Consider the following 67554-nt stretch of genomic DNA (forward strand, 5'->3'; position numbering starts at 1 on the left):
GCTAATGAGTAGTACAAAACAAGAGTCAAAATAATTTAAAATAAAATAAAATTCCAACTCCCAAAAAACAAGAGGGGATGGGAACGTAACAAAAACCAAAGCAGCCATGCGCGACCATAAACTCAGGCTAAAAGACAAGCACAGAGCATAAAACTCTCTACTTTCTCTCTTTAAAACGTACTGCAAGGAACTCAATAATACCAATTGTCTGGCCATGATTTAGGTACGCCAATGATAATTTTTTAATTTATGTATATGTCCGATTTTGGATAATATGGAGTACTTTTTAAGCTGGAAAAAGTTGCATCATTATTTAAGATGCTTATCTAACCTATATACCCGTTCCAATTTATTTGACACTCTTTATGTTTAGACAAAAGTAAATCATATATCATTCTGGAACCCACAAAGTTATAACTTTACAAGTGTTTTTGATTGTGCACAAAATGTTAGAAAAAGAATCCTAGGAGATGCATATTCCTGTAGTGGGTGAAGTTAAAGTTGACACCTTCCTTCAGAGGATGTGTTCTTCACTTATTCCTTTTACCCTCACTCCATTTTAAATAAAGGCAAAATTGAACTAGTAGTACCTTAACTTCCTTTCGGTTTCCATAGGCATTGAGAAGGACGAATTATTAAATATTTTCATTCTTTTGATTAAGGCAAGTAGCATATCTTATTTACAAGACTTGAAAGTTGAAATCCCATATTTTAAGAGAGCTACCTATAACTATCATTTGAATGACATGATGGTGTACAATTTAGTTACACTAACAATGTATAAAATTTGAGGTTGATAGGACTCACGTGGACGTTCGATACCTCGATTTTTGTATTATGGTATTTGATGCAGTATTTGGTATCCATTTTAAATTTTTTGGTATTCAGTATTTATAAATAAATAACCGAAATACCGAATTATCATACCGAAATATACAGGTACATAAATAATTCATATATATTATTATAATACTAACAAATACTTATAAACTAGTATTAATACAAAATTAGTTATTTAGACGTTAGAACTTTCACTATTCTATCTTGATTGAAATATTTTTTTGAGTAATTGACTAAGAAAAGGAATTGCTTGTACCTGCTTGTGAATATTTTTACATGTGTAAGGTGTTAGTATGATATAATTGAGACTGTTACTTGAGTAGCCAAAGTTATAATTTTCTATATGTAAGTCGAAATCGAACAAACTATGATTACTGATTTATCGTACCGCAAAATATCAAAACCGAATTAAAAAATACTGAACCATACGAAATGAGGTAATAGTGTATATAGTATTTTTGAAACTGAAAATCAAAATTACGGAACTAAAGTATCCAATACGGTATCATAGAATACCATGCCCACCCCTACTTGAAAGTGTCCTTTTTTTGTGATCATGTTGAAAGTGCCTTGGTATTTAGTGGTGAGCGTGACCTATATTGATTGTACTGTACCACAGGCTAGAGCATGCTTGTATACCCGGACCCACGTTAGCCATTTGCTGGTGTATATATGTGTGTTTCTTAAAAGTTTGGTTTGTTTAAATTGGTTCTTGATCGAATATAGGATCCAACCATATTTTGCGACATAAATGGGAGGAATTAATTAGTCTAAAGTCAAAATATATAGCAGTACTAAGTATTATGAGATAATAACACTTTTGGTCCCTTAATTATAGATAAATTTTGATTCTAATCTTTGTTATATCTGACTAAATATATCAAACTTTCAATTAATTAAAGGATGCTCCTTTGATCCCTTTACTTGTAAACATTCATAAATCATAGTAATTTTTAAATATTCTATTACTTAATTACCCATGTGTTATATCAAGTTTGTATTGTTACTTCATCTATGATAGTACAACAACTCTATAAATAGTCAAATATAACATAATTTCTACACGAATGGACTAAAATCACACATTTAGTTAATCAAGGATTAAATATGTTGAGTCATATATCAATAATATCAAAAGTAAAATTTACCAATAACTTTAAGTACCAATGCTGCCGTTATCCCTAGTATTACCCGCTTCGCTTGGTTTAACGATAATTTAGAATATTCCAAAAGCTAATACTAAATCTATAACAAATATAACTCTTTTCTTGGTAGAGGCAGCATTTCAAATTGAACTCCGTACATTTCAAATTTGAACATATATAGACCTTTACTTTATGGAGAGTCTAATTAACTTGCTCATCTTTGATTAAAAAAGTATCTTTTCATCAATTATTATTATTCCCTAAATAATATTATAAATACTTTAAAAATATTAAGCTGATTTTCATTATACGTGATGGAAAATACAAATTGAGATAAATGTAAAAGGAGGAGGGTGATATAAAGACACAATTCGGAACAATGGTGTCTGACTAGTCTGTATCACTGTGAAAGTGCCATAACCTTTTATATACGTTGACAAAAGTAAATCAAACAAATAACTTACGAACAAGTACATAGACGGGAAGTTATTGACACATCTTCATTCATTTGAACAAAAACAAATGAAAAATATTGTTGTCACAGAACAAGAAGGAAAACAACGTCCTAATTAATCAGTATCTTACTAGAAACCCTTGTAAATTACAACAAAGCAAGGCAATATAGCCTTAGGATTAAAAACATACAACTCATCCAAATTGGAATAAACTCCAGCAGCTCCAGCAATGGAATCATACTCCTCCAAATTATTACTATTATTTCCATCCAAATTTTTCTTCACCCTTCCTGCAATCACTCTGCAAACTAACATTGCCCTCTTGTCATCCTCCTCATTCGACACAACTCTCGTGTTGTCGTGTGCCTTCCCACTCGTCGCGGTCGTGAATATACCTGCACAATTTAAGGACAATTCTCTCAATCGATCATTAGCTTTTTCTTTGGCCCGTCGGCCGAAGTTAATTACAGGCACTAGTCAAAATATGCAAAACACACCGATCATTTATATAATATGTATATTCATGTATACAATATGTATATTTATTGTATATTAAATATATATTTAGTATATAGTATGTATATTTAAGTACAAATCATATGCATTTGTTGGCTATTATATTTTAGGGCGGCCAGAAAAGGTAAATATAATAAAAGTTTATATGAAAAGAAAGTCGATTTCCAACAATAATACCTTTCTTTGTACCATGATCAGTAGTAGTTGCCATCTTGAATCCATTTTTGATGAGAGTACACACATTACAATTTGGGACAGTGCACAAATTTGAGGAGCCATTTAGGCCAAGGGAACACATGAATGTTGTGCAATGGAACCTTAAGAGTTCATTACCATCTGCAATACAACGTGGGTGTTTTTTGGCGAGGTTAGTTGCCTTAGCCTTGATAGCCTCTCTGTACTCCTCAAATCTTGAGATAGTTCTAGGAGTATTGCGGATTTTCAAGATTCTGTCAATCTTGCATACTGGGGTCTTTTTGTTCAACCAGCTTGACTGAAATATTATTTCCACTATGTTTCTACTTGTGTCTTCTGGACCCAATTCAGATACTGCCAGTTCATATTATTCATAAAATCAGAATAAATGTAGACAAAAGAATAAAGAAATGGGTAAGTTATGTTTTTTTTTCTTTTTTTTCTTTTTTCTTTTTTTCTTTTTACCGTGTGATATATGTTGCCTAAGCGGAATGAAGGAACTTAATAAGACTAAATATTTAGGTAGGGCGCCCAAGTCATGTGGTTCTTTAATTTATATTGTAGAATCATCAAGATCAACTTTCAGATAATTTGATTAGTTTGACGGTAAACTTTTCCATTGTATATATTAGTTCAGAAATTTATGGGAGCGTACATCTAAAAGGAAAAGAAGAAGAAATTAGGTAGCATGAGAGGGTGGAATTAAGTGGAGGCTTGGAGGTTAGTATAAAATAGTAGTACTAATTAATACTCCCTCCGTCCCAAATTCACAAGTCACTTTAGGTCAAAAGAATTATTCCAAAATAATTGTCACTAGGAATTCAAAACTAAAGTTGACAATAATTTCTAATCATACCATTAGTGGACATGAAAAGAGGTAAATCGACACTTAAAGTGGGGCGGAAGGAGTAGTAACTTCCTAGGAATCTGGTGATAGAACTTCAAAAATTTTAAGAAATGGCAACATTTAAAGAAATGGCATAGGTAATTGACATACTAAACACTGTGAAATATATATATTATTTGGAATCATAATGACAACAAGACTAACACTACTATATAGTAGTATGATTTTGGGAAACGAACATGGTGACTGGACTCACTCCCAGCCCAAAAACTTGTACAAATATAAAATATGCCAATCAGCCAGAGGGAGACAGGGGTCATGCAGTTCGAGGCTACAGAGAAAAGTTTGACTAAAGAACTGAGGAAAAAGAGATTCCTTTTTAAAGTAGTAACCAATTGATGAAACAGAGGATTAAAATAAAATACACATTAACTTTTTGTAAATGAAAATCTAGGAAAGAAGCCACAAGTGTAAGTGTTTGTGGTGGAGTGATAAATACTCTTTCATTCTTAATCAGAGATCTCGAGTTCGAGTCCTGCTAAGTATGACGTCACACTTGTTAGGAAGCACTGTAGAACTAGAAAAAAAGAAATTAGTACGTACCAGCATGCCTAACAGCTTGATGAAGTTCCAAATTTTCAAGTTTCATAAAGATTTCTCCACATTCAGAACAAATAGTTGATCTCAAAGAAGGATCCCTAGCTATTGGATCAACAACCATTCTACATTCATAGCAACCCGAAAGCTTTCTGAATGGCATTCCTCTTATCGAAGATGAAGCAGTGGGAGAACTTGAGAGTAACGAAGACGAAGAAGCAGAAGCAGAAGCAGCAGAAGAAGAAAAACTACTAGTGCCATTATTATATACTTTGATGGATCTATTCGACGAGCCATCAATATTTTTACGTCCTTTGGGAGGCGATGGCGATGGCTCGGGCCTATGCACGACCTTAGTGTGGCTACATATGGAGCCGGAACACTTCATTTTCTTACTCTTTTTGTTGTTATTGTTATTGTTGTTGTCGCGTTCACCTTCATTGCCTTTAGGATTTTTCTCTTGTTTCTTGCACTTTTTGCTGTTATTGTTGTTGTTGTTGTCATCGACACGTTCACCTTCATGGCCTTTAGGATTTTTCTCTTGTTTCTTGCCCTTTTTGTTGTTATTGTTGTTGTCATCGACGCGTTCACCTTCATGGCCTTTAGGATTATTTTTCTCTTCTTTCAATATTTCAACTTGTAGGTGTTTACAAGTAAAGAGGCTTCTTACAACTGCCCATGAATGTGGTTTCTCTTCTTTTCTCTTCTTGCTGGTTTGGGAGTGCTTAATACTGGAATTTCCTCTACTTTTGGCCATGGCAAGAAAGAGAGATGCTAATACTGTAAAAGGGAAATGTTGGGGAGAGTGGTTTTTATAAGTAAAAAAGGATGGGCATCTCTCTTTACTCTTTAGTCTAAGAGGCAGAGAGGGCTTTTTTGCTTTAGAATAATGAAATGTGAAAACCGGTGGGAGAGTGGAGTGTGGAGTAAAAAGAGGGAAGAGTCCTTTTCTTGTTATGCAGAATTATTGATTGTGGTTTTGTGGACCTTTGCTCATTAATTACCATGTCTATGCAGTTGTTGGTTCTCTTAAACTATCTGCTCTATTTTTCTGTTCTTTATTTCCTTTGAATATGTTACTATAAAATCTTAGGATATTTTTTGAAAATAAATTATTTTAAGATTGTGAACTATTAAAAAAGTTTCAATTCCGACATACTTTTGGTTTACTACCCAGGACTCATAAATGAGGTTATATTTGCAGCGACCGCTTATTATTTTAGGACGAATTTTGGGCATGATCAATTGGAACACGTACCTAAAGTGGTGTGTAAAAGATACGCTTTTAGAAAAGGTCGGGGGTCAAACTATGTATTAAGCCTATTTAATTTGCACACTGAATTTTTTATGGAAAAATTGTGAAGGGGCAATGTTTGCTCGGAAGTAATGTAGTCACTGACAAGTAGATGTATAAGGCAGAGGATTCTGAATTAAATCTTTCTTCCTGGTTGTAAATCAATTTTAGTACCCTAATTGTCGTTGGTTGGTTGTGAATTGTGATTATTAGCTTGACTAGTAAAATACCATGTCAAGTCTTTTTTAAATTCTACCACACCTTTGCATTTAACTCATGCATTGTTTTGCTCACATTTCTCTTAGATATTTATGATTTTTCCTTTGTTCAATATATTCTTGTGTTTAGTTATGTTGATTATACAGCTGTGTTTTTGGCATGTCTTGTATTTATAGTAGATGCACTGTACATTTCTACCCCTTTTTTTAGTGTTTGATTTGCACTAGTCACAACACACCTTCAAATTGTCCCTATCTTATTCATTTTAGTTAGCTTCTTGTTTGATCAGTGTTTTATTCCTTTCATTCGATCCCCTGTCATCTTTATATTCTTAGTTTCATTTTTCTTTTTTCTTTTTTTGCGCCATGGAGTCTTATGTTGTCCCAATCGATTTGTTCTGGTTCCCAATATTTTAAAGTTTCTACAGTGAGTTTCACTTCATGTTCTGTCTACCTTAGGACATCTTCATGATCATTTCAATTCTTCTTGACTCTCTGTTTTTGTTTCCATGCTTTATACTCAATCTAAAACCGTAGGTTCGTATTTCTTCCAATTCTATTTTGCATGTGTTTCAAGATAAAAACTTCTACTTACTCTGAAACTGTCGAGAAAAAAAGGAGAGAAAATATGAACGTTTGGGCATTTTTTGGAATTAAAAAGGATGAGTGGGGTCGGGTTGTGGATCAGTGGTGCGACTGTGCGTTAGGTTTTAATTTGGTCCAGGTTCTAAATTAGTTTTTAACTATCTTTTCTTAAAATTAAAGTTGTCGCGTCATTAATTCTCTCCAAAAAGTTACAAAATTCGGCTAAAAGGAACATTGAAGTGAGTTAGGTAAAGTAACATAAATTTTGAAAGACCAAAAAAAGATAAGAGACTTCAATGATAATTACTACAAATTGAGTGATCATTCAAGCAATCAACTCCAAGAAACTAATAGGAGCCAGTGATGCCATGATTATCCTCCATAAATACTACTAAAATACTAACATGTACACAATCTTGAGTCATTTTAGCAAGGAAAAAAATTAGGGAAAAGGCATAGATACCCCCTAAATTAAAGCCTGATTTTCAACTCTCATTTAAGTACTCCTTTTGTTCCCTTTTGCTAATCTAGTATTGACTTAACATTTCGTCTAAGAAAATGTTATTTATTAAGAGATAGTTTTACTATATTTCTCCCATTAATGGTAACTAAAATCATAACATCAAAGCATATTTTATCGTGCTACCACATTGTGTATAAATTAGAAGAAAATAATAGATAATTTATTATTTTTTAAAGTGGATAAGTAAAAAAGAAAATTTTATTTTAATATACTAGACTAGTACAAGGGAGGGAGTAGTAAATTTTTATAGTGCTATCGTGTTGCACGTTAATTTGATATATAGTAAATCAATCTCAAACACAAAAAAGATTTTTAGATTGAAAGATTAAGGATTGAAGAGCACATTTTGGTTGCATGCGTGTGATCCAAAACGTAATTCAATTACTGCAACCTATATATGTCGGTGCAGTTAACTCACACCCTCCAGTGCATTTTTTTTCAAACCCCTCTCTCTCTCTCTCCCCCTCCATATTTCACGATCATTTTCTTGTCTTTTTGAACTTTAAGATTATGGAAGGAGATAACAATGAGATTTTAGTCGTCGGATTTCAAAAGCAAGCAATAACTATGAGATTTCAGTCGCTTGAGGGAGCTCCAAAGTAGGCAATGGAGAGAGCTCAAAAGCTGTCAATAACGGCGAATTTCAATCATCAGAGACAACTCAAAACAAGCAATAGCAATGATATTTCAGTCGCCAGAGAGAGCTCAAAAGCCAGAAATAACGATGAGGCTACCAGAAAGAGTTCAAAATGCGGAAGTAATCATGAAATATCCGTCGACGATAAAATGTCATCTATCGAATATGAGAAGGCTGGAGGAGAAAAATCTAATATTCATGATCGCTCTGAAGGTATTTCCTGTATTTTAACTTATATTGTCATTGATTATTGGTTGATATATGTGTGCGCGTGTGTGTGGTCAACGTATAAAAATGATGTAACTCATCTTTTGAATTTTTTTTGTTGCTTAAGTTTTACATATGAATTACATACTTTTGCATGTTTTGATGCCTTTATCGACAAATATTTACCTTACTTATAGAAAATATGTAAATTGTACATCCTTCTTTACTTTCATGTGATTATGTTGGCACTTAGTTTGTTCATTTTTTTAATTTTTTTATTTGTCGGACGTATGGAATGACACATGGAGCAATCGAAGCGTATGTCCTTTTTGCAAATCTATCATGATTCGTGACAAACAAATTTTATGTGTTCGAGGCATTTATGCGATGTATTTGATACTGATTTTAATGTCGTGCGTGCTCATCTTCCTTTACTGTAAAATTGATACCGCTCATAAAGTAGAAGCGCAAAATTATTTGAACACAATAATAGAAAGAGCTAACTAAGAACACTAAGAAAAAGTTAAAAACTAAATGTAAAAAATGAAAAAAAAAAAAAGTATAAAACAAAGAAGAAGAATAAATATTTTGGAGGAAAAAAAAAGAAGGAAAAGTCAGCTGGAACAACTGAGAAACATGAGATTTTTAAGTTATTTAAGGAAAATTCAAGGAATAAAACGAAGAGGAGAGCTCTTAAAAAACTTGTGGTAAGAGGGAATCGAACCCTCAACCTGACCCAACCGTGCAACTTCAACTAGCAAACTGAACCAAAGCACCCACCCTAACTTTTGAATAGTGGGTGCTATTCAGCCTATATATCCTATTTGGAGAAATTCTTATGTATAAAATATAGTTCCGGTTCAGGTTAATGGGTGCTCGAGCACCGTACCACAACAAGTGGGTCCGCCCCTACATTTATGAAGTCTAGCTACATGCGACTTTCAGAGTTATCATGTCATGCATGCAATAACTCCAGAGAGTGTGGACAATGAACAGTTGAAATTGGTATATTTGCACTGATATATAGAATTAGACGAGGGGATGATTACTATTATTAAGAAATAAAATTGTCACGGTGTTTACTGCATATATGATATACCATATACTGGAAATTGTTATTGCTATGCTTAGCAAAGCGCTTCTAGACAAAGAATAAAACCAATGCAATCCATTGAAATATAAAAATTGAATCACAAAGAGACTCAGTTATTTTCAAAATATAACCACATTAGTGAACTTATGCATTGTGTTAATTTTTTGAACGTGGTGTTTAAAGAGATTTCAAGAAAATTCGACACATACAAATTATTCGACAAACATTATCTCTCACTCTTACACTTAAAACAAGCGGATATATAACAACATGATTGACTCAATGATAAGTTAGTTTTTGCATATCCAAATTAGCCATTTGTATCAACATACTACCTTTATTGTTGTTGTCAAAAAACTTATTGACAAATACAATTATTTGAGTAGTTTAATTCAAAGATCTAAAATATCTAAAAGAATTTCCACCTTTCAAACTTTAAAATTGAAATACTAATTTTAAAGTTGAAAAAGAGATTTATTTCGCATTCATAATATCATCACCGCATAAAGAGTAATGATTTTTTCTTATTAATTAAAAAGGCCATATAATGAACACGGGAAAACATAGACCTCTTTAAATTAATTATATCTTTTCAACAAAGACGGTAGATAACTTTTTGTATTAATAAAAATTTTGAAGGTAAGAAATTGATTCTAAGGGGTAGTTTGGTAGCTGGGTAGAATTATGCGGGTATTAGTTATGCAGGTATTAGTAATGCAGGTTTTAGCTATGTAGGGTTTAGTTATGCATAAATTATTTCTTTGGATGTTGGTTTGTTATATTAAAAGTTAATAAATATTATATATTTCTTAAAATTTAAATATTTGTTTACAATTAAAATTAAAATATAATTTATTTAAAAATATATTAAAATATTGTAGTAAAAATTTATATTAAAAATTATATAAAAATATGGTCTAGAAAAGGAAAGTATTTATGTGAGAATGATAAGGGTAATATTGTCATTTTAACTTTTTATTCATGTATTAGTTATTCCATCTTCTATCCCACATAAAATAATACATACATTCCCTCATAACTTATACATGTATTAGTTATGCGGGTTTCTAAATTGCAAACCAAACATCGTACTAATTTTATACATGAAAAACTTACTCCCTAACTATCTACCAAACGCATGCAGAAATTAATACATGAATAAGGTGTCTCTTTACTAGCTACCAAACATGGTATAAGTTAATGCAAAAATTAATACATTAAGGGTGTGTTCGGTATGGAGGAAAATGTTTTCCTGAAAAATGTGTTTTTGGAAAAGAAGTGAATTTCTACTTGTTTTCTCATGTTCGTTTGGGTAGCGGAAAATAAGTGAATTTCTTACTTATTTTCTCATGTTCGTTTGGTTGGTAGAAAACATTTTCAAAAAAATACCCACCCAAGGCCCACAACTCCACCCAAACCCCACCACACCAACCCACCACCCCACCCCACCCTATATTTTTTTTTTTTTGAAGTTTTTGATTTTTTTTTCTGGATTTTCTAAACCACCACATTCCCCCCCCCCCCCCCCAACAAACCCGCGTGGACCCATACCAACAACAACCACCCACCCTCTACCCCTAATTTTTTTTTTTGGATTTTCTAAACCATCACATCCCCTCCCCCCCCCCCCACCCGCGTGGACCCATACAAAACTTTTTTTTTTCAAAACAAAATTAACGTTTTTGGGGAGTGGAGGGTTGGGGCGGGGGGTGCGGTGGGGGTAGGGTGGGGTGGTGGGAGTGGTTGGGGTTTGTTGGTTGGGTGGTTGGTTGGTGGAATGCATAGTGGACTTGTTTTCCCTACTTTTATTAGGGAAGTCATTTTCCCCATTTTTAAGGAACTTGTTTTCCTCAAGAAAATGTTTTCTAAAATTTTTGACCAGACGAACATGAGAAAATTGGAAAACATTTTCCGGACACACCCTAATAACTAGTCTCTTTTCCAGCTACCAAACAACCCCTAAGAGTATTTCAAATAAAATAATGGTAAGAATACCTAAGTTGCACGGGCGAATTTATGTAGTAAAATTAGGTCACGTGAATCCATAGTCAACCGACTAAACTCAGTATATTATGTATATAATTCTTAAAATATACCTAATATTAACTGAAGGAACACATGGTCAAACAAGATAGAGTGGAACACTGGTTAAGCGCTAGCTTTAATTCCTTAAGATCACGGGATTGAACCCTACTAAATGCATGTTTGTGTCTTCTTTTTTTTTAAAAAAAAAAAAAAAAAAAAATTAAAATAGTGAACCCATCATCTTAAAATCCTGAATTCGCCTCTGCCGATCTGCTCCTATGGAGCTTTGAGCTCCTTCTCGGCCATCTATGGCTTCTCAAGCCAATGGGCAACCTCACCCGAGGTTGTCCGGCCACCACCACCACCTACAATAATTCTTACAACCCGATTACTCACAAATCTCAAAAAACCCCGCAAAACCCTAGTTCTAGCAAAACCACAATACCTATTAAGCCTATAGTTTACCATCATGGTGAACCCACAATTCAATATGATATGGAGGAGATTAATGCTATGATAATACGTGAAGATCTCCAATTGTTGTTGGAAAATTCACGAATGGTTGGAATGATCTTAATGCACTACGTACGGCCATTCCAAAGCAATGTGAACTCGAGGAGAGCCTATTATGTGGATATTTGTGTAATAGACATGTTCTTATTAGATGTAGCTTGTTTGAAGATTATGTTGCACTTATGTTCTTTTTTGGATCAAGGATAAAAATTTATGTTATCTAAACGTTGAAGTGGGATCCTTGGTTTACTCCGGAGGAAAAACAAGTATCGCTATAGCTTGGATTTCTTTCCCCCGCTTGCACCTCGTTATTTTGTGGAGGAGGTATTGTTTTCATTAGCTTCGGCGTGGGGAAGCCAACGACACTTGACCTAGCTACGAAAAATAAAACGAGACCCGGTTGTGCTCGTGTGAAGGTGGAGGTTGATTTATTGGAGAAACATCTACACGAGTGCAAATTAATGTTATAGATGCTAAGGGTGATGTTAAATCTCGTTGGGTAAAAATCAATTGATTTTAAGGAGTGTTTTTCAAGGACATGATGTGAATGGGTGTTGGAATTTACATCCTGAGTTGATACTAGATAACGAAAACAATGGTGAAGGTGAAGGAGTTCAAAGAAATAAGGAGGCAAACCTTAATAATGAAGAAGGAAACCATAGAAGCAATATAAACCCTCATGATGGTGTTCACACAATTTTATCCGGTGGGAAAGTCGTTGGCAAAGTTAATGATTATCATAAATGGCAAACTCAGGAGGAAGAAGAATAAGAAAGGTAATGTTTTGTTTTTTCTGATAATTCCTAAGCCTAGTACACGGCAAAATAAATTTTTGCATTAGGTGAAGGAGGTGATGATAATGAGTATGGTATTGATGAGGAGCGGTGGTTAATCTTCGCTGTCATGAAGGGAATAATGAGAATGCAATTGTGGAAAAAGATCATCGGAGTGCGAGAGAATGGGACGGTTTGTTGGAATCTTGATGATGGGAAAAAATTGTCTAAGAGTAATGGTGATGGTCAAAATCATGGTGCAAATGCTAATACGGCGAGTTTGCGGGGAAAAAGTTCAAGCTTGATCTAACTCTAATGGTGTGCAAAATACCAATAACTTTGTATCTTTAGAGGATGGGAATGGTGCTAATGTTGAAGAAGCAGGCACCTCAGATCAAGTGGTAACAGTTCAGGAAGCATTGAAGACAAATGCAGGTAAACTAGTACAAAGGCAATTGGTGTACACATTCTCTTTGCGGTTCAAAAGAACACGAAATTGATTTTCGGATGTGATAAATGTGGAGACACAATTTACTATAACACCTGCAGTTCAAATAGTGAATGATGTTGCTAAGAATGAATTGGAGAAGCAGTTGGTTAATGCAACTGTTGGTGATGGTAATCTTGTGGAGGTTGCAGAAAGTACAACTGCTTTACAACTTGGTTCAGATTCAGTTCATGTAGCTGATAAGGGTGGTGAGAAGCAACTTAATGTTAATCTAAAGCTTTCATCCAATAAAGAGTACCAAGCCATTTATGAAAGATATTAATCTTTGTTGTATTTCATAAATCGAGCCGAGTAGTGGAGAAGCTTGTTACTTTGAACCAAGCTTGCTTAGTTCCTTTTCAAGGGATAAAATAAGAAAGAGAATGGTGAGGAGGATGAATTTCCATACAAGTTGCACGAGGAGTCTAGCACATCTTCACGAGAGATCCATGCTATTTTTGATAAAACTGCAGCTGACTTGGGGATACCAGATGAGTTTCAGCTAGTTGATAGAAATATAGAGTTAACTGTAGGTCAAGCTACTGAGAAACAAGGCAATGTGGCTTTATCAAGAAGTTTGCAGAATTAGGGACTTGCAGGTCTTGTTAATGAAGTGAACAACCTTGTCTCTCTCTTTCAAACATGGAAATGACCAAAACAAAGTAAAAGGAGATGGTGCGGAGAAAAGACATGCACGCGGTCGAAATTGACATATCTCTTTGCGGAGACACCCAAAACAAGTTGATAGTAGTTGTGCCAAGAAGCAGCAGTCAAGTAAAGCAAAGGGCCAGAAATCAATGCAACAGCAAAATGTAGGTATTCATTATGTGCAGGATTCAAGTTCTAATTTGCAAGCAACCAAAACTGTAGTAGCAGCAGGTAATATAGCATGTACACACGGTATTTACAAGACGTATGCGTAGCACTGACAAGGTATGCTTGCAAAACCTCATAGTAATTTGCAAGTGGCAATACACGTCGGTGAAGGTCCCGGGGTTGACATGGATGAGGAGTCGATTGCCTGAAAACTCCACAATAAGGGATGGGGATTTGTCTCCTAGGCAATTGGAAAGTGTAAAAAGACACAAAACTCATGCAAGGAATGGGTTTGGGATGGGAAAATGATAAATTTGTCCCCATGATACCAATGAGACAAGCAAAGAAGAATGACGGCTCTCGCCACTTCAACAAAATCCACAAGATCCAAGAAGAAATGATAAAGTTTCAAGATTTTTTGGAAAGGCATGAAGAACAAGACAAGGTGGAAAATTCAATGAATATAAAGGATTTTACAAGTTCAGAGATTAAGGATTCTATCTTTATTCTTGTATTATTTTCTCATTATTTTAGCATTATCACGTGTAATATCATCATAGAGTATGCTATAAACTCGTGGTGATCATAGCTTATTTGATCATTTCGAGTTCATTTTTTCTACATTCTGTTAGTTTAGAGGTTGAAAGGATTAGTAACTTCCCTTACTTGTACTCTCCCTTTGGGGTATTTTTTGCTCTCTAGAAAATGAATAAAACTAGCCCTAGGCCCAAAAAGCCTAGTGGACTTTGCTTTTAAAAAAAAAAAGAATTCGCCTCTGCCTAAGAAGGCTTTTGAAAGGATGACTTAGAACACTGCCTTTAAATTTCACCCTAAGTGCACAAAAGTAAAAATCAACTGGGCTTTGTCATTTATGATTGTTTTTATGGAGGGATAATATGACATCATCAGCTGCTTTTAATACGTGGTATTACATGAGTGTCAATAGTCTTTTCTCTAATTTGCTCCTGCGTGTCTGAGACTAGATACACAGGTGCAACCTTTCGAGAAGTACTGAAAATTTAAAAATTATTGATAACAAAATTATTTAGTGAATATATTTTCTGGTAGATGTTTTCATTAGCTTGAAAATGAGATACGTAAGATTGTATAAATATGTACTTGGTTTTACATTACATAAATGTGATAAATTTTATTTTTAATTTTGAACCTAACTTTTTAAAGAATTTTGAAAAAGAGCTTTTGAGAAGAGAATTTTTATCTTTTTATTATTTAATCCCAGGATTACTAATCGACTGTAATCCACATAAAATGTGATATAAACATAATACTGGAGATAATTATGGTTTGGATTGCATATTTTAAAAACTAAATGTAAGATAAAATAATTTTACATATTCTACATCGTGAAAATATCCTTATCGCCCATCCCAAATGACTGCGAAGGGACGCATAGAGTCCATTTATTGATTGTACTAGTTTCATAAGGTTCGTGCTAAGCTCGGGCCCAAACTCACGATATAAAAGTAAATATTTTAATTAAAAATATAATTTATGTTAGTAATAATTAAATTTCAAATAAATATATTTTCAATATATAAAAGCAAAACTTTCATTTCACTCCTTTAATATATTAACTTTCATTTTGATGAAATTATTTACCTCAAATCAAATGTGGAGAATTTAATTTATGAGTTCTGAATACTAATTTTTTAAGATATTTAGCTCAAAATTAATATTGTATACGTCATATGTTTAATAAACTTTTAAGACAAATACAAAATTTGAACCAAAGCGCTACCGAATCCAACCAAATCTGTAGCTGACACTCTAACTCTGCCCTACTTCAAACTTATTTTGTATTTAAAAGATTAATTTTAGTTAAGCAAACAAGAGATTTTAAAGATAACCGGATCTCGACTGATAACATTGTTTTCATTTCAACATTATTGACATCATTTAATAATTTTTAAACCTATCTGAAAATTACTTTAATACAAATCTTTTAAACACATATGAGTTCATTAAAATATAATTATAACATAATAGAAATGCCTACATGTGAGTAAAAAAATTTCAGAAATGCTCTAATTTCATAATACAAATATAAAGTAAAAGAAATGCTTGCATGTAAAAATTTATAATTAGTAACATATTAAAAAGGACAAAATGAGAGAGCAACAAGAATCAAGAATATCTAGCGAATAAATGACTATTTCCTAGGTTAATGGATAAAATCGATCGACGAAAGTAACAAGAAAAATAAAGTGCGGTGGATGAGACTACTCCTCTCTTAACCAGGGTTCTCGGGTTCGAGCCTGGGTATGAAAAAATTCTTGGAAGAGAGTGCTTCCACTGAATGAGCCATACGCGACACGAATCCAGATTAGTCAGGCTCTTATGCGGATACCAAACACCGGATTGAAAGTTCAAAAAAACATGAGAAATAAGATAGGAGGTTCGATAGCTTTTGAGATGTAGACCATAAGAACAAAAAGTAAATTTTGACATTAAAAAATAAATTCAAGACCTAAAAGTAATTAATTGAAAAATTTGACATTTTATTGAAAAATTTTGTGAGGACTACAAAAGCCCTTGGCCGTCCCAGTAAAAATGTCTGGGAAGAGTAAAAACAGATCCTAGTAAACTAATTTGAAGTATACGTTCTTTTTGCAGAATATCTAACCCTTAAAATTGGGGTGTTTTATTCAGATTTGTTAGTTATATTTGATCTTAATTACTCTTTATATTTGACTATTTTATAGTCGTTATCCCGCAAATAATAACTGGTCCTGACTAGTAATTACTCCATATGCTTAACTTTTATATAATCGTTATCCCCTCAAAAGAAAAATAGTAAAAGAAGAAAAAAATGGTTGCTATATTAGAAATAATAAATTCATAATTGAATTTTAATTTGAACTTGCTTTGAGAGTTATCCATATTTTCAAATGAAATGACGTACGCAAAGTAAAATAAATACACATTAAATATTAGTACTATTAGAAAGTACAAAGTAAAAACTAAGTAATATAACAAACCAATGGTTATCTTCTGATGAGAACCAATACAGACATGTGATATCAAATAGACTAATGAATATAGTACAGTTTACACGCACACATGCAAAACATTCTTTGACTGTGGATATACACCATAAACACATAGTGATAGCTATAGAATAAAAATGCACAGAGACTATAAAACTTATAAAGAAATGGTTTAAGATATATTTCACACCTTTCCTCCCATAATTTTGTAATGGTCTAATTAACAAAGTGACGGACACTTCCACGTCATATACTTAAAGTTTCAAGTCCTTGTTTTCATCAAATAGAATCACATCCATCTTGATAAATTTTCATCAATATGATAAAAATAAAAATAAAAAAAGACTAATTAATAAATCCTACTAGGATACAATAACTCACTTTTCTAACTTTAAAAGGTTTGCATACACATAGTACTTTTTAAAGAGAATCCTTTTATGATGTATCGAAGACTTAATATAAATGTATTAATTTAATGAAATTGGGTAGTGACCCATATCTCCTTATACCAGAACAAGGGATGAAAACACAGAAATTATTATGGTTCTTATTAATGTATCTAGTGCCTATGTGGTTTAGGCTCAATCCAAAACAACAGTACGTACTACTCGTGGTTTACACGTACCTTAATATTCGACAAACAAATAATAGCTGTGCACTTGGTTTTGACATATTATTAAGAATATGCACTACATGACATATTGGTGTACTTCCTCGAGGGAAAAATATATAAATTCTTATTTCCTTCAGGAAAATTAAAAGCATATAGTAGAAAGCATTCAACAAGATCTGCCATCTTTTGCCTTAAAATAAAATTGACCAAGATGTTTCTACGTATGGCAAATACGTGCAACAATGACTTTATACCACAAATTAACATTTATATTCTTTGTTATTTTATCTCTTCAGGAGGTGTTGTGGTATTTCTTCATTCACTTAGGGGAATGAACCTGGTCACTTAGATGCGCTTTATACGGAAATTTTCAATTTTTTTTTTTTTTTTCAACCATAAGAAGATATTGCTTCAAATTATTTCTCATATATCTTACAACTTCTTTACTGTCAGAGAAAATTTCAAAGTTTTACTTCTTAAGAAGTAATGCAAAGTTTAACCACTCGAGAGTAAAGTTAGAAGTTCTACCAACTTCGGGGATAAATTTAAGAGTTCACTACTTCAGGAGCAAATTTCAAAGTCTTACTACTTCGGGAGTAAACTTCAGATTTACTACTCCAAGTGTAAATTTTAGAGTCTTACTACTTCGGGAGTAAACTTCAGATTTACTACAAGTAAGGAAATTCAGAATATTTCTTCTCAATTATTCTACCTCTTCTGGAGGTGAGTCGTGATATCTTCACAACCAATCGCACTTCCGTATTTATAATCTTTACTAAATATCATCACATTCACTTCAGAGAATGGATCTTGTATTTGTAACATTTATCAAAAGTTCTCATTCTTCAGGAATGGAACGGAATCATCTCTACGTGTTCGAGCATATCAAATTATGATAGTTTAATGTCTATCTTTTAAGATGTTGCTACTTGAAGCAAATTAAGGTATCCATATAACACAGAGTATTTTTATCTAATACATCTTCAATTGTGATCACAATAAATCAATGAAAATATTACCTTCTAGTGATTATATGTATAAATAAAAATTTTGCACGTAAAAGCATTAAGATAAGTTAATTAAGTATCGCATATGTAAATCCTTGCGAACTAATTAACGTTCCGTGATTAACAAGAATGGATACATATAGCAGTTGTATCCAAGGAGCCTTTATGCAATTCACTGACACAAGCAATAATGTATCTACTAAATCTGTTTTGAGGCATATAGCAAATAATTTAGGCCGACATAATTTACCTACCTTTAAGGTGAATAAATAAACAACTTCAAAGTTGTAACCTTCTATCAGCAAAAGGTTTTCGTGGAGAACTACAGAGTACCGAAACAAGAAAAATAACTCGTCAATTCAATTGTTGGAATGTAACTCATATTGGTTAGTGCAAATCTTTCGATAACGTGTGTTATAAAAATAATAAAGCAGAAAAGAAGAATATTGTGGTGAAAAGAGAGAGAGAGAGGAGATATCTTTATTTCTCTTGTTAGGTTCTATACAATGAAGAGAACATCTCTATTTATAGGAGAAAGTTAACTTGGTGCCAAAGTCACAAACCCTAAAGTTTCTCCTAAAGATAGACATTCATAATTAAATAATATTTATAACAATTACCACATAAAGATTAATGAATTTTTCTTATTAATTAAAAAGGCCATATAATGAACACGGGAAAATAATAGACTTCTTTAAATTAATTATATCTTTTCAACAAAGACGGTAGATAACTTTTTGTATTAATAAAAATTTTGAAGGTAAGAAATTGATTCTAAGGGGTAGTTTGGCAGCTGGGTAGGATTATGCGGGTATTAGTAATGCAGGTATTAGTTATGCAGGTATTGGTAATGCAAGTTTTAGTTATGCAGGGTTTAGTTATGCATAAAATATATTTCTTAAAATTAAAATATTTCTTTTACAATTAAAATTAAAATATAATTTATTTAAAAAAATATTAAAGTATTGTAGTAAAAATTATATTATTAATTATATAAAAATATGGTTTAGAAAAGGAAAGTATTTAAGTGAGAATGATGAGGGTAATATTGTCGTTTTAACTTTTTATTCATGTATTAGTTATCCATGTATTAGTTATTTCATCTTCTACCCCGCATAAAATAATACATAGATTCCCTCATAACTTATACATGTATTAGTTATTCGGGTTTCTAAATTGCAAACCAAACACCGTACTAATTTTATACATGAAAAACTTACTCCCCTAACTATCTACCAAACAAATCCCCTCCCCCCGCGCGTGGACGAAATTAATACATGAATAAGGTGTCTCTTTACTAGCTACCAAACATGGTATAAGTTAATGCAAAAATTAAAACATTAATAACTAGTCTCTTTTCCAGCTACCAAACAACCCCTAAGAGTATTTCAAATAAAATAATGGTAAGAATGCCTAAGCTGCAGGGGCGAATTTATGTAGTAAAATTAGGTCACGTGAACCCATAATCACCCGACTAAACTCGTTAGATTATGTATATAATTCTTAAAATATATCTAATATTAACTGAAGGAACACATGGTCAAACAAGACAGAGTGAAGCACTAGTTAAGCGCTAGCTTTAATTCCTTAAGATCGCGGGATTGAACCCTATTAAATGCATGTTTGTGTCTTTTTTTAATATTTTTTTTTTTTTTTAAATAGTGAACCCATCATCTTAAAATCCCGAATTTGCCAAAATTTTAAGAAGGTTTTTTGAAAGGATGACATAGAACACTGCCTTTAAATTTCACCCTAAGTGCACAAAAGTAAAAATCAATCAACTAGGCTTTGTCATTTATGATTGTTTTTATGGAGGGATGATATGACATCATAAGCTGCTTTTAATACGTGGAATTACATGAGTGTCAATAGTCTTTTCTCTAATTTGCTCCTGCGTGTCTAAACACAGGTACAACCTTTCGAGAAGTACTGAAAATTTAAAAATTATTGATAACAAAATTATTTAGTGAATATATTTTCTGGTAGATGTTTTCATTAGCTTGAAAATGAGATACGTAAGATTGTTTAAATATGTACTTGGTTTTACATTACATAAATTTAGATAAATTTTATTTTTAATTTTGAACCTAACTTTTTAAAGAATTTTGAAAAAGAGCTTTTGAGAAGAGAATTTTTATCTTTTTATTATTTAATCCCAGGATTACTAATAGACTGTAATTCACATAAAATATGATATAAGCATAATACTGGAGATTATTATGGTTTGGATTGCATATTTTAAAAACTAAATATAAGATAAAATAATTTTACATATTCTATATCGTGAAATCCTTATCGCCCATCCCAAATGACTCCGAAGGGACGCATAGAGTCCATTTATTGATTGTGCTAGTTTCATAAGGTCCGTGTTAAGCTCGGACCCAAACTCACGATATAAAAGCAGATATTTTAATTAAAAATATAATTTATGTTAGTAATAATTAAATTTAAAATAAATATATTTTCAATATATAAAAGCAAAACTTTCATTTCACTCCTTTAATATCTTAACTTTCATTTTGATGAAATTATTTACCTCAAATCAGATGTGGAGAATTTGATTTATGAGTTCTGAATACTAAATTTTTAAGATATTTAGTTCAAAATTAATAATGTATACATTATATATTTAATAAACTTTTAAGACAAATACAAAATTTGAACCAAAGCGCTACCGAATCCGACCAAATCTGTAGCTGACACTTTAACTCTGCCCTACGTCAAACTTATTTTGTATTTAAAAGATTAATTTTAGTTAAGCAAACAAGAGATTTTAAAGATAACCGGATCTCGACTGATAACATTGTTTTCATTTCAACATTATTGGCATCATTTAATAATTTTTAAACATATCTGAAAATTATTTTAATACAAATCTTTTAAACACATATGAGTTCATTAAAATATGAATATAACATAAAAGAAATGCCTACATGTGAGTGAAAAAATTCAGAAATGCTCTAATTTCATAATACAAATATAAAGTAAATGAAATGCTTGCATGTAAAAATTTATAATTATTAACAAATTAAAAAGGACAAAATGAGAAAGCAACAAGAATCAAGAATATCTAGCGAATAAATGACTATTTCCTAGGTTAATGGATAAGATCGATCGACGGAAGTAACAAGAAAAATAAAGTGTAGTGGATGGGACTGCTCCTCTCTTAACCAGGGTTCTCGGGTTCGAGCCTGGGTATGAAAAAATTCTTGGAAGAGAGCGCTTCTCCTGAATGAGCCATACGCGACACGAATCCAGATTAGTCAGGCTCTTATGCGGGTACCGAACACCGGATTGAAAATTCAAAAAAACATGAGAAATAAGATAGGAGGTTCGATAGCTTTTGAAATTTAGACCATAAGAGCAAAAAGTAAATTTTGACATTAAAAAATAAATTCAAGACCTAAAAGTAATTAATTGAAAAGTTTGACATTTTATTGAAAAATTTTGTGGGGGCTACAAAAGCCCTTGGGTTGTCCCTTATAGATAGTAATAAAAATGTCTTGGAAGAGTAAAAAGACATCCTAGTAAACTAATTTGAAGTATACGTTCTTTTCGCAGAATATCTGAAAGACCCTTAAAATTGGAGTGTTTTATTCAGATTTGTTAGTTTATATTTGGTCTTAATTACTCTTTATGTTTGACTATTCTATAATCGTTATCCCGCAAATAATAATTGGTCCTAACTAGTAATTACTCCATATACTTAACTTTTATATATTCGTTATCCCCTCAAAAGAAAAATAATAAAAGAAGAAAAAAATGGTTGCTATATTTTAATCTAGGAATAGAGAAGATATATAAAAGGAGATAAGAAAATAGCCGTTGGAATAATAAAAAAGGGAATGGTCTTAGATTTTTTTTTTACACATTGGATTAATGTTATGTGACCGTTATTTTAAGGCATCATGCCCCAAACGTCATTTGAAATTACTTGAATTTTAGAAAAACCTAGTAGATGGAGGTAATTAGGATCCGTTACTATTTGAATGAGTAACGATTATAAAAATAAAAAAATTAAAAAAAACAAGTGTAGAGGGGTAAGTAGGACTAGATATATAGTTTAAAGAGGATTTGAATAAAACGAGTCAAATTTAGAGTTTTTTTTTTATGTATTCTATTTTTTTTAGAGATAATGGTAAAAAACACTCTTTAAGTATCACGTTTTTGTGAGTTTCCTACCTGAACTATCAGGTGTTTGCGTTTTCTACCTAAACTATTTCCAACTATTTATCAAAACATACCTGAACTATCAAGTATTTGCGTTTCCTACCTGAACTATTACCAACTATTTATCAAAACACACTTCGACTAGTGCTTGAAACTCACAAAAAATTCATATCTTTTTACCATTATCTCTTTTTTTTTTTCTTTTTCCAATTAATCCTTTAATTATCCTCATGGAGGGCCATTTGGCACCATTTTTAAACAAAAAAGAAAGAACGTATGCTACGCACCATCAAATCTTTTAGTCAAGGTATGTTTTGATAAATAATTGATAATAGTTTAGGTAGAAAATGCAAAAAATAATACTCCACTTGAGTTGTGTTTTTAATTATTATCTTTTTTATTTTATTTTATATACTATGCCACATAAGTTTTGATATTGCCATCTTATACATGTGCAGTTAAAGTCGTACCTTGTGCTACACTGTTTGTACTTCATATTGACACTACAAAAATTGCTCTGGCAGGCACTAATTCACCAACAAACACCCTCCTGAATATATAAACCTTCAGCATTAATTTCTCCGTCATTGAAAACTAATGATTTCTCAATTCAAAGGCATATTTTTCACACATTCTCTTCCAAAAATTCCCAATTTTCCATACCTCAAAGCTTTCTCCTCATCGTCATCACACGTTAAAATGGAGCCAAAAAACCCTGCACAAACGCTGCTTCTACTCTCTGGCAAATCCAATGAAGAGAATGACGTGGCAAAGGTATTAAAGGACAAAAATACCCTTCAACTGCATAAAAATGGTGAAGAAGTTGATGTTGTTCTTCATTCAGAGCTCAAAACAACATTCGAAAACGACGCGTTTCGAATTGAAGAATACTTTAAAACACTTTGGAGTAGGCGTTTTGGGAGACTACTTATTTACTCTCCTAAATTGTCTTCAACTCATGACGTTATTTCACAGTAATTAACCGATCCCTATCTTCATTAATAGCATATTTGTTTTCATTGTTCTTAAAATTATATTGTATGGTGTTATAAACCCGTTGTTATAAAAAAAAAAAGCCGTGCAACTCCCGTATGCGCGGGTATAAAATGTTATTAATCTTACTTGCATTTCCAAGAGTTGTTTCCCATGGCTCGAACCCGTGGTGACCTATGGTATTGTATTCAAGGCTCCTTCCCGTTGTTATTTACAATATATATATATAATTTTTTTATGACATGGGACCCGCAGCCGCAATACGATCCTGTGCAATTGTTCGCAAACCACACGGAGAGAGAGATAGGCAATGTTAGACCTCCGTGAAAGCCAGTTCAACGTTATATGCGTTATTGTACAGTCTATCCAAACATTGTATTCATTAATACAATACAACCCAATCCAATACGATACTATACAATATGGTATTGTAACAGTTCAACGTTTTGCTTGTACAGTCAAATCTCTCTATAACGGCATGTTTGTTCCGATATTTTTGGCTGCTATACCGAATTGCTATTATAGGTAACATATAATTTAACATAACATGAAAGATTGGTTCCACAGAAAATATAGCTGTTATAGTGAAGTGTCCTTATATAAGGATGTTGTTATAGACTGCAAGTTATTTACGTTAATTTAGATTAGCATGCTTAAGTATATATAATTACCTGTTTGATATTGTGAAAACTCTTTACTTACAAGTTGAACCTGCTTGCTAATTGGTTATTGATACTGTAACTTTTTCTTTTATTCATTTTATTGTTTGTGTATGGCAGAAATAACTCTGACTTACCAGTTGGTACAGTGTGTGTTGCTGATGTGCAACTGAAAGGGAGAGGTATGTGGATATCCCTGCATTTTTAACTTTTTGAAAGTCGGAATCTTTTTAAGTAGTATACATAATGATCTGACTTTCAAATGGAGGGTGCAAAAACTATTAATTTTGTTCTAGTGAACTATAGACTTCATTTCTGTGGTACAATTCAATTAAGTGCTTATTAGCATATGCTGGGCTGTTCTATTTCGTGCAACCAATTGTGCTCTCTCTCTCTCTCTCTCTCGCAATTGTGATTGCATTTCACTTTTGTAAGAAATATTATAGAACTGGACTGTTGTTGTCTTTGAAATATAAAACAATCAACTTCTGTAGCTATGTTAAGAAGACTGAATATTGTATGAAGATTGAAGAGATTAGAGGTGGATTTTGGCACCAAATGTGAGATTTTGTTCCCTCCACAAACTATGAATTAGTAAAAACGGCTTTCGGACCTTTAGAAAAGCATAGATATGTGTTATTTGCCTTGAGCGTGATGGCGTGACCTTTTCCATTAACAATGAATGGAAGTTAGAGAAGGTCCCATTCTCCATTGTTGCTTTAACGTTAGGGTAATACAAAACTAATAGAAAAAAAAATGCATGAGTTATAGAGTAGGTATCAAAAATTGCAGTTGCTCTATCTTGTGTATTGCAGATTTTTTGCTCTTATCATGTTTGCCAACATTTATTCATATTTTACTTTGATTTGATTATATGTTTAATTACCTCTGAAGGCCGTTCAAGTAATGTGTGGCAATCACCAAAGGGTTGCCTTTTATTTTCATTTTCAATACAAATGGAGGATGGCAGAGTGGTGCCACATGTGCAGTATGTAGTCTGTCTTGCCATGACAGAGGCCATTAAGGCTGTCTGTTTGGAAAAGGTAAGTACTTATATTACAAATATGTGTACTGGCATCCTGAAATTGAAATTCGATTGGTCAATCAATGTATGGGAAACATAAGTAGGAGATAAGTGTGACTGTATGTCAACATTGCTTAAACATTGAACTAAAGTTTTCTCATTTATTAAGTTATATATTCTCTATCTGATTGTGTCAATGAAACCATTAGTTTTTACACATGTAGATTATATGGTTTTGCCATTTAGTTCGTGTACTTGGAAATTAAAGCAGTTATATGATGGATGGTCTGTGAAGAATTGTATACAGTACTTGTGGACAATTATTGCTTAGTGCTTATTGGTCTGCTAAAGAGATTCTCCTGTTTCCTAAAGAATGTTACTTGAGTTAGGAGGTATTCAGGAAAGAGATGATTGTGAAAGGGAAAACCTGGATAATTATCAATGCCCACTTTATTACTCAGTGAACTGTAGGATGAACTTATATCAAATTCAGGTAGATTCAGTTGATACAGCTGCCTATGATATGGAGCATTGACATAGGTTTTTGGTTCTTCTTGAGTTACAAGATTCTCTGTCAGACTTTTCTATTAATTACTTTGTTTTGTCTAGATTTGCCTAAATAATTAATGATTTCTATCGTCATTTATTCATGCTGTATTGATGAACAGGGGTATTTCCTGAACTCCGTCGATATTTGGCAAAATAATGCTCCTAATTGCTCTGCTTATGCCAGGAGACTATGAATCACCACTACGTTGTATAGATATTTTGTATTAAAGATGGTTTCCATTTTGAAGGGTAGACTCCCGTAGTTGTGATTGTCTTAAGCAGAAAGAGTGAATTTGCTAAGCCTATTAAGAGCTAAATTTAGGAAATTTAGAAGAAAAACCTTGTAGTATCCACCACCGAATTCCTTGTTCCATGGAATTCTTTGTCTTTAATGCTTCCCTACATTGCTTCCTCCAAGACCACCTAATCACTGCTGGTGGTTAGGGCTTCTCCTGATATAAGCTTGAAGTCCTCACATATAGGCATCATTTATTTGATAAGGGTTATATATGTGGTTAACATCTTTACTCTTAAATGTTATCTAAGTGTGTTTCCCGCTTTTTCAAGTACATTTAAATCAAAATTTAAGGTAAACTCTAAAGTAGCCTTTCCTGCATATATCCTGCCACTCATTATCGAATCTCTCATGTGCTCTATTGAAAGCATCATTATCTCTACCAGCATGTCCATTCAGATCTCCTAATTTATATTAGCTGGAATGAGTTAAGTTTATTCCACCTAGTGATCATGTTTGACTTGTATCACTATCAAATGAGATAAATCCCTGTAATGTTCTCACTGAACTTTCGTGTATGAAACCTGTCCTCAAGGTACTTTTATTATTTGATGTCTAACTTTATCATGTTGCTTTACTTGAGCCAAGTGTCTACCGGAAACAACCTCTCTACCTTCACAAGGAAGGGGTAAGGCTGCATATACACCACCCTCCCCAGACCCCACTTGTGGGATTACTCTGGATATGTTGTTGTTGTTATTGTAGTATGTATTTGAACAATTTCAATTATACATATGGATAAAATAGGAGTGGTAGGACAGGATTTGTTGAAACTAGATGTTTGCTGTATAGAAGCTTTTGTAACATGTAGATCGTTTACTTGATTTAGAATAACTGTTGATATGTTATACTTACTTTCCTTGTTGTTCTTGGCTGCGTAATGTGTTACAGGGAACTCCATATCTTGATGTTCGAATAAAGTGGCCAAATGATCTATATTTAGGTGGCCTTAAAGTGGGAGGCATTCTAAGCACATCTGTATATAGGTCAAAGAAGTTCTATGTTAGTGCTGGTAAACTGGCTCAGTCATTTACTTACCAAAAAGAAAAAAGAAAAAGAAAGTACTGTCTTACTGATGTCTATTTTATTCTCTCTTCATGCCCAAAATAAAGAATAAACTTTGCATGCTACTACAAACTTTTGGGGTTTCTTGCAAACTTAATGAATTTAGTTAGTCAGAATTTTTTCTTACTCTTGCAGTCTTGGTTAACATAGCTAATTTTCTAAATCCCTTTTCGGATCATTCTAAATTGACTGATGAACATCTGTAGCTGTTTCTATCTCCTTTCAGTCTATCGATTTGGAGAAATTACATTGGAGTTCTTTGATGTTGATAATTACTTCGCAGGAGTTGGATTGAATGTGGGGAATGAGAAGCCTACCACATGCTTGAATTCTGTTTTAAAGAGAGTGAATCCTCTCTCACGTGAATTGAAAAGAGAAGATATTGTTGCAGCATTTTTCAATAAATTTGAGAACCTTTATGACGTTTTCTTAGAACAAGGTAAATCGACTTTAACTACTCATTTGAAACCATCGTGGATATACAGCCCGACTTTCAAATGTTGAAATACAAAACTTCAGGGACTAGTCAAGAATATGAATGTTCTGGAATGCTCAGCATGCTAGTTCAAGTTTAACAATATGGTTATTCATAGATCAAAAGAACCACCATTTATTTTCTGTCTGCTTCTTGGTTTTGTAGTTTACTTGATAGCCTTTAATCAAGTTCTTAACTCATCAACATGGGAGAAACATAAAATATTGAAGCCTTTTGTATAACTTCAAGTACTTTTGATTTAGCTTCATACTTTTGTGTCACAACATCTTTAGTTTGGGTTTTAGATCTTGTCAAAATTTAATTCTGTCTTTGGTGAGCCTAATCTACGTTCGTCCAGGCGGTCCTGAGTTGCTACATGTCAATGCCAAAACATGATGTTGCATGTGGTAAGCTTTTCCGAAAGGAAGATAGTATTAACATACTTGTATCTCTTGGAGAAATCAGTACACCAAGTAATGGCCACCAAGAATAAACAGAAACGAAGGATAAGAGAACAAGAAATAGAGGGTTAGATTTCCCAGTCAAAGTCAGGGTACACAAGTAATTAAAGAGAACTCAGCTGCTAAATAACACAACAAGTTCTTAACTACTTAAACTCAAAATGAGACCCATGTTAAACATTGGGAAATCTTCAATATCCGTGAAATCCTAAAAGCCCAATGTTAAAGAAAAAAGATCTCCAACTAGATCTTTAACTTGTCCACTTCTTCTTTTTATCAATTCATTTAGAGATTCTAATCATGTGGTTTCCGTTTAAGTTTTTCAATTGTTCTTTAATCTCATTATGCAATAAGACATTGTTGTCTGCCCGCTACTGACATGAAACCTGGTATTTAAGTGGGAGCAAGGTAGAGGGGTGGTGGGTCCATACTCCGAGTATCAAACCTATGGGCCAACTGGTGTTGGGTTGCTAACTCATAGGGAATGTTTCAGCTATCAAAAAAATAATAAAACAAATCACATTGCTGTTTGCACACCATGTCATTTGAGTAGTATCCAGTAATTGTTTCTAGGAAGATAACGCTTTCTCCTCCCTCCTACCCTTGTTTTTTTTGTTTTTTTTTGTTTTTTTTTTTTTCCCCTCTGGTGGGCGGTGTTAACCAAAGGTAACGAAGTTAGGAAACTTCCAATATGAATGTGGGGTGTTCTTGTCTGTATGAGCTGCTTATATATTTTTGATGGCAAAAGTAAGCTGGTTCCTGGAGGAAGATTTCAAGAATTTTAAGCACGGTTGTTTGCTGATGGTGATGAGATTGTAATTTACAAGTTAAATTTAAAACGTGTCAAAAAATATAGTACATCAAACATTACCAGCCTTTCTTCCCATTGATGGGTCAGCGATAATATCAAAATTTATCATTTTTTTTGTTACCTTTCTCAAAAAGTGATATCACCATATGCTAGACTTTCTTTCCACTTGCCTGTGTCTTTTTCTAAGCTGGCCTGTTTTGGCGTGTCCTTTATTTTCCATTAAGATGATATTTCACTGTCAGCAAATGAACTGGAGGTTCAGTAATGAGAATAGTCCCTTTTTTTTTCATTGGGTTGGTTAATGTTGAGCTTGTCAAAAAGGGTATTAGGTGCTTATGCAACTTGAGATCCATAGGAACTTTTGTAGTGAGGGTGGTGTTCTGGGACGTTGTGTATTGTATTAGATTATCGTGCAATGTTGGAAGTCATAAAGTTCAGTTTTATGCTTTCTTATCAACTTCATTCTTTGCTGTTTGTGATTGTCTTAGAAACTGTTTAAGTACCTGGAAATCATGGAGTGATTCCTTGGTGAAGGAGCTATATTCTTGTAGGGAGCTTCTGCATATCTTGGTACGGTAATGAAAAGAGTGATGCATTTTTCTGTGTGCATGCAGGATTTCAAGCTCTTGAAGAGTTGTATTATAGGACTTGGTTACACAGGTAAAGACTGGTATATGTTGCTGTAGATTCCAACATCTGTTATGCTGCTACCCTTCTACTTTGAAACTCTTTACCAAGCAGAGAACTTTATGCTATGGAAATGCTATGGAAATCCTTTAAAGTTGACCCTTTGTTCGCTTTTAATCACACATGTGCATCTTCTTGTACTTGATTGTGCTTTGGATGACGGGAAATAAAAGTAAAATTCTCTTACCATGTCGTATGGTAGGACAAAGGCTGCTTCTAGATGAGCAATGAAAAGCTTTATGTAATAAAAGATTGTGGATCACTGGGTAGTGTCATTCTCCAGACTACAAAAGGGACTCTTAAACAAATGGACCTAGACCTCGGTAGTTTCACTTGTATCATTCACAGTAATGATGCGCAAAAAATTCAACGTACTTGTACTGTACTGATGCCCGAGCCTAGATAACAGGGTTCTTTTGGGAAGGGGGATGTTGTACGGTAGATTTACATCTGAAGGATAGCCATGGAAAAGCTGGAGATAAATGGGACTACTAGGTTCAACAAAGGCCACCTTCCTTGCCCATCAGATGACAGAAAATGAGCACCGCTTCATCCTGAATAAAATGGACAAAAGCTTGTGGGCCTGTGAGGTGAATATTAGTCCAATCTCCCTCCAAAAATTGTGACGTGACTGTTCTGTACTTATGCGGAGCTAAAGTTGTAGTCTCAACAATCAAATTGATCAAAGATCCCCTATGAATTGGTCAAGAGCAAAAGGGGAAAGTAGAAATCCTCATGTTGTAAGAGTGAATTAACATGAAATTAAGCAGGAGGACGGAGGACGATGCTTGGGGGACCCTCCAGATATTTTTGTTTTATTTACAAATTCCCAGAAATGGTCATATGGTATTTTTTGCCCCCTTGACTGGCCTTCGTCTCTCTTCTTTTCCCTCTCATCTTTTTTCTTTTGGTGAAAGAGTTATTCTATTCTCTCTTTTTTTTTTTTTTTTTTTTTCTGTTACCTTCTCAAAAAAAAAAAAAAAAGTTATTTTTTTTTTTTTTTTTTTCCATTAAAATGAAGTTCACATATCCAAAAATAAAGGTAAAGAGGAAGATGGAGCCAGCTCAAATCATCTACTTATACTAATACATGCACAAAAATTAAGATGTTACGAAGTTAACCACTGATCAGCCGAAATGTAACTCTGTGTGTGTGTGTGTGGGGGGGGGGGGGGTTTGATTACCTGCTACACTTAACACACATAATCAATATATTGTCCATGTCATTTATTCCCTTTTTTAAAATTTTGATAACCGTGGTCTTCGGGCCAGCTTGCGCGCACGGTACCTGCTACCTCTCACCAGTACAGGCACCGGTAGGCTTGGATAGATGGAAAGATATCACCTATTGTTTTTGCCTCCGCTGGGATTTGAATCTGAGACCTCATGGTTCTCCATGCCGTTTATTCCTTATTCAGATGTAGAAATATTTACATGTGTTATCATGAAACAACTGATGGTGGATGGAACATGTAACCTCTTTTGGATGCCACATGACTCGTTTTGCCTGCTTACCTTTTTGTTCTTCCTATATACTGGTTTCTTATTGTAAAGTTTGGTCAACCCTTGTACAGGTTAAGTCAGTCTGAAGTCTACTTCATTTCTTATTGAGTGCTGAATTCAAGTGTATCAAGATATTATCTCTTCAGTTATTAACTGGCATTCTTCTGCCCTCGCATGTAAATGTAGTGGACAAAGGGTTATTGTGCAGGAAAGAAGTGACGATCAGGACCAATGCGTTGAAAATGTAGTCACCATTCAGGTTAGTTTTAGTGGACTCGCTCTTTTACTTGTCCTAAGATATAAAGTATGATTATTGTTGAATTTTCAGTTTCATGCCTTGTCACTCTTTAATTTTCTTTCACAATATGGTATCTTTTTTAACTTCGAGTTCAACTTCTAGTGAGGCTGCTTCTTCACTGCGATATATTATGTAAACTCCCACAGGTATATCTTCTAGTTTACATTGCAGGATAACATATTAAGATGCACGGAAATAGGAGTGCACCAGACTAGTACAGTGAAGTCATTAAGTCGGGAGAGTGTTGAGAAAGATACAATTTGGTGGTTTTAGCGGTGCTTTTGGGTGTTTTTGAGCTTAGGGCTTAGGTCAATGGGTTCCTTTCAATCTTTCTCTTGGGATTATCTAAATGGGAGACTGAAGGCCAAGGTCACTTGAGCACTTGAAACTGTTAAAGGATTTCTAACAACAGTTCACCCAATGAGTTTCCAAAAACTGTTCAAAAACTTGAATAAATGAATAAACACATGAATTATCTTTCATTAGCATCCATGCAAATCTGGCAAAAAATATAGGGCATGGTAGAAGAAAAAGATGTATATAGGTGATACTGTTGATTTGGTATTAATGATTAAGATTGAGATGTTGATTTGATATTGATGATTAAGATTGATAGCTTAATTTTAGGAATATATTGTATTGATGTAAACGATTAGGAATTGATTGTGTAATATTGTCTTTCCTTATTTAGTCTTAGAACTCATGTATAAGTACCATTCTTATGGATTGTATATTCATTCAAAAAATTATAGAAGCCCTTTCTTCTTGCTAAAAAAAAGAGGTGTTTTCTATCAAAAACTCCTTCCGTTCTGGATTATTTTTCTCTGTTGGGTCCAATTAGCCTATCCACTATCAGTTTTGATTTTTCCGATCACCGGAATTAGGATTCCGGCGTGGCAGCCAACTTTTCCGGCGATTTTTTTCTGGATTTTTTTTTTCAGTTCTGTCGTAGGCCTATTCTAACCTTTCCCATCCAGGATAATATGGGTGTGAGAGACTTTGTCTGTCTTCGAAGATGGTGTTGCTAATTATGTGCGACATTGGCTCAATTGTTGGATTATTGATTCTCCAATAGAAATAGTCAAAGGGGATAGAGATATTACCTTATCATCCTTCTGTATAGGGTTGATCTTTTGTACTCTGATTTTAGATTCTATCACCAAAGAACTAGCGTAGTGTCGATTCTTTCACGATTATTGTGGCCGTACGGGGAAGAAGATTAGTTGTGATGGCTTAATTTGATCGATGGAACTCGAGACTGACTTTTTTGTAGGAAATTTGTCTTTTTTGCTTAAAAAAGTTATATGGGTTTATTTTCTAGAGCTGAGTTTGAATCTTTGTCTTGTGGTGAATATGCCAAGCACACTGTAAACTCTTTGCTCTCGAGTGTGACACTTTCGACTATTCATTGGTCCTACTCAACAGTGATGGTTTGTTGCTTTTATCGATTGTTGCACTAGAATGACATGGGTATATCTGTTAAAAGCCAAAAGTGAAGTTTTCTCTGTTTTAAGTCATTTCTAAGATGATTTGTACTTTTGAGGCCTAGTTGAGAATACATGGATAAAACTTTTTGGAGATTTGTCTGGGATAATCCATCAAACTAGTTGTCTTATACTAGTGCCTGAAAAGTTTAAAGAAAAAATAGGCATTTGTTAGAAGTACAGATCACCTCAGGAAGATGCCATTCTAGTAAATTTGCCCTATCAATGAAGCACTTAAAACTCTTAATTTTCGAGGAAATTTGGGTGTGTTTGTTTTGTAGAACTCTGGGAAACTTGAACCTAGAGCTCTTAAATGTGTGTTTTGGGTATTCTAAGACAAATGAGATTTTGGATGGATGTTACCTTTCGGGAATATCTGCATTACACCACCGAGGGGGAGAATTATAATTACTAGAGAAAGTGAAATAAGAGAGAGAGGACACCTTTGAGGCAGGGAAAGTCTAACCTTCTTTGCTCGTGAGTTATCTATCTTTCCTAATGAGTTAGATTTACTGAGTCGGATCTTTAAACACCCTTTATCTAACTTTGTTTCCTATAATTCTTTATCGCCCTTGATTGTTCCCGAGGAAGCTTTTGAATGATGGAAGAAATAGAAGGCCTTAGAGACTTGGGAACTTGTAAGCTGGGTGAACGTCTTCACCGTAAACATGGATAAAGATTGGTTACGAATGGGTCTTCCTTTGTAAAACATTGATGGGTCCCGTTGAAGAAGTTGAAAGCAAGATTGGTGGCTAAAGTTCTTCGAACTTATTGATTAGATTGCTCCCTTATTAGAATTCTTAATCTTGTAGAAGAATGCATTTCTTCATGGAGACATGTACAAAGTTAGAAAGCCTTGCAGTTGAAGAAAGCCTTGTACGGATTAAACAATCTCCTAGAGCTTGGTTTGACGATTCTATAAAAGAATGATCTGGTCAATATAAGACTGAACATTGTTTTATGTTGATGACATATAATGACGAGATTCCCACGGGAATTTGAGATCAAGGATCTACTTGGGAATTGAGAGTTGCTAGATCAAAAGAGGAATCTTTATTTCTCAAAGAAAGTATATTCTGGATCTCTTTATGACGGAGGTTGCAAACCAGCAAAATCACTTGAAAGCAATCACAAACTACAAAGCGGAGTTGGAAAGTCGATTGATAAAGAGAGATCAGAGGCTGGTTGGAAGACTCATTTTATCTCTCATAGCCTATTCGATCGCCTAGTGAGTCGGTTTATATGATCCTCGAGATAGTATGCAAGCCGTCTTTCACATTTTGCGGTATACTGTTGAAAAGGTCTACTTTACTCCAGACATGGTCACCTCCAACAAAGCCTTTACCGATGCAGATTGGGCTGGATCTTTAGATGACAGAAGTCTACATCCGGTTCTTTACCTCGTAGGAGGAAACTTGGTCACTTGGAGAAGCAAGAAGCAAAGTGTAGTTGCTAGATCAAGTGCGGAGGCAGAATATAGAGCTATGGCCCGGGCGTTTGCGAACTTTGTGGTTACAAAAGTTACTGAAGAATTGAGATTGTCTGAAAAAAGGAAACTTTCCTTATACAACAATGCAATCAGTATTCGTGACCGAACAAAGCACGTTGAAATTGATCGACACTTCATCAAAGAAAAAGTCATGGGTGGTGTCTTGAGTTTATTCCACGTGTCATCAAAAAAACAACTAGCTGATGTGTTTACTAAAGGCCTCAACAAACGGACTTTTCATACACTGGTTTGCAAGTTGGGCATGTGCGACATCTTTGCACCAACTTGAGGGGGAGTGTTGATTTGGTATTAATGATTAAGATTGAGATGTTGATTTGATATTGATGATTAAGATTGATAGCTTAATTTTAGGAATATATTGTATTGATGTAAATGATTGAAGTGTAATATTGTCTTTCCTTATTTAGTCTTAGAACTCATGTATAAGTACCCATTCTTATGGATTGTATATTCATTCAGAATTACAAGAAACCCATTCTTCTTGCTAAAAATCTTCAGATACCAACTAGTTGGGAATATGGGTTAGTCATATTAGTACATTTACATTAGGTCATGTGTCTTCTAGGAGCTTCTTAATCTTGTCATAGATTTTTCTCCCAATAGAAATATAGAGAACTTCTTCTATTTTATGTTGCATAATGTTTGTCTGAGATGAGTTTAAAGGGAACAACATGGTCAGTGAGGATTCATAGCCGATCCTTCATAGCCGATCCTGACTTGCCTGCTATAGAGGCCTAGTTGTTGTAAGGGGTGACTTTTCTCCTAAGACACATTCAGGAAGAGTGTACTCTTAGGAAAATAAGGAGTTATAATGCAATGTACCAGTTACCAAGTATCTTTTTTTCCTAGCTCTTAATTTGATTTTGCTTATATGTTATCCATGAGTTAAGCTGGGTTCACCTTTTTGAGTTAGAGTGAAGTATAGGAAACTGTACGATTACCCAAGACGAGTTTGGATGGTCAATATCTGAACAGATAAGTATCTCATAAGAGAGAGGTCATGAAAGCTACCACTCTTATTGTTGTGAAGATGGTAGGGGAACCTGTAGAGAATCCATGTTACTGTTGAATCCTTGATTGTTGATTCTTCCCTTCTATAATGTGGCGTTTACCACTCTTTAGTATATGCTTGTGATATTTGTGGATTCATAGTCTATGTATAACCACTCAGCCGAAGCTGGCACCCTCATCAATCCCATGAAGTGAACACGCTCTGAAGTTTATTTCAATTGTTGTTTTGATTTGGACCATATAATTTTCATACTTTGTCTTAGTTGTCCTTGCTCTAGTAAACTGTCTTTTCCGTGTAATTAGCTACATAAACAAATGATTCTACTTTCAGGGTTTGGCATCCTCAGGGTACTTATTAGGAATCACAGATGATGGTCAAATGTGTGAGCTACACCCAGATGGCAACAGGTTTGTCTCGAGGCTAAACATCTCTAACATAACCCATCTTATCTTTTCAGTTCTTTTGTCGAAAATCTCCCCCAACATTGGTAAAAGAGAGTATGTTGATTTTGACCATTTATGCTTCTCCTTTGACCACTGCTTAATTAGTGGATACCAATCTGATTTGCTATTGATCATTAAATTTGCTTGTGTTTGTGAATCTTGATAACCAAACAATGAATTGTTTTTATAATCTTTTTTTTACTTCTAAACACTAGTAACAATAATCATCACCTATAGAAGATAGCAAGAAACAAAGGCTGGACGGAGATGTAGAGGTGAGTGGAAAGAGTGTTATGCAAAAGAATATGATTTACAGGCTCTATAGAGTCCTCACAGAAGTTACATCTACTATATCCTCTGTGCTGTAAATTGTCTTGAGTCAGACATGCATTGTGTAAGGCATTCCATTCAAAGTGTGCTATGTTGATCGGTGCTTTGGTTTGCCAAATCTGTCTCCAAGGCCATCTATGATTGTCACCAGTAGGCTTCCCTTTGTAAAGATTGATAGCAGAGCTTCTAGAGAATTTATCATCCCTTTGGGCCACCCAAACAGAGGAGTCATTTTGACTTCCAACGAGCTTCAGCTTTTCTTAAGCTCTAAATATTGATTTACCCTCTCAATCTCCCAATCATTACAGCTCCTGAACTGCTCATTCCAGCTACCTTCATTGTGCCTGAGTACTTTATCAACAATCAGCTATAAATCTGATCTAAATCTGTTATTTATTTTCATATGTTATCGGATCCACTTCAGTTTTAAGAAGTTAAAAATTTTCAAAATAAAAAGTTAATTTTCTACCTTTGGACTCATTTCTATCTAGATAATATACATTTCAGCTTTCTCCTTATTGTCCATGCCAAAATCAAGGTGGGATCTTTAAGTTGGTTCGGAGAGAGCATTACGGCGTACTAATGACGAGAAGTGGACTCTTATTAAAAACAAAATTAGTGAAGTCTTAGAAATTAGAGTTTACACTTTACAGTAGTATCCAAGAAAAATCAAATGAAAATCACTTATATCTTTTTTCATTTTTCTCCAGTCATTTAACTATCAAGTTTGATTGGACGTGGGACTATCTTTACAATGATACAGTTCACATATTTGCCTTAAAGTGCTGCGTTAATACTAGTGCTTTTTACTTGTAAATACATGAGGTGAGTACCTTATTTACTTGATTCATATCATCCACATGTCATGTCCTAGTGTTCATTGGCGTGGTCAGTCATAGTCGCAGAAGTGGCCTAAGGCTGGTCTGTTTCCTCTCATACCATGCCTGTTGAAAGTTCCTTGCCCTTTCCCTGGAATCGGGTGTGAATTCCTAAATTCATTTAGCTTGACCAGGATCAACTTCATGGCGGAGCTAGTTCCACAGCTATTGATTCGCACCCGCTGGTCAAAGAAGACTGTAATAGTTGCTGATATATTAGGTTGAGAAATGGCCCCCTCCCCCTTGTCTTTGTCGAAAAGGGTAAAGATTTGGAGTTGCAAAAGGATTTCTTGAAGCAGTTCTGATGAAAAAGTACCTCTATCTATATCTAGCCCACTCACCATAAAGAAAAAAATTATGAGGCAAAAAGACAAATGACCCATGTAACTATCTAATCATTATTTTGTTACTTAATGCTAAAGATGAATGTGCATTCATTTGAACAAGGTGCTATTTTTCTTTGCTTTTTAGGATATTTAACTTTGCAGGTGACTCAAATGGAAAAAAAATTATGAGCTGTTCTTCCTTTACATTCATTTCTGAAGCAAATAGTTTTAGTGGGGGTTCTTTGTCTCTGATAATAATAGCAACAATCATTAGGTGCTGTTTTTAGTTCTAATTTGTCTAGGTTATTTTTGGCAGTGACGAGGTGTTAGTTTTCTGATAAACATAGCATGTTTGCTTGGACCATTAGTAGTTAACATTGTTTTATTCCATGGATGCAGTTTTGACTTCTTCAAAGGGCTTATCAAAAGAAAAATGAGCTGAAGGAGATTCATGTTCGTGTCTTCTAACAAAGGGTCTATCCTCTCTCTGGTCTTTTTTGTTCACTTTAATGCATGTATTGTCTTTTTATTTTTGTTTATCGGTTATTTCTGGCTGATTTTCTTACAGATAGTCTTTTGTCGAACTATTATTTGTATTGATTCGTTAACTTTTTTATAGAGCTGGAAGCAAGATTGATGTATCTTGATTTTCTTTGTATAGAAGCAGTATGATTTCTGCCAAGACATAGTGACGTTTAGTTTTTATTTTATTGTTTAAAAGCACCATTTTTCAACCAAACATTAAGAAAGTAAAGATTTACGTTTTCTGTTTTCAAGTTTTGCTAGAATTGATGTCTTTTTGCGCAAACACTCTAAATTCTTTTGAACCAAAAACCAAAATTGATGAACAAGAGAATGAGTGTGTAATTTGGGGTGAGCACGGTACAGTATATACCGATTATCATACCGAAATCGAAATTTATGAATCCGCTTATCAAGATATGGGGGGTATTTGGCGTACGCATTTTTGAAAAGTTTGGTATTTGCTGCAGATTCCCTGAAATACCGAATATCATACCGACGTATTCCATAATATATATATATATATAGATGGCCTATATAAGGGCAAAGGCCCCAACGCTTCGGATTATAGTGTATGTGTATATGTAGTTGTGTTTAGGTAATAATAATAATATATATATATATATATATATATATATGTTCAAAATACGATTAATTTAACATTGTAGTTTTTTCCGTATCTAAAACTTTATTTTATTCGTGTTTCCGAAAATTTATTAATACCTTTTTAAAGAAGACTTGTTTAAAAGCTATTTTCCTCTCCAGATCCAAGAATATTTGAATATCGAGTTGATCTTTCAATTTTAATTCGATTAATTTAACGGTGTAAAATACTTATTATTTTTATCAAATTTTGATTTAGATAATTCTAATTCAAATTATTAAATTAATTTTACATGTTTAAAATGAAACAAAGTAGAAATTAATTTTTTCCTTATTCTAAAGAGTCCATTATTATTGATTTAATTGTTTGATTTTCTAAGCATTTGTTTTTTAACATTGTTTGTTTTATTAATATGGGATTCACATTTTTTTTTAATATTGCTTGATTCTGTTAATATGGGGTCCACTTTTTTTCTTTCCCGTGAGTTTGGATGTGGTCAGTTCCACTTTTTTTCTTCCTTTTTTTTTAAAGGGACAACGGACGATGAAACATGGGTCTAAACCCATGCTTTATATAGTTTCTTCTTTTTTATTTTTATTTTTTATATCTTGTGTCGTTTAGTATGGGGCCCACTTTGGACATTATTAGTTTGTATTATATTTATGTATATAATATATATATATATATATATATATACATATACTATGTTCAAAACATGATTGATATAACATTGTAATTTGTGCCTCGTATATAAAACTTTATTATATTAGTGTTTGCTAAGTTAATACAAAGTCTCAGACTTTTTTTTTGACATTGTTTATTTTTTTAATATGGATTTTTTTTTTTATTATATATATTGCTTGATTTTGTCAATATAGATATGTTCAAAACACGATTAATATAACATGTGGTTTGTCTTTCGTATTTAAAATTTTATTATATTAGTGTTTGCTATGAATACGCATCGTGTTTAATATGGGGCCCGTGATTTTTTTTTTATATTAGTTGTTTTATTGTTCAAACACGATTAATATAACGTTGTAGTTTAATTGGTTCCGTATTTAAAATTTTATTATATTTGTGTTTACAGCGATTTAAATGACGTGACAACGAATCTATCATTATTGACTTAATGAGATACTTTGAAAATTACGATTCGTATATATAAAACTTTTATTATATTAGTGTTTATAATTAATACAAAGTACACTTTTTTTTTTGACATTGTTTATTTTTTAATATGGGATTCATTTTTTTTATATATCGTTTGATTATTAATAATATGATATCTACGTTCAAAAGACGATTAATATAAATTGTGGTTTATATTAGTATTTAAAACTTTATTATATTATTTGCTATGAATACGCATCGTGTTTAATATGGGGCCCGCATTTTTTTTTTATATTAGTTGTTTTATTTTAAACACCAATTAATATAACAATTGCGTTGTGCTCCGTATTTAAAATTTTATTATATTTGTGTTTGCCCTACGACAACGCACAAACATCATTATTAAAATGAGATACTTTGAAAATTATAAATATTGTTTGATTTTTAATTTAGGGGCAATTTTTTTGGACATTATTAATTTGTACTATTTTTTAATATTAATTATTGTTTAATACATGTGGGGCTAACTTTTTTTGAAAAAAAAAATTGGAACGGATATATGTATACCTTAAAATTATGTAGCCCACATTTTTTTTTATATTAGTTGTTTTGTTTAATAATAGTAGAAAATGAGTGTAATTAAACATGAGTGGGAACCCTACAATTTAATAAAGTGCCATAATAACTTTTAATATATATATATATATATATATATATATATATATGTGTGTGTGTGTGTGTGTGTGTGTGTGTGTGTAATACTAACAAATATATAATCAGTATCAGTACAAATTAATTGTTTAGACGTTGAAATTGCTTGTAGTTTCGTTTAAATATTTTTGCATGTGATATAATTGACCGAAATGCCCTTTTTGTGTAATTGATTAACGAAGGGCATTGCTTGTATTTTCTTTCGAATATTTTTACACCTGTAAGGTGTTAGTATAATATAATTGAGACGTTTCTTGGATTACCGAAGTCTTAGTTCTTTATTATATTTATATATGTAAGTCATAATCGAACAAACTATGGTTATCGAATTAACAAAAGCCCGAACTTAAAAATAAGATTAATTTGGTATGGTAATGGTATATTATTTTTAAATACCGAAAATCGAAATTACCAAATCGAAGTTTCAAATATCGTACCATGCCCACCTCTATGCGTAATAAACTCGTTTCAAGATATGGTTAATACTAATTAATATGACGAAAGATCGTCCCCAAAACGGGTGTTCATGGTTCGGTTTTCGGTTATTGATTAAAACCATAACCAAACCAATTTAGTCGTTTTTTAAATGTCTAAACCACAAACCAAATAAAATAATAACACCGGTTTGGTTATTGTCGGTTTGGTTGGATTTTTCGGTTTACTAGTCATGAGACTTATCGGTAAAACATTAAAAAAGTAGAAAAAGACATGTCTTTTTTTATTCAAACGATAACTTTTATTTATCGTTTAAGGTGGAACATACATCATAGAAATATTTTCACTATTAGTGATAGTGTCATACTCTAAGTTACCCAAAGTTGCTAAACTATTACTTATAGAGCTAAAAACTAACTAAGTAGTGGCATTTTTGCACCATTTTTGTCATCTTAATATCCTAGAAATAAAGTAGAGCATAGGAGCTTTTAGTTGTTGTTACAAACATACATATTAATTAAACATAAAGACTACCTAAAATTAAAATGAAAATATATGAAATAAAAACTTTGTGTAATGATCCCAAACTTTGGGGCAATACTTGCATTTTGTCCTCAATTCTCCCATTTTATTAAAAACACTTTGTGTAATGATCCCAAACTTCGGATGTTTTTCGATCATTATCGTGGCTAGGGTCTCGATTGCAAAGAGTTGTTCTTTTCTTGCCTTTTTAGGAGGATTACCCACGGAAGAAGTATTAGGGCATTACCATGTGCTTGAGTTGCGGCAAATGCGTGTTGCCAAACTTACATAGGAACCTCCAAATCCATCTGCCCTTTTTATGAAAAATATTAGAAGTTTAGGACCAATTCAGACGAAAAAAGAAAGGTATAAATTCGGGGAAAAAAAGAAGAAACAACCTAAAATCAAATGGCGACAAAGAAAGGCTAAAAATTTAAGTTAAAGACATTAGACTTAACGTACACCCTTAATAGGTTTATATACTTAAGTCAGTTAAAAGACTTAAAGACATGGGCTTGGACATATTCTTAAAAACATGGGCCTTAAACAATCATGTGAAATAAGTAGACCAAAAATCAAATTAATGATTAAAAAGTATAAAATATTTATAATTATTTATGAAAAACTAATATTATACATATAAATAATTATAAAATTTATGTATATAATTTATCGGTTTGATTCGGTTATTTATTCGGTTATTTTTTAATATAACCATAACCAAACCAAATATTATTAGTTTTTAAAATTTAAAACCAAATCAAACCAAACCAAATATCGATTTTTTTTATTCGGTTTGGTTAAATTTTCGATTTGGTTTTGGTTTTAACCAAAACCGTGAACAGCCCTAGTCGCCAGTACCTACCTAATTAGAAGAAATTGCACGGTTGTGAAAATCTTATTTCCATTGAGGGGCAAAAATAAAAGACCAACACAAAATAGGGGGAAAAGTGCAAATGACCAATCTAATTCGCCCCATTGGGTGGACTTTGGGTGTGCTGCTTGTAGGAGGATTTTTCGACAAATTCTTTGTTTGAAATTCAGATCCAACTAGCAAATATTTAGAGGGTGTTTGACTAAACATATAAGCTGTCAGATTGGTTTAGAAGTAGATTTAACTTATTTATGCGTTTGGCAAATACCAAAGTACCTATAACTTTTACATGTCAAATGCCACCCTAGCAATTTTCTTCTCCTGAAACTCAATAAAATCAAAGCACATTGATCTCTAAAAATATTAATCACCTGCAAAACAATAACAATAAATTAATGTAAATATTTTTTGAGTCAATTCCACTTTACCCCCTAACATTTAAGAGTTGGAAAGCGATACACCGTTCACATATTGAATGAGAACGATAACCCCCTTATGTAATATTTTCTGGTGAGATTTTTTTTTTTTTTAATAAAGAACTTTTTCTTTCTTTCTAGAATAAAATTATAAGAATATATAACTCTTATTATAGTCCCATTCACCTATTTCGTTGAAAATAATGTGCTTATCTTTTATATAATAACTACTTGAAATTTGTTAATAAATTTTAAAGCTAGGAGTTAATATTTTCTTAAAGGGTGCGCTAAAGGCTAAATGAACTGTAGCAACATGCCACTTTAATAGCTAAATTTAAGGGTAAATTTATTTGACAACATCTTTACGCGTAGAACAAAATAATAAATACATATGTCATTCGAGTGTACCACAAAATTTAGTGGAAACGATTTAAAATAATGACTTTATGATGTGGTAGCGGAAATAAGCCCATGTGAATAAAGTTCAAAATATAACATCTCAACATAGTAGAATCTCATAAAAAAACCCTTAAAATGTAGATATTCAATTAGAACAAAAATGGAAAGCACCTATTTTGAGTTAAATCAACACTTTAGAATTCATCAAACACGTAGTAGAGAAATATTTTTCATGCTACAACATCCAAGGCTCATATCAAGCATGAAATTCAACTCCCAATCTCAAATACAAACTAGTTAAGTTTCTCAAGTTCAACATAAGTACTGAATTTAAAATATTACAAGACTTCGGCATGGATACTCCCAAAATAGTCAAGTCATTTAGCAAAATCAAGTTACAAAATATTAGCATCATGAGCCATGTTGAAAGTGGCTTTCCACTCATACTCGAGAATGAACAAAAGTCCATCATCAAGACGAAATGTAAATCCAAAGTCAAGATGGGCAAGATCCGAAATCAAGAAGGGTCGTCACCCAATAATCAAGAGAATCAAGAGCCATGTTGAAAGTGGCTTTCCACTCATACTCGAAAATGGACAAAAGTCCATCGTTAAGATGAAATGTAAATCCAAAGTCAAGATGGGCAAGATTCGAACAATACCATGAGGTGTGTCAGTATAAGTGACAAGGTCACTATCACAAGAAGGATAATGTCTCGATAAGAATGCAATAATGCTCAAGCAATCCGTATATGTGGGCGGATTAAGTCGTCTTACAAAAATACTTCACATAACACCAATGTGATTTTAACATACTCATAACTCAATTACAAAATTATACCCTCAATGATAACGTTATCATATTGAAGTGTCTCAAGATATTCTTTCTCAACCAACAAAGCAAGTAAACTATTAAAGTAGCAACAAAATCAATATGACAACAATTTAATGTAGATACTATGTCACCAAAATTCAAGTTTCTCACAATATCTCAAACAATATAATTGAAAGAAAAGTTCAAGTTCGGTGCAAACCTTGGAGCTTTAAGAAGCTTCTAAAGCTCAAACAAACATCATGAAGTTATAAATCCTCAAAAGCAACGATCAAGTAAATATGTCGACTTCCTTAGCCAATTCCTTAGCTTGCAGAGTGTGTATATATATATATATATATATATATATATATATATATATATATATATATATATACACACACACATAGACTTTGTGGTCTTAATGGAATATATATATATATATATATATATATATATATATATATAATGTGTGTGTGTGTGTGTGTGTGTGTGTGTGTGTGTGTGTGTGTGTGTGTGTCGTAGAAACTTAAATGATATCAATTTCGTACAAAAATATCACCTGGAGGTTGTAAAACTATCAAAACAAATTTTGGACGGAATAACTACGAAGCCAAAACTTGTTTTATCGGTTTCAAAGGGTAAGCGGCACAAATAGCTTTGTGGTCTCACTTAAAAGTTATATATATATATATATCAAGGAGAAATTTAAATCACCCCAATAACAATTTCGTACAAAAATATATGCTAAAATACTAAAAGTGTGGAGTAGGAGGGTTGTAAAACAATCGGTAGCACACGCCCCGTACTTCATCACCCCTTTTCGAATAAATGCAAGCAAAACTAGGTTTTGGAGCCTGAACAAAAGTTGTAGATCTATGAAATAGCTTTATAGATCATCTTGGTTCACTTAAAACGAAATTTTATACAAGGAGATATGCTGCAAATACTAACAATTGTCCAGTTCAAAAACGAGTTTGGTAAACTTGCCTCAAAAGTGTGAAGTAGTTTGTGGCTCAACCAAAACAAGTCTTGTTGGTGATTTAGTGGGAGAATTTGATGAGAGGAGAGGAGTTTTGGGATCTCCTTTTTCTAGAGAAAACGAAATTTTTAGGAGGTGGAGAGATATGAGCCCAAAAGGTATTATATATTCCTTGGATAAGGATTGAAAGAAAAGGTGGCTGCCCAACTTTTATGATTGGATAAATATGAAAGGGTGGCTACCCAAAATATTAAATATCTAATTCATTTCTTAATTTACTTAAGATAATAATAGTAGGAGTAGTTTATATGACTACACCATAACACTTCAAACAAGTTCCAAATATCATCAAATTCACGTTCAGGAAGCGTGAAGTAAAATATACCCTTACTATCAAGATATGATCAATCGAAAATTCAAGTATTAGTTTAAAAATTTCGGAGTGTTACATGAACACTTGTTTTGAATCGGAGGGAGTAATTTAATTTTAAAATTTTCATTTCACTATTACTAAGATGATTTATAGTCATATAAATATCTTATAATTTATGTTAGATAATAATTTTAATTTTTTTTTTTTTAAGACTTTGTGTTTAGTCAAAGTTTTCATATCAATTGGAACGGAGAATAGAATATTACCAAAATTTGTAATTTGGCACAAAATGCAGACGTTGAATGAGATTTATATATGTCCTAAATAGAAGTAATGATGTTCTAGATATTTTCTAAATAGCTTAGCTCTCGAAGAGAAAACCAACAATTTTTCAAAATTTAGTTGATACAATCTTTTCTCAAAAACTCTAAAACTTTAAACACCAATTATATCCAACCAATTAAAATTAGGGAAGAAATATTATTGATACAACATTTGTTATTAACATATATATGATATGAAAAATTATTGATAAAACGAATGTCACATAACCTGATATTTATTAACAAATTACAAGTAGTTTTATCCTAAAAGATAAGTATATTATTTTCAATGGAATAGGTGAATGGGACAATAGTAAGAGTCATATATTTTTGTAATTTAATTCTAGAAAGAAAAAAGATTAATTAAAAAAAAAAAAAGTCACCGAAAAATATTATACTAGGGGATTATCGTTCTCATTCAGTGTGTGGAGGGTATCGTTTCCCAACTCTTAAGTGTTAGGGAGGTAAAGTGGGATTGACTCGTTTTAATATAAAGATATTATGTGGTTTATATATATTTCCAAATATTCGATGTCTTTACATAAATATCTTTTTTGTATCGTGCTAAGATCTCCTACATTTTAACGCATAAAAGCTCCTGCATTATGCACTATGATCGAGCTTTGGGTTAAAATTGTCCCTTGTCTATGGGAGTAGGTTCATTTTGGTCCCTCAAATATTACCCTGAGCATATTTGATCCTTTATCTATGGGAGTAGGTTCATTTTGGTCCCTCAAATATAACGCTAAGCATATTTAATCCCTTAACTATGCTAAAGTGGGGCACTTTTGGTTCCCGTAATAGAACCCATTTAAAAAATAACGGTTCTAAACCCATGTGACACTCACGTGACTCGTAAAAGGCTAAACCCATCGAACAAAATGTAAAGCAGAGTAATGACATTTCTCTAAAAAATGCAATTCATATAAGATATTAGCAAAACAACTCATAATATTTGGATCATATGGTTAGTAATCAACTCTTAAACGGTAATATGGCAGCACACATGGAATCGTTCCACTTATTTTGGAAGCATGTGAATATAAAGTTTTTTTTGTTAAATATTAAAAAAATCAAAATTCTTTTTAACAACTGTTATAAATTATCTTAATTGGTGGAACCGCTCCACTTTTTGGAAGCATGTGAATGCAAATCTCAATATATTAGATAAAGTTTCTGCCTGTTTTAAAGAATCAGCTTCTTCTTCTTCCAGCCAATTGAAGTTTTCTACAGAGAGGCTAAGGCTTTTTCCGGTGAAGTGTTTCTTCATATGAAGTTGGGGAGAAAGGCGAATGAGTTTCGTATTTTTGTCCGATGGATTTAGCCTCTTAAAAGTCACGTGAGTGTCACATGGGTTTAGCACCATTACTTTTTAAACGGGTTCTATTACGGGAACCAAAAGTGCCCCACTTTAGCATAGTTAAGGGATTAAATATGCTTAGCGTTATATTTGAAGGACCAAAATGAATCTACTCCCATAGATAAGGGATCAAATATGTTCAGGTTAATATTTGAGGGACCAAATGAACCTACTCCCATAGATAAGGGACAATTTTAACCCAAAACCCACTATGATCTCAAACATATTAATACACAAAAATCTCGTGTTTTATATTAGTATCTTGTACGTTGTAATACGAAAATCTCTTACGTCGACTATACAATTTCTTTTCTGGTTCGTTTTTTTTCCGTGGCTCCTTCACCTGCCTTTCAATTATATCGACAAATCATAATACAAAACTTGAAAGAATGTACTACTCGTATTAGTTATCCATAAATTTTAGAACTAAAACCATCAAAAATCTTTTTATGCATCTTCAAAGAATATTGTGGACTGAACGATACCTCATTTTGTTTTCGAGAACTCCACAGTAAGTTGAATTAAGATCATTCAATCATTTTTAAGAGATGTCATGGTGATGAAAGTAGTTTGCATTGATGAAGCGAAAGTCAAGATGTTATTTTGCACGAGTAGATTTTTATTTTTATTTTTATATGTATATAATATATATATGAAATGAAATTATAGAATCAGGACTAGGATATTCTTGATCTTAAATCTTGTGAAAATTCTCGATCTTTCTGATACAGGATAGGAACCCTCAAGAAATCAAATATTTTCTCACTTTCTGTATATTGACGGTCAACGTTTGTTAATATTTCAATATTTTATCTTTGACATAATATATAAATAGGCGGCGTCGATGTCGTATATTGTTGTTTGTGTTTATTTGTTAACTTTTATACAGATTGAGATCTTTTAATCTACCTTTGACACCCAAAATATTAGAGGGCATACTTGCTAGTTGAGGTCAATTTTAAGGAACTATTTATATATTATGCCTTTATCTTTTGTAACAACCAATAATAACATTTCAATATTTTATCTTTTGTAACAACCAATAATAATTGTAAATAAAGACCCTTTGATTTTGCCAGATGGTCCTTATTTTTTTGGCCTCTTTTTTTTGCAAATTTAACCATGCAAAAGCTGAGTTGGCCAACCTTTATTAATCTGTGGGTCCCACAAATGTAACAAACCCATCTCTAAAGCGAAAAATAAGTGGTATATTTAGGAGCTGTTTGGACATGGTTTGAAACCATGGTTGGACATCTTAAGTTATATTTTCTTTTATGTATATAAAAATCTACATGTTGTGGCTATCAAAACATTCTTAATTCTTATACAATCTTACCAAATGAGCGTCAGTTATAACAAAATTAATACGATACTAGAAAGCCTTACTAAAAATATAACACCAATTGATCAAACTTTTAACAATAAAAACGAAAATTTAACATGAATAATAATGAGGTTGATAGACATAAATAAAGGCAGACATAAATAAAGGTTGGTGGAAGTTAATGAGGTTGACAGATGATTGGTGGGAGTAATTGTTAAAGATATCTACCAACTTATAAGTCTTTTTTTATAAAATATAAATTTATGAGTCAAATTTTTTATTTAAAATATTTGAAACTAATTATCTAAATAGACACTTATTTTGAATTAAAAATAAAAAAGTTAAGGAGGACGACTCTTGTAAAGGGTCAAATAAAAGAATCTACATTGAATGCAAGTCATTTTTTTTATGTTTTATTATTTTAAAATTTAAAATAAAAAAAGAAATGCAAGTTTTCTTGGTCGTTGTACTTACCTGTATTTTTTTTTTTCTTCAAAAAAGACCGAGTTAGAAGAAGTCAGCCGAACCTAAAGTACCAAATCTATTACGTCTCTTCAGACTGCTTTGATTGGTCATTAATCTTGTAACAGAAAAATATAATTGATGCATTAATTAACTTGAAATAAATCGATAACCATTTCCACTTATCCACGTGTCATGTTTAACATCACCCACCTTTCACTCTCCCACTCAACCTCCAGGCATGACTTACATACAGCTCACACTTCATTTCAAATTCTACAAATTAACATTAACATAGGAAAAAATAAAACAAAACAAAACACGTTCCATTCCTTTTACACAATAAAATTTTAAAATTGCAAATTCCGCTACTCTTTTTTGACTTTTCCCAAACAACCCCAACTGAGAATAACAAAATCCCGCTACCACAAGGGTCGTTTGGTTAATCGAATATTTCAAAATTAAATTTAAGATTATATTTATACGATAAATATTCATTTGAAATAAAATAAAATATAAATTTATGTTTAAATTTAATAATGCATATTTTACCTTATCCCATTAAATTTAGTTTTATTTTATCCTACTTTTCAATGGAATAATTAGCTCAAAAATACAAAACTACTATTTTAGAATAATTTAATTCGCGAACCAAAACAAGAGGATTTACAAATCCTCTCTTTTCTTTCCTCTTCCCTGCCAGCGTTAAATAAAGTAATAATTTATCATAATATCCATATTAATTGATGCATATTTTTAATGAATTTAAAAAATAATTGAAAATAACTAACTAATATTACGGTAAAATAAGAAAAAAGAAATTATTTTTTCTTGACATACCAAAATAATTAGTAAAAGTGAAAATTATTTTTAGAATACTGAATAAGCAAAAGTTAGCGGACAGAGTACTAATGATAATTTTTGTTTATTTTAAAACAGTTATATATAAGGGTAAAAAACAAAACAAAAAAAATGAAGTTTTTTTGTATGTATATGCATAGAGACTTTACATGTATAAAAGTGAAATATGAAAAATAGTACTAATATGATTTGCTCTATGCATCCATTTTGCTGTGTTAACAACAACAATCGCGAAGAATCCTCACCGTTACCAATGCCTTCTCCCTCCCCAGAATTCACTAGATCGGCTTGCACTAATCACAATCATAATAATTGGATTAGTCCCACTAATCATAACCGTCATCGTAGTTTGACCGAGTCAACATCATCATCAACGCCGGCTAATTTCACTTCTTCACTATCACGTCCACCGTCGATGAGAGAATCGATTCAGTTAACCGGCACCGTTGATCTTCACTTGATTAACGATATAGTTGGGAATGGTATATCTGGAATTTTACATAAGTGGGTTAATTATGGTAAAGGATGGAGACCTAGGTGGTTTGTGTTGCAAGATGGAGTATTATCTTATTATAAGATCCATGGACCTGATAAGATTTTATTGAATTATGAAACTGAGAAAGGATCTAAAGTTATTGGTGAAGAATCTATTAGGAGAATCTCGAGGAATAAGAGTAATAATGGTTGTAGTTCTTCTCAGGCTCGACGTAAACCAGTTGGTGAAGTTCATCTCAAGGTTATTTTTATGTAGTTATTTTTTGACGTGTTGAGTTCTTCATTTTAGTGAATTGAATTTCGAAATGCTTATCAGATTTGAAATTAAAGTAGTTACTGGTTGCTGTCTGTTGTTCTTCGCTTATCGTACTGTTTTGTTGTAGTTACTGTTCCTTTTTCCTGTTTTGACATGCTTTAACCTGAGCCGAGCCGAGGTAAGGTCTGCGTACACTATGACTTCCTGGGATTACACTGGGTATGTTGTTGTTGTTGTTTGTTTGTTTGACGTGTTGAATTGTTCATTTGGCGAAGTTCATCTCAAAGTTATTCTTTTCTACTTATGTACCCTTTTTATGTGATACTTTTCGGTGATTCAAACTGCGTGATCTTTGATCAATTTTTTAGGATGTACTATTTTTAGTGTACCCAGACTTTACCCCTACCCTACCTAGGGAGGTAGAGAGACCGTTTCCGATAGACCCTCGGCTCGAAGAAAAGCAAATCACAGCAGTCCGGAAAAAGAAATAATAAAAGTAGCGAAGCTATTTCAAGTATATAAATTTTAATCTTAAAATATTGAGTTAAATCTAATCCAGTTTAGCTTCAAATTTTAGTGAAATTTACTCTGGAAAAACGAAAGTGTCACATAAATTGGGACGGATAGAATAGTTATTGTTTGATGTGTTGGATTGTGCAATATCTTGTTTCGACTTTGCTTATATGCTTTTTTTCAAGTGCTGATTTTTGCTCCTATTTATTTATGTTATTGAGGCATTTTCCCAAGAAGGAGGAAAAAGACTACGTTTTACGTTGGAAGCTAATAAGTCTTTTGCTCGCTACATTTGTAAAATCAGTGGTGATATTGGATTTTGGAGTTAGGAGACTCATGTTTTTCTCTTATGTTTTAGTTTAAGAAATAGGAGATTCAGTAGTCTTACTAATATTAGGCGTGGACTCAGAATTTGCTCGGAGGGGGAGGAGTGGGCAAGACTACTCCTTTGGAGGTTTTTAAATTTTCCAACACTTAAGGGTAAAAATCTAGATTGTTAAAAATAACATCTCTTATCAAAAACTAAACAAGAGAAGAAGAAAAACAAACAACACTTCCCTAAATCTGCCCCTTATACCCCTGTATGCAGGGCATACCCAGAGGGGTGAAAGGGGGGTCAATTGAACCCCCTTCGTTGAAAAATAATTTTATGTAGATACGGCAATTTTTAAAAAAAATTATTTTTGCATATATAAAAGTTCCTGAATCCCGTTGGCATAAGAACTCTTTTTTGAATCCCCTTGCATTCCTAGCTGCTTCACTGCCTGTATGTGCTGTTCATTTTTCTTAAGTCTTGTGGTGGTATTTTCTTTTGTTTGGTCCATTGGTTCTTTGCTGAATTGTTCTGGATGTGCTGATTTCTCTGGTCTGCTTACTTTAGTTTTGCTACAACATAGCTTTTTAACAATTGAGTAGTCTTTGCTAGGTCTCGTCCATCCGTGAGAGTAGATCAGATGACAGGAGGTTTTCGATTTTCACTGGAACAAAGAGGCTGCACCTGAGAGCTGAGACGAGAGAGGACAGAATAGCATGGATGGAAGCATTGCAGGCTGTGAAGGATTTGTTTCCCAGAATGTCCAACAGTGAGTTAATGGCTCCCGTGGATGATGTAGCTGTCTCAACAGACAAGTTGAGGCAACAGTTGTTGAAGGAGGGCGTGAGTGAGGCTGCTATTCAGGACAGCGAGCAGATAATGAGGAATGAGTTTGCGTCTTTGCAGAATCAACTGATGCTACTCAAGGAGAAGCTTCGGATGCTCATGGACACCTTGAGACAGTTAGAGGTACCTAATATGATTTGTAGAAAGAATCAGTATTCTTCTTCAGTATGTGAAACCGCTTTGGAATATTCTCAATTGATTGCTCTTTAGGTTGGGAGCTAGTGTCTAGCTGCCCGTTATTCGTGAGATCTTTTAGGAGGCCATACTTATTTTGTTCATTATGTTTTGAGTCTTGGATAGTTGGATGCCTCAATCTTGATTTTTCGATTGATCAATGATAAAGTGGCACATATGTTGCTCACTTGCACTTAGTGGGGACTTTTAAAAACAAAGGATTTGAGAGAGAAAACTGGGCCTATATACTCTTTATGTCACCAACTGAACAAGATTGTCATACTTGTGATGAAGTGAGTTCTTTGTGGTTATGCTGCCGCCTTTATTTTTCATGGTAGGGTGTATGGTTTGTTGCCTAAAGGTATGAAGATACCGCGTCTTTGTTTTTTATTTATACCTTTCTCGGCCTTTTGGCTGAGATTAAGTGTCTTCGTTTTTTATTGTTTCCTTCATCTGGAAAGGCCTATTTTAAAGAGTTTTCAAGGGCGTTTAAGCTTATTACATGTCCTATGTCTTAATTGTTTTTGAGTAGAGACACCAAAAGAGCAGTCGGTACAGTAAGCTTTCGCGATGCGCGGGGTCCAAGGAAGGATCGGACCACATTGGACTTTTACTGTACACACCCTTACCTTGCATTTTTGTTGGAAGCTGCTTTCACGACTTCTCTTATGTTGCGCCAAGGCTTTCCCGATGAAGGCACCAACAACAACTACTCTACCTCAATCGCAAGCAAGTTGGGCACGACTGTCTACTTCTCATTGTCTATGTCGGTCCATTTGAGCACATATGACACCAAAATCATTAAAAAAGAAAATTTTCTAACACTAGAAGTTCTATAAAAACTAAAAGATTCCTAATGAACATTGGACTGGAGTAGAAACTCCGTGAAATAAAAAAGAAGTTTATCAACAATAACCCAGTGTAATCCCACAAGTGGCATTAACGAAAAAAGAAAAAAGAAAAAAAGGAAAAACCAATTGGATCTGACTTTAAGAGGTATTAGCTAGCCATGGAACGACTGTGTATAGCAGGTGAATGTATAGTAATATGCTCTATAGATGCAATGGACAGTGATATGTATGGATGTTTCATTAGATGCCAAGCCATTCTACGGGGAGCGTTACGTGAATGTACAATTTGGCCTGACCTAGTGTCTTTGACTGGAAATTCTTCTCAACCAGTATTGAAATTGATAGATTTTCTGGAAAAAAGTTGGAAATGAAAGGAAAAAAATACTGATTAATTTACACTGAAACACTGAATTACATCAACAAGTCTGAGAAAAGCCACTCCAACATAGATAAGTCAGTAACCACTTTACAACAGCAACAACAACATACCCAGTGTAATCCCACAAGTGGGGTTTGGGGAGGGTAGGATGTACCCCGTGTAATCCCACAAGTGCTGTCTGGGGAGGGTAGGATGTACGTAGACCTTACCCCTACATTTGTGGGATAGAGAGGCTGTTTCCGGTAGAACTCGGCTCAAAAGAAGTGTAATCAACGCAGGATTGAAAGGAAAATAACGACAACAAAATAGCAAGATGAACAAAGCAAATGAAGCAGCAGTTAGTAGTAAAAAGTGAGGAATAAGATACTACGTGCATACTAACTAATACTACTAAATAAGGAGAAGATGAGAAGAGGAGACTAGACCCCTGCCTCTCCCACATAAAATTATTACAAGACTCGGCTATCTACTTCCCTTCTACCCTAATCCTCGACCTCCATACCTTCCTATCCATGGTCATGTCCTCAGTAATCTGGAGATGTGCCATGTCCTGTCCTTAGTAACCACTTTACTTGATCAAAAAAGAGGGAAAGGAAGGTAGAAGACAATTATACTATTGGCCAACCAGAAAGACTGCGTCCTTTTGAATTGTGCGAGCAGATCTAATTTGAAAATCTCCTTCTCTTTGCCTTTCGTGATGAAGTACTGGATCTTTGTTTTGCAGACAGAAAAGGTCGATTTAGAGAATACTGTGGTTGATGAGACTCAAAGGCAGTGTAACGAGGTCGGGCCATCTGCTGGATTAAGTCAGGATAAATACAGTGGTATGGCTCCAATTGTTGTCTTTCTTTTACTTTGTTACACAGCGTTCAAAATTATTTTCATTGGTATAACTAACTCAAGATTGTCATATATTTGTTGTCTTAAGATTTCTTATTTTTCAATATTCTGTAAGTGCTACTCCATCTTTGACATGACACACTCTCCATTTTAGTCTGTTTCAAAAGACGTCAACTTTCTATAATTGGAAGTCTTTAATTTTAACTTTCCATTTTACGCTTATCTCATGCTCTTATTGCTATAGAAATGGCTTGACATGTTTAAGAGCACAAGTTTTAAGGGTACTTCGGGTATGTCTCAGAAGTCTTTTCTTTCTTAAACTCAATGCCTAGTCAAACACGATATAAAATAAAATGGAGGGAATATTTAACTATTTTGAAGGGTTTCACATCCGATGTGATTTGGTCTTGTTTCTTTGATCTGTTAGAATGGAACTTTTGCAGCTCAAAGAGGATTATTGTGGTGTATTCAGCATGAATTCATTTTGTGTTCACCATTTTTATCCTTACCATTAAATCCTCTTGGATGTTTGTTCCAGAAGCAAGTGCAAGTGAATCGGAGGATGACAATGAAAGAGTTGATGCTGCTGAGGAAGATACTGATGATGAAGAGAATGCTTTCTTTGACACTAGGGATTTTCTTTCATCAAGTTCTTTTAAAAGCAGTGGTTCTGATTTTCGATTATCATCTTTCTCGGATGATGATGATGATTTGTATGCATATGCATCTGATGAAAGTGTTGACCCTATTATTAGATCTGCTGGAACCAAGTTTCCTTATGTCAAGCGTCGTAAGAAATTGCCTAATCCCATTGAAAAAGAGAAAGGAGTCAGTTTGTGGTCCATGATTAAAGATAATATTGGGAAGGATCTGACCAAAGTCTGCCTCCCTGTCTACTTCAACGAACCCCTTTCTTCATTGCAAAAATCGTTTGAAGACTTGGAGTACTCATACCTTCTTGATCGGGCTTCTGAATGGGGAAGAAGGGTAAGCAGACAAGTTCCTTTCACCTTTTAGATAAATTTGTTAGATTATTCACAGTAATTTGCCCAATATTAGTAAAGGTAGTGCATCTTCATCATGTCAAAATTAGTTGGGGCATTGTGCTGATTCACAGGATAATCAAGATTCGGTTCCTTCATCACCTTTTACCTTCCAGCATAAATTGACTGAACTAAATCAAAAGAAGGATAATAGCATAGATATCATATATATTATCTATTCTAGTCTGCTAAATGCTTGAAATTATTTAAGTTTTGGCCATGATCTCCTCTGCTAATAGTACAATATTGCGTGCAAATTTTTCTGCTGTCTTTACTGGGTTCTATGGCATTGGTATTGCTTTAAAGTTTGAATACACACAAAAATAATTTTTCACACCCTGCAACGAAAATAGGAGGATATAATCATGTTTTTGGTGGGGTGGGGGGGGGCTGCTACGCTCTGCAATTACAGTGCAATGGCAGAACTCCTATAGTTCAAGCCTAGGATAACCACTGGGTACCTACCTATCTAATTTATAGTCTGTTTGATGTTTGTCATCTGTTTTGATTTTTCTATTCAAAGTGACTCATAGTAAATACTTTTCTCTCCCGCAAATCGCTGAAGCTTCTCTTTCACAATCTGTCTGAATATATTGGCCCTTTTCCTTCTCCCAGTATTTCGAAAAATATATTATATCGTAGCAATTTGTTTCTTTTAATAGAACAGAAAGGGTATTGATGATTCGTGTCAACCGATCCAGCTTTGTTTGGATTGAGGTGTAGTTGATTGATTGATATATATTTTTTCTGCTAAGACCCTGTTTGTTCATGCAGTTGAAAGTTGAAACAATTAATAAATGTAGCTCTCTAAGCTTATGAATAATCTATTTGAACTTTCATCTCTCATTGTCCATAGAGTTTGTTGATGGTGCATTTATCTGAAATGAGTACGAGGATGAAAATCAATAAAAAAAGAGTATGGGGATGACTGCAATAATTAGTCTTTGAAAGCCCAATGGTGATTTGTCACTCTTTATGCCCGGATCTTCATGATATGCCATCTCCTTCCTTTCTTTTACTGGGTTGCCGTTTGTCCCCATGGATGAACTAAATGACCTTTCCATTTCTGCGAAATGCTAGCATGATCATTATGTGGTCACTGGCATGACGAATTGGTTTCTTTTTGAACTCTCCACTCATAAGTGAGCTTAAAGATTTGTGCCTTCTTTCCTGGTCTATTGATATAGGTCTTTGCAGCAATTGCAGTTCATGTTTTTGGTTGGTGTGTTCACACTGCTGTCTTGCTATCTGATCCAAAATTGATGCTTATAACTGAGTCACTCAGTTTCAGTTGTCCTTTTCCTGCAAGACTATTGGTCATCACTTTTTATTATCTTTCTACTAGTACAGTCAAACCTCTCTATAATTGCCATTCGTTATAACAACATTTCACTATAACGGCCTGATTTTCTCCGGAACCGATTTTTCATGTTATATTTTACTTCTCTATAACAGCATTCTACCTATAACAACAATGACATTCATTATAGCGGTACGCTCTTTATAAAATTACCTCTCTATAACAGCCATACTCAAATATTGTGTAATAATATTCTGTAAAAATACATTATGTGTAAAAATAAAATTTTAAAATATTTATGATAATCATCAAAACTATTGAATTCCTTTTTGCTAAAAGTTTAAAAAATCTCCGTCAATTCAAGCGTTATATTGTCACTAAGAGTCTGGAATTTACGAAACAACCGACTACAATTGTAGAATTCTTACGGCAAACTTGAAATATTTTAATTTTCAAGTAATTTTAAATGCATACATTCCATAGATTTTAATTCCATATTGGTACGGTACAACTAGTTACAAATTTATTAGTCACTTCAGTTTTTAATTAATGAAATATGAAAATTAATTGAGATTTTAAATTTAACAAGTATTTGTTTTCGTTATAACATAAAAAGTACAGGAAAATAAAACAAATTTTTGCGTACTTTTGTTTATAACAGCTAAATGAGATCCAAACATCAAATGCCAGTATACATGCATAACAACACCTCACTATAGCAGCTATGAAATTTTCGGACAAACATTGTCATTATAGAGAGGTTTGATTGTAACGGCAATTTGAGCTTGTGCTGTCTACATTTATTGTACTTGGTAGTTGTCAAAAATAAAGGAGAAGACACTTCATCATTGAATTCTTTTTTAAATCAAAAAGTTTAAATGCTTTTCCATCTTGGTTGCCATTTGTTCGCATTAGTATTTTATGTTAGCCATTTTGCACTATCCAGAAAGTTCTGATTTCAATTTTATCTTACTGATAGGGTGACAGCCTTATGAGGATTCTCAACGTAGCAGCATTTGCCGTATCTGCATATGCTTCTACTGAAGGAAGGATTTGCAAACCATTCAATCCGTTATTAGGGGAGACTTATGAGGCTGAGTATCCAGATAAAGGCCTCCGGTTTTTCTCAGAAAAGGTATCACTACTTTTTCGCTCTGTGAAGTATTCTTATGTAGTTTCTGATGATTATGGCGGCGATATACAGACAAATAACCCTGTCATTTTATTGGTGTTCTATGGAATCACTGTGCCTCTATTTAGGCCTTTTCTTTTTCCTGTGTTCTCATACTTTTATTTCTTGATGCAACTGTGTACTGAAACCTTTTTGGTAACTAAGAAGTAACTTTTGTCAGTCTTGAGTTAAGAGGTCACGGGGAGAAAGTTTGGGAGAATGGCGGAGTTAATTGGGGGTTACTTTCCCGGTTGCTCCTTTTTGGGGTGACAGTCAATCTCAAGCAAGAGTCAGACTTGAAAAGCTTTCAAGGCTGCTTGCAAGGATGTCACTGTTGTCTCATGTTTCTCTCTCCTCTTTTAGGTAAGTCATCATCCCATGATAATTGCATGCCATTGTGAGGGTACAGGATGGAAATTCTGGGGAGATAGTAATTTGAAAAGCAAATTTTGGGGTCGCTCAATCCAGCTGGATCCTGTGGGTATACTGACTCTTGAATTTGATGACGGAGAAATCTTTCAATGGAGCAAGGTATTTGTGTATGGACATTTGATTATTTATTCTTCATTTAATCATTTCATTTGAGTGAATATTTTCTTCAACATGTGAATTATCTTGTAAAAGGTAACGACATCGATATACAATCTGATTTTGGGAAAACTGTACTGCGATCACTATGGTACAATGCGCATACAAGGAAATCGTAATTACTCTTGCAAGCTGAAATTCAAGGAGCAATCAATAATAGACCGGAATCCACATCAGGTTCTCTCTCTATTCTCAACATCCTGCATGAAAATGCAAGAAACCCTCAACTTTGAATGCTTCCACTCTCTGAAGTTCTGCATTAGACTAATATGAGAACGGAATGGTAATAGCAGAATACATGCTGTGCGTATAGAATGTGAACACTTCTATTAGCTTGAGGTTATTGTGAACTGGGGTATGCCATAAGAAAGATTAGATGAAAAGCAAAATTTGTCTAGGTGCAATTCATGTTTGCTCAGAGAGTTAAATCTGATAAAAAGGTGGTTTCATTCAGATTTCATGCTTTGTTTTGGTGCAAAATATTCCTTGTTAAATTCCCTTAGGGTACTAAACCCCGTGCTCGTTGAATTGTTAGCATTTTGTCGAAGAAAGTGAGTGCTAGCACAAAGATGCTATGATGTTAACTGATCTAGAAAATTAAGCCTGTAGGGGAAAACTGAAGCTATTTCACGTTTAAAATGCATAAATTGTTTCTTCAAAGCTAACGCTGGAAATAACCAATATGCTGTTAACCAACAGGAGAGAAGAGAAAAAGGAAATAACCAATAGGCTGTTCACCAACAGGAGAGGAGAAAAAAGAAACCATATGCGAGATGACTTTTCTGTTGGCTGCATCTTACTTAATGGAACTGTAGACAAAGTACTTGGATCCCAGTTGCATCTCACAATATATTTGATGTCTTGGTAGTTTTGTGATAGTGCAATTTTTATGTTACTGGAATTCAGGATGTTTTCCTCGTTTTCTAGGAGAAATCATTTATTGTACAAGTCTGGGCGATTTAGTATTTCTTCAGACTCAGCATGTTGCTTCTTAAATTTCCTTTTTGCAGGTACAGGGAATAGTACAAGACAGGAGTGGGAAGACAGTAGCTACATTATTTGGGAAGTGGGATGAGAGTATGCATTATGTGAACGGAGATTTCTCCATAGGAAAAGGATTTGATTCTCTCACTGAGGCTCATTTGCTATGGAAGCGGAGCAAACCTCCCAAAGATCCTACTAGATATAATCTGACACGCTTTGCAATTACAATGAATGAGCTCATCCCTGGACTGAAGGTATGTGTGTCGGTTTGTTATCTTCGAATGATCACGTTCCTATGGAACTAATTTGTTGTATATTTGTGCTGTTAGATTTGTGGTCATAGAATAGTAAAGCAGTAGTGATATAAAGCATCTCTAATTATCTGCAAACATCATCTGCTCTTACCCTTTGTAGAGAACTTTATATCGGTTCTTCACACTCGTTCTACTCCTGGATGACCTTGGTTTTAATATCACTTCATTTATAGGACAAGCTGCCACCAACAGATTCTAGACTTAGACCTGATCAAAGGTGCTTGGAGAACGGCGAGTATGACAGGGCCAATTCAGAAAAGCTACGTCTTGAGGAACGGCAGCGACAGGTAATTTTATCAGCCAATTTTTTTTGGTTAAAAGGTGAGGTCATGAGCCGACTAGGAAATGAGAGTATTTCTTCTGTCCTAGTTTGTGCATTTACTTTTGAGAAGAGAACCATATTGCAGTTTGTTTCCTGCCCTGGAGCCATTGTTGCCTCAGATTTTCACCCACTAAATTTTGTAACTAATGTTTTTAGAACTCCGAACAAAGTTGGGGACTTTTAAATGAAGTAGACGTTAAAGGAGATGATTTGCATTCTTTAAGCTTAAACTTCCTCTTCACTCGTGAGAACGGTTGGTACATATTCTAGGTGTTGGTTCTAAAAATGCATTAGCATTTCTAAACTAAGCATCATTTGTTATGAGGCAAGTTGAGTAGAGGTGGAACAATATTGTTACTTGTTTGCATGCAGGCTCGGAAAATGCAAGAAAGGGGTTGGAAGCCACAGTGGTTTGCTAAAGACAAAGGAAGTGATAGTTACCGCTACATTGGTGGTTATTGGGAAGCAAGGGAAAAGGACAAGTGGGAGGCATGTCCTGATATTTTTGGTCATATCCCTTCCGATCAGATGTAAAGACTCAGTGAGCTCCAGCCATTTCCGGCTTATTATTTCATTTCTTCCAAGTATTTTACATCTCATTATACAGCAGTGGAGAGGTTTATTAGTGCTGCAAATTGTCCACGACATACATACATGTAAAGTACTTTGAATGCATTCGCGTAATAAAGGTTTCATTCTTTTTCATTTTGGCTCTTCCAGTCGATTGTGCAATCTGTACATGTAAAAGTATGGGTTGCAGCCACTACACATCACGCCGATCCTCCATGTCCTACTTTGGTTTAAATTAAAACTCCATAAGCACAATCTTTCAGACCAAAAAAATTAAGTATGGGTTGCAATATGAAGGTAGAGAAACTGACGGAGGATTCGAAGATATGTATACTCCTCATTGCTTTTAGTACAGACTTGGACACGGTTTAGAGTATGTGGGTGCCTTCAGTCTGTTTGGACAGTTTTGGACTAATACAGTATTAGATTGTTCAGGTTTAAATGAACAAACTGATCTCCGAACTTGAGTGAATTAGGTTTAGTTTTAAAAAAAAAACCGTAACGTGTTTAACTACTCGTTTATAGTGAGATTGGATCAACCTACATCTAGTTATGTCATAACGTGTTTAACTACTCGTTTTATAGTGAGATTGGATCAACCTACATCTAGTTATGTCATAAATTAATTAATTCCCGATCATATGTCAATATTACAAGTAATAGCACTAGCTAGCCTATCATCCTAATTTGAGTCCCAAGTATCCAACTGCTGAAGATACAAGGAAAACTCAACAATCTGCAAACCACAATCACCCCACCTCCAAACAGTAAAAAAAATAAGCTCCATCGAGGCGTTACATTATTTCTTATGTCAGTACATGATATTCATTTTTAGAGAAAAGGGTCAAATATATCCCTCTACTTTAGTTTATTGGCTAACTTTGTCCTCCGTTAGCCAAAGTAGTCAAATATACCCCTCCGTTAGCCAAAGTACACAGATATACCCCTTCATGGATGAAAAATCCAAATCAATCAAAATTACCCATTTAACTAAAAAAAATCATGTCCATCACTTAGACCCGACCTGACCCGTCCCACAAAATTATTTCCACCCACCCTAATATACCCTCTATTGTTTGGTATTTACGGAAGAACAGTTGTATTAATTACTTAGAAACTAATTTTACGGACAAACTAAACAAGAAAGTTGACTGAAGTTAATTCGCTGAAAAGGGATCAAATGGGATCATCAATTATTGGTCATCAGGGATCCTTTATAAAATACCAAACAAGTTTCTCTAGTTGGATGATGAAAATGGAACCCAGGACATATAAAAGTTCCCAGCAAATGGAAACAAATCAGTGGAAAGAACCCAATCATAAATGTGATGCTCTATAAATGGCTTATAAGTTGTATCAACATTTCTGCCCTAAGTGCCATTGGTAAAATCAGACCTCTGGCATAAAATTTCCTTTTGGGCATGTCAAATTAATTTTAATCCGCTCAAAGCAGAAAGCAGTGACAAAACCTTCACAAATCACAAAAACTTCAAGCTAAGTAACAACAAATGCTAACGGGGGTATATAAGGGTGGGTGGAAATAATTTTGTGGGCCGGGTCGGATCTAAGTGATGAACATGGATTTTTTCCGTTAAATGGGTAATTTTGATTGATTTGGGATTTTCCATCCATTGAGGTATATGTATGTGCTTTGAGAGGAAGATATTTGACTACTTTGGTTAACGGAGGCGAAGAAAGTCAATGGAATAAACTAAAGTAGAGGGGTATATTTGACCCTTTTCCCTTCATTTTACTTAAAGAATGCGTATGAAACCTAGATGGGAGTTGTGGAGGATAAGGAACTTATATCAAATGCATGAAGGCCACAGAATGACATCTACGAAGGAGTTGTTACAAATGGGAGAATAGTTAAGGAGATCAAGAGTTTCTTATAACCATGTGTTTTAAACTTGTGATTTAGCTTGAGCTCGTACTTGAATACCTTAGTTATGTTTCACATAAGTGATGTAGTACACAAGATAGGGTTCAGTGTTCACTAATATATGCTCTAGTTTTGACGTTAAGGTTAGACTAAAATGATTTGCGGTGCTCGTCACAAACAATTAAGATATCGATGGGTAGCTATTTCAAAAGAGTGAAATGACAGATGAAAATAGGGATGATGCATAAAATTAAACTAGGATTGCATGCTAACATGGAGGAGTGCTATATAAGTAGGAGAATACATGTCAAAGTGGAAGACAAGTTATATAAGATCAAATATGCAAAATAATAACGTTATATATGAGTGAATATTGGACCTCTAATAATTTGAAAAAATAAACAAATGACTCCTAAAAGCTTCAACAGGATAAAAGACCCAGCTTGAAGCATAAATAGTGATATGCTCCATCCATTTTTTAAATTGTCCATAAAATACTACCTCAAAACCAGGAAAAGCAGCTGGATAAGCATGGCCTTGTGACGTGTGAAGAAGATTAAAATATTTCAACGACATCTGACAAGTAGTCAGCAAACACATTACAATCGATGATTATGGTAGCCATATTAAACATTACTCTTTAAATGAGGATCACGAATACATAATCAAAATTTTCAACAGAAACACATATAACTAGTTATAAACGTGTATAATTAAAATAAATACATGAATATATTTATGAGTTTAGTTTGAGTTTTTTTTTTTTATCAATATCAAACCAAATACACGTAATCTCCTTGAATTAATTAAGTTCAATTTTTCAGTTGGGTCTGACTTCTGATTTTTTCTTGAATGCCGACCTAAAATAGGATAAATAACATACTTTCTACGTTTCAAAATAATTGATGTTTGTGGGTCATTTGCACGATTGCCGTTTAAAGGCACTTGTCTTTAATTTTTGCCCCTCAAATTGGCGTGGTCTTTAATTTTTACCCTTCGTCTAATACCCCGAGGTCCTGAGTTCAAACCCCGACTCAATCAAACAAAAAAAAGAAAATTTCGCTGGCAGAGTTTCATAGCAAAATTGAGCCTATTCGGGTAAAAGTTAGGCCTTAAGGCAAAGTTTTTCAAAATTTCAACTGAATTAAAAAAAAAATTGTCTTAATGCGAACCTCCACCTTAATATAGAGTTTTGCCTTCAGGTTAAGGCAGAGTTTTGCCATGCATGAAGGTAGAACTCTACCTTAAGGCAGAGTTTGAGGCAAAACTCTGTTTTGCGAATTTTTTTAAAATTTTTTTTGACTAAGCGGGGGTTCGAACCCGAAATCAAAGGGTTTTTAGCGAAGGGCAAAAATTAAAGACCACCAATTTAAGGGGCAAAAATTAAAGACTAGTGCCTTTGAAGGGCATTCCGCACAAAAAAAATAATAATTGTTTTTAGCGTCTAAAAATTGGTCTAAAATGATTGATGTTTTACAAAATCAAAAAAGTCTTTAATTTATTCTTTCATATTTGCCCTTGGTATATTCCAAAAACAACAAATAGTTTGAGATAATTATTTATAACAATCACCACAAATAATTTGAGATGGAGGGAGTAATTTCTTAATCCATGTGACAAGGCTAAACATCAATTATTTTAAACTTATTAGTGTACATGGTTTTAAGGTTCCTACAGTTTTTCTTACGTCAGCATGAAACCAATGGTACCCCACAGTTCACCTTATTCTCCGTAATGTGCGCGTGTAATGACAGGCCCCCTACCGCCGCGTGATGTTCGGCAGGATATATTATACGTATACAACAACAATAATATACTCAGTGTATCTCACAAAGTGAGGTTTTAGGATGGAAGAGCGTACACAGAATTACTTTTATCATAGAGATAGACATATTATTTCGAAAGATCCTCGACTAAAAAAAAAGCAACCACATCAATCCGATAAAGAAAATAACAACAGTAATGAAGTTATGAGAACTAAAATATGACAAAACAGCCTAGAAAAGGTCAAAAAACATGACTAACACAAAATTATATGCATGCAGAACCAAAAGAAAAATGACTTGTTGACATGCCACGTGGAGAAAGGTGCTTGTCAATCTCTTTGGACGGCCGAACGGGACAGGTGGTATGAGAGATTGATTGAGACAGTTTAGCGGGTCTGAGACCATCTCCAATCTTGCATCATTTTTTACACCAAATGTTATTTTGGTGTAAAAAATAATGTTTTAAAGCTCCAATTTTGCATTATTTTTTTACACCATTTTGATGCATGAATAGTGTTGCACTAAATTTGATGCAACATTATTCATTGCACCATTACTTTTCATTAAATTTTTTTTTTATTATTATTTAACACTTTTAATTTAACATATTATAAATTTTAATTTTTATATTTAGATTCCTAATATACCTATTCATCTACACCATTACTATTAATTAATATTTTATTATTATTTTTTTTATTATATCACACTTTTAATTTAACATATTATAAGTTTTAATTTATAATTTTAGATTCCTAATATACCTAATTATTTTTTATGTAATATCTTATGATATTAATTTTACATCTTAATTTTAGAGTGTAAGTTTTATAAATTAATGTTCGTATATATTATTTTATATAAAATTGTAAGTTAATTTTATTATAAGTTATAATTGTATTAAAAAATATAACTATCACAAAAATGAAAAGTGCAAATATAAAATATAATATGTTGTTAATAAATAACACAATGTTCAATAACATAATAATTTCGAATATATAACACAATGTCCAATAACAACACAATGATCAATAACATAACAATGTTCAATACATTAATGATTTCACTTTTATTTGAATTATCCATTAATATGTATAACGTATAATATTTGCTTACAATTTATATTATTTAGAATTTTATGGTATAAAATAATTTTATATTAAATGCTTATATAACAAAGGATTATGAATTACATGGGATGGATATGTAAAAAAGAAAAAAAAAGGATTTTTTTTATGAAATTAAAAATAAAATTTAATTAAAAGAAAATAATATAATATAAAAGAGAGAGAAGAATATAAAAGAAATATTCTTTTTTGGTGCAAAAAATAGTACAATGGGTTGGAGTTAATTTACACTATTTTGGTGCAAAAAATAGTGCAATGGGTTGGAGATGCCCTTAGTAAACAGCTAAAACAATGGTATTTTAAACTTAAATTGGACCCCAGAGGCGCCAGCTCAGCAGTTGCTTCATCACAATAAAATTTGTTTGGCCGCAAACTATTATTTTAATTTAATTATTAGGTTTATTTTAGTTAAGTTTTGTACCACTAAGATTCAAGAGCATTACATTTAATTAACTATACATTATTGGTTGAACTACTACAACAACAACAATATGTATTCCACAAATAGGGTTTGGAAAGAGTAAAACACTACAGTTAATTAACTATACATTGTTTATTGAACTACCAAACATTTTCAATTTAATTTCAAGCATCCTCTTTCTTACCAATTTATGTGGAAGCAGTTCGTGCATGAAAGTTAAATTGCCTAACTTTTTGTGTGAATTTGAATATATATTCTATATGTTCTTTAATGTTTTATATTTCAAAACTATATGAGAAGTGTTATATGTAATTCCTAAATAATAATACCTTCATATAAAATGGATGAAGACTCAGATCGAAGAGAATAAATAACTCTTATTCTTTGACTTAAATAAAATGATCATATTACTGGAATGTTATTGGAAGAAATTTTACTAATGCATAATTGCCTTTTATCTAGTATTAGTTTAGCTTGGGTTGTGTATGGAGGAAAGTATATATATATATATATTTTTTTTTTAATTTTCTTATGTTCGGTTGGTCAAAAAATTTGAAAATTATTTTCTCTAGAAAAATAAATTTCTTAAAAATGAGGAAATTAAAATGACTTCCTAGTGAAGGTAGGAAAGCAAGTTCTGTTTACCCCCGAATTTAGGTAATCAATTGAATTTATAGGTGAGGTATAGGATATGTGGACAAACTTTAATTTATTTTGGTTTTTGATGGAATATATATATGGATTCGTGTACAACGGTTAGTAGATATAAATATATGCGTTAATAACTTGGGTAAATACGTTGCATATGTTGCTATGGATGATTAAGTAAAGTGATATTAGAAGAGCAAAGCTAAAACAATAATACTCCACAGATTCAGACTAAAGAGAGAAATAATATTTTGATTTGCTATTACAATGCTCTAGATTCCAAAAAGCTAACCCCTTAAAAGTAAGGGAATGCCCCCTATTTATAGTTTTGCTTTACGTTCAGATAAACATAAAACCCTTTTTAATAAAGAACCCTAAAAGATAAGGCCGGCCGCACACCGATGAACACCCGTATTTGCTCATAAAGACAACGTGGCAGAATCTGCCTCGTACGCGGGCAATTTTGAATCGATCAACCGACTAATCTGCCGACGATCAACTTGGCCACGCGAGAAACCGACAACGGCCACGATCAACTCGGGCCGGCGAAACCGGACGGGCCGTGATGAGGGAATCGCTCCTGGACAAACCGCATCAAACGATTTCTCCGCTTTCTTCTCGATCAACCACTTCTCGTGTAATACCTCCCCCGAAAGAAAGTCTTCACGCCGTGCTTCGTTTCTTTCTTCCCTCGATCCCCTGCCTCACCGATCTAACATGAACCCAATTTTTACCGTATACAGATAGTCCCACACTTTTCGACTCACAGTTTTTCCTATAACCGGAAACGGACGAGTCACGTAACCTGGTGGTTCCATGTTCTCGTTCTTATCTTTTTATTTTTTCCACGGAATAACAAGTGCCACATCCCCTCGCCATCGGCCACGTGTTTCATCCCGAACGACCAACTTTGGTAACCGCCATAACGCACGTCGTTTCAAATCACGTCCCTCGTTAATTGTGGGACACGTGTCATCCCCGTTGGTTTCGGATCTATAATCGTCTCGGTTCATATGCCATATAAGGCCTTTAACCTCTCTTTTTACCATTTTTCACTTCCCTTTCTTCACTTTCTTTCACTTCATCGATCATCCTTCTCTCCAATTTTCTTCTTTGATCGTGATCATCCCCCCTTCCTATTTGTTTCGATCATGTGCCGCCCAACTTTTCAACTTTCATCGGCCGTTCTTTTGACTCGAAAGTTGCTACTTTGCTTCTTCTCTCACTTTGCCATTTTGAAATTTTCTCTCAACTCGCTTGTTCCTTATTTTTTTTAACTTGTTTTTTTCC

General features: G+C 33.5%; 3 protein-coding genes across 6 annotated transcripts; 2 read left to right on the forward strand and 1 right to left on the reverse strand.

Annotated features, from left to right (window-relative positions):
- Positions 1 to 2385: 2385 nt before the first annotated feature.
- LOC132034154 (uncharacterized) lies at positions 2386 to 5551 on the reverse strand. Its single transcript, XM_059424425.1, has 3 exons — positions 4602 to 5551; positions 3134 to 3505; positions 2386 to 2835 (listed from the first exon to the last, which is right to left on the reverse strand). The coding sequence occupies exons 1-3, from the start codon at positions 5350 to 5352 to the stop codon at positions 2570 to 2572; spliced, it is 1389 nt and encodes a 462-aa protein (XP_059280408.1). The 5' UTR covers positions 5353 to 5551; the 3' UTR covers positions 2386 to 2569.
- A 17542-nt stretch (positions 5552 to 23093) lies between these two features.
- Positions 23094 to 38008, forward strand: LOC132034155 (biotin--protein ligase 2-like). Of its 2 annotated transcripts, XM_059424426.1 has the most exons (9): positions 23095 to 23538; positions 24337 to 24398; positions 25111 to 25259; positions 26976 to 27096; positions 27433 to 27588; positions 29511 to 29556; positions 31273 to 31345; positions 35721 to 35797; positions 37767 to 38008. In XM_059424426.1, the coding sequence occupies exons 1-9, from the start codon at positions 23162 to 23164 to the stop codon at positions 37807 to 37809; spliced, it is 1104 nt and encodes a 367-aa protein (XP_059280409.1). In that variant the 5' UTR covers positions 23095 to 23161; the 3' UTR covers positions 37810 to 38008. The 2 variants fall into 2 exon arrangements, 1 of the variants encoding a protein (XP_059280409.1); XR_009408964.1 differs by lacking the exons at positions 35721 to 35797; positions 37767 to 38008 and adding an exon at positions 27983 to 28177 and having other exon boundaries at positions 23094 to 23538.
- Positions 38009 to 49574: 11566 nt separating this feature from the next.
- LOC132034156 (oxysterol-binding protein-related protein 1C-like) lies at positions 49575 to 60552 on the forward strand. Of its 3 annotated transcripts, none has more exons than XM_059424427.1 (10): positions 49575 to 50194; positions 51648 to 52004; positions 54010 to 54109; positions 54664 to 55112; positions 57448 to 57603; positions 58003 to 58170; positions 58264 to 58404; positions 59238 to 59465; positions 59699 to 59812; positions 60220 to 60552. In XM_059424427.1, exons 1-10 carry the CDS (start codon positions 49625 to 49627, stop codon positions 60379 to 60381), a joined length of 2445 nt encoding a protein of 814 aa, XP_059280410.1. In that variant the 5' UTR covers positions 49575 to 49624; the 3' UTR covers positions 60382 to 60552. The 3 variants fall into 3 exon arrangements, with proteins under 3 accessions (XP_059280410.1, XP_059280411.1, XP_059280412.1); XM_059424428.1 differs by having other exon boundaries at positions 54667 to 55112; XM_059424429.1 differs by having other exon boundaries at positions 50055 to 50194; positions 51638 to 52004.
- The last annotated feature ends 7002 nt before the right edge of the window (positions 60553 to 67554 follow it).

The sequence above is a fragment of the Lycium ferocissimum genome, chromosome 10, assembly GCF_029784015.1.
Source record: "Lycium ferocissimum isolate CSIRO_LF1 chromosome 10, AGI_CSIRO_Lferr_CH_V1, whole genome shotgun sequence".
NCBI lineage: Eukaryota > Viridiplantae > Streptophyta > Magnoliopsida > Solanales > Solanaceae > Lycium > Lycium ferocissimum.

Excerpts from the sequence above, each read along its gene's own strand:
- LOC132034154 (XM_059424425.1), bottom strand. The coding sequence starts at position 5,352 with ATGGCCAAAAGTAGAGGAAATTCCAGTATTAAGCACTCCCAAACCAGC. Across the intron at positions 3,506-4,601 it reads TCAAGCTGTTAGGCATGCTG|TATCTGAATTGGGTCCAGAA; the intron begins GTACGTACTAAT and ends ATGAACTGGCAG. Across the intron at positions 2,836-3,133 it reads TGATCATGGTACAAAGAAAG|GTATATTCACGACCGCGACG; the intron begins GTATTATTGTTG and ends TAAATTGTGCAG.
- LOC132034155 (XM_059424426.1), top strand. The coding sequence starts at position 23,162 with ATGATTTCTCAATTCAAAGGCATATTTTTCACACATTCTCTTCCAAAA. Across the intron at positions 29,557-31,272 it reads TATAGGACTTGGTTACACAG|TGGACAAAGGGTTATTGTGC; the intron begins GTAAAGACTGGT and ends ATGTAAATGTAG. Across the intron at positions 35,798-37,766 it reads CTACACCCAGATGGCAACAG|TTTTGACTTCTTCAAAGGGC; the intron begins GTTTGTCTCGAG and ends CCATGGATGCAG.
- LOC132034156 (XM_059424427.1), top strand. The coding sequence starts at position 49,625 with ATGAAAAATAGTACTAATATGATTTGCTCTATGCATCCATTTTGCTGT. Across the intron at positions 52,005-54,009 it reads ACACCTTGAGACAGTTAGAG|ACAGAAAAGGTCGATTTAGA; the intron begins GTACCTAATATG and ends TTTGTTTTGCAG. Across the intron at positions 58,405-59,237 it reads TAGACCGGAATCCACATCAG|GTACAGGGAATAGTACAAGA; the intron begins GTTCTCTCTCTA and ends TCCTTTTTGCAG.